The sequence below is a fragment of the Cnephaeus nilssonii genome (assembly GCF_951640355.1).
Source record: "Cnephaeus nilssonii genome assembly, chromosome: X".
NCBI lineage: Eukaryota > Metazoa > Chordata > Mammalia > Chiroptera > Vespertilionidae > Cnephaeus > Cnephaeus nilssonii.
This window is the reverse complement of record NC_137071.1, coordinates 119453594-119515667: the sequence shown is the minus strand read 5'-3', so window position 1 is coordinate 119515667 and position 62074 is coordinate 119453594. Positions and strand designations below refer to the sequence as shown.

Sequence of the window (62074 nt, the reverse complement as noted above, 5' to 3'; positions counted from 1 at the left end):
TCAAATACCAAGCTATTAATATATATACATATACGTGTGTGTGTGTGTGTGTGTGTGTGTGTGTGTATATATATATTTTTTTTTCAATTACAGTTGACATTCAGTATTATTTTATACTAGAGGCCCAGTGCACGAATTCGTGCACGGGTGGGGTCCCTCGGCCTGGCTGGCAACTGGGGCCCACTGGGGCCATCTCACCCAGTCCCGATCGGGGCCAATGGGAGCCGGCCAGCTGGGGAGGGACCGCGGGAGGTTGGTTGGCTGGCTGGCTGGCCTGGGAGGGACTACAGGAGGGCTCCAGGGCATGTCCAGCCCGTCTCGCCCCGTCCCGATCAGCCGGATCTCAGCAGCAAGCTAACCTACCGGTCGGAGCATCTTCCCCCTGGTGGTCAGTGTGCGTCATAGGGACTGGTCGAGTGGTCGACTGAATGGTCGACCGATCGGTCGGACACTTAGCATATGAGGTTTTTATATATATACTAGAGGCCCGGTGCACAAAATTCGTGCACCGGGGGGGTGGGGGGTGCGGGGCGGTGTCCCTCAGCCCAGCCTGCACCCTCTCCAATCTGGGACCCCTTGAGGGATGTCCAACTTCCTGTTTAGGCCCGATCCCATTAGGGATCCTCTCACAATCCAGGACTGCTCGCTCCCAACTGCTCGCCTGCCTGCCTTCCTGATTGCCCCTAAACACTTCTGCCTGCCAGCCTGATCACCCCCTAACCACTCCCCTGCAAGCCTGATTGATGCCTAACTGCTCCCCTGCCAGCCTGTTTGCCCCTAACTGCCCTCCCCTGCAGGCGTGGGTCCCCCCCCAACTGCCCTTCCCTGCAGACCCCGTCACCCCCAACTACCCTCCTCTGCCTGCTTGGTCACCCCTAACTGCCCTTCCCTGCAGGCTTGATCGCCCTCAACTGCTCTTCCTTGCAGGCCTGGTCCCTCCCAACTGCCCTCCCCTGCTGGCCATCTTGTGGTGGCCATCTTGTGTCCACATAGGGGCAACATGGGGGCAGCCATCTTGTGTGTTGGAGTGATGGTCAATTTGCAAATTACTCTTTTATTAGATAGGATAGTTTCAGACATACAGCACAGTGGTTAGACAATTGTATAATTTATGAAGTGATCCCCCTGATACATAGTTAGTCCTAGTACACACCTAGGACCATACATAGTTATTACAATATTATTGACTATATTCCCGGTGCATGACAATTCATGCACTGGAGGGGAGGTCCCTCATCCTGGCCTGCCCCTCACAGTCCGGGAACCCTCAGGGGTGGGAGGTGACCCGGTGATCAGGGGAAGGCAATGCCCCCATCACACCTCTGCTGCTGCCACTGCCAGCAGCGCAAGCCTCAGCCGGCCCTGATTACCTGAACCTTGGGCGGCCCTGGGTAGCTGGGCAGCCACCATCCGAGGCTTGTCTGCGCCTCAGGCTGGCCCTGGGCAGCTGAGCAGACGCCATCCAAGGCTTTCCTGCGCCCCGGGCCAGCCCTGGGTGGCTGGGGGGGCTGAGGGGACCAGGGGACTCCAGAGGTGGGGGTGGGCCCAGCCTTGCCGCGCACCTACCACCCCAGTGGGGCTGAGGGGACTGGGCGCCGCCATCTTGTGGCTGTGGGCACCGCCATCTTTGTGACTGTGTGAGGATTAATTAGCATATTCCCTCTTTATTAGATAGGATGCTATAACAAGGTATTTCAAGGAGAAAAATATAACAAAAGTAACAAAGAAGCTCAAAAGAAGTAAATGAACTTGAAAACTTCAAAGACTCATTTAGCAGCTAAACTTCCAGGTATAAGAGCTTTTATAAAGTATTTTCCCTCTTTTGTCACAGCTGCCCCCATATGACAACAAAGGTTTTTTGGAATCATATATATGAACATGAGAAATTAAAACTTCTGTCCCTCACCCTAGCCAGTATGGCTCAATTGGTTGAACATTATCCTGTGCACCAAAAGGTCAATTCCTGGTCAGGGCACATACTCAGGTTGTGGTTTTAGTCCCCGGTAGGGGGCATGCAGGGGACAGCCAATTGCTGTTTCTCACATCAATGTCTGTCTGTCTGTTTGTGTGTGTCTGTCTGTCTCTCTCTCTCTCCCCCCGCTTCCACCCTAAAATCAATTTTAAAATATTTTTTAAAAAACTTGTGTCCCTCCAAATCATGTTGAGGCTTTAATCTATGTTTGTAAGATTCATGTTTGAAAATATGTATTAGAGGCCCAGTGTACGAAAATTTGTGTACTTGGGGGTAGGAGGGAGGAGCCTTTAGTCCAGCCTGAGCCCTCTCGAAGCCCGGAAGCCCCCGGGGCATGTCCAACTGATGGCTTATGCCCATAGTCAGACATCCTTAGTGCTGTGATGGAGGCAGGAGAGGCTCCCACCAATGTTGCTGCGCTCGCCAGCTGTTAGCCTGGCTTGTGGCTGAGCAGCGCTCCCCCTGTGGAAGTATACTGACCACCAGGTGGCAGCTCCAGCCCCACACCCCCATCACCCCACTGCCACTGCCACCGGTGGCCACTGCCCCCCAATTGCTGTCCCCTCCCTCTGCCCGCTGGCACCCGCCTTGGCTGGCCTGACACCGCCCACTTGCTGGTCCCGCCCCCCACCGACTGTTCTGCCATTTGGTCTATTTGCATATTAAGCTTTTATTATATAGGACAAGCTCAATATAAAAACACAGAAGTACCTACCTTTACTGGAAATTTCAACTGGTTGTACACTTCTGAAACCAGGAGATTGTGGCTAAGTGTCTTCCTCATCTTCATAATTCGAACAATTGCAGCATCAATTTGATACTGTCTGTCTTGAAATACTCTTTCTGTAGTGCTTGCTTGTTCCTCAACCTAACAAAAAAAGTTTCACTTAGGAATTGTATCTGAAGTTAAACTTGATTACTTACACTAATTTTACATTTTAGGAACATGACACACTGTTAATGGGCTAAATATGCTGAATTATCTAAAGGACCTTTATAAATACAGAAAATTACAGGGGAAAAAAACATAACTTCTTTCTGTCCTAATTATATTGCCCTGTACCTATGAAGTTATATCAATATTAGTTAATAAAAAATACAATCTTTGAGTTGTTTTTCTAATAGACACCAGATGATATAGAACTTGGTTATTTTATTCTGTCCTTGAAATTTTCTAAATGTGTCACAAGGGGTTGTTGAGTCGATTTCTGTATACTTCTCTGTAAAAATGATTGACTCTGACCTCTGACTCAAAATATCGTACTAACTAGCTAAGCTAACAGAGTCAAACTTTTTTAAAATAATTTTTGTGCCTTGCTGGTGTAGCTCAGTGGTTGAGCGTCAACCTATGAACCAGGAGGTCATGGCACATGCCTGGGTTGCAGGCTCAATCCCCAGTATAGGGCGTGCAGGGGACAGCCAATCAATGATTCTCTCTCATCACTGATGTTTCTATATCTCTCTCTCCGAAAAGTAAATAAATAAAAAATTTTAAAATGTAATTTTTAGCACTTACATCAAAAGAATAGTTTGGGTCCTAACCGGTTTGGCTCAGTGGATAGAGTCGGCCTGCAGACTGAAAGGTCCCAGGTTCGATTCCGGTCAAGGACACGTACCTTGGTTGTAGGCACATCCCCAGTAGGAGGTGTGCAGGAGGCAGCTGATCGATGTTTCTCTCTCATCGATGTTTCTTTTTTTTTTTAAATATATTTTATTGATTTTTCACAGAGAGGAAGAGAGAGGGATAGAGAGTCAGAAACATCGATGAGAGAGAAACATCGATCAGCTGCCTCCTGCACACCCCCTATTGGGGATGTGCCCGCAACCAAGGCACATGCCCTTGACCGGAATCGAACCTGGGACCCTTCAGTCCGCAGGCCGACGCTCTATCCACTGAGCCACACCGGTCAGGGCTCTCATCGATGTTTCTAACTCTCTATCCCTCTCCCTTCCTCTCTAAAAAATCAATACAATATATTAAAAAAAAAAGAATAGTTTGGGCTTTTTGCCAGCAGTTTCTCTCTGATACAGCATAAATGTTTAAAAAGGACACAGTCATCTTCTAAGGCAGTGGTCGGCAAACTCATTAGTCAACAGAACCAAATATCAACAGTACAATGATTGAAATTTCTTTTGAGAGCCAAATTTTTTAAACTTAAACTTCTTCTAACGCCACTTCTTCAAAATAGACTCGCCCAGGCCGTGGTATTTTGTGGAAGAGCCACACTCAAGGGGCCAAAGAGCCGCATGTGGCCCGCGAGCCACAGTTTGCCGACCACGGTTCTAAGGGAATATCACATCTTTGATGTAAATGTAAACAAAACAGGAGCTTGTCTGAGATATTGACCTCTGTCCCACATTAAAACTTTTTCTGGTTTCAATTAATGCTATGGTTCCTTAATAAAAATCATACAAATTCAAAAGGCAAAAACCAACAAAATATTCACTATTAATCAAAGAAATACTAAATCATTCAGATTTTTCATCAAGCAAGTTGGCAAAAATTTAAAAAAGAAAATACAATCTTAATGCTGGTGAGGGCACTGTTAAGTCAGGCAGTCATGCTGCTAGACAAGAGTGTAAATTGGTACAGCCTTTCTGGAACACAATATGACATAATGTATTAAGACTCTTCAAATGTTCATACTCATTGACCCAACAGATCTACTTCCATGAATTTATCATAAGGGGAGGCTCAGAGAGATTAAGATTTAGGTACAAAGAGGTTTCTTACAGTTTTATTTACAAATACTAAAAATTTTTTAGCCCTGTAAAAGAATATTGTATGGCCATCTGCCATTTTATCAAGATATTTATTTAATAGCATGGAAGAAGTCTAAAGATTTAATATTAAACACAAAACGCAGAATATAAAACTATGTCCAATATCAAGTCTAACTGTGTGCACCTCCCTTGCAAAAAAACCCCTGCAAAATCAAATACTGAAATACACTGACCTAGAGATAGCCATAGAAAATATTAACACCAGTGGTAGTATTATAGCTATAAAATCTTCTTTATAGCCCTAACCGGTTTGGCTCAGTGGATAGAGTGTCGGCCTGCGGACTCAATGGTCCCAGGTTCGATTCCAGTCAAGGGCATGTACCTTGGTTGCAGGCACAAGTAGGGGGTGTGCAGGAGGCAGCTGATTGATGTTTCTCTCTCATCGATGTTTCTAACTCTCTCTCCCTCTCTCTTCCTCTCTGTAAAAAATCCTAAAATATATTTAAAAAATAAAAACACAATCTTCTTTATCAATTTTTATCACGAACACATATAATTCCAGTGCATTAGGATGAGGAGAATGTAAAAGAAATACCGTTTCTTTCATTTGGATTTGGTTGATCTTTATCCTGAAAAGTTTGTGTTTGAAATCATCATTACAAATGAACTTGTCACCATCTTCGATATCTTTGCCCTTCGGATTTTTTGCCAGAACTCTAGCTTTGCCACAGGCCAAAGACTGCAGTGTTCTCCTTAATTCGCCATCCTCTGAAGAAGAAATAGTGGCTTAGTCATTTATAATAGCTCATCAACAAGAATAGTGACATTCAACCTTAATCTAGCTTCCACCCCATCCCTCTATTAATATTGTTTCCTTTTTACCCCACGGTCACCAATGACTCCCTCTGTATTTCATCTAATGGATTTTTTTCCTGGTTATCCTCTAAAGACTTAAATTACCATTCCATGTGAATTAACTACCAAACCTTCAGAAATGTTATCTCACTTCTCTCCAGTCCCACATTTAAAGGACACTCCACCTGGCTGTTTTTACTATCATCTACTCCAGTATGTTCAAAATTTTATTCATCATCTTCCCCATAAAACTGGGTCTTCTTTCCAACTGTTAGTCATGAATCTACCAACCTATTCGGGTGAGAAACCCTGCAATTATATTTTTTCCCCTTCATCTTCCACTTATCTATTAAGTTGTTGCTTCCTTAGAGATGCCTGTTCTCCATTCTCATTGGCCTCATACTAGTCTAAGCCCCTATCATTTTATGACAGAATTACCCCACTAGTTACTGGACTGGAACCTCTTCATCTTCCAAACTATCCTATATAAGTGACTTCCATTATGTCACACACTCGAGACCCTACAATATGTTTCATTTCCTATATTTGTAAGTCTCTACCCATCTTACCCTAACTTTTTAATCTCCCTATTCTGTGCTGCAGTTAAACTCTTCATGACTCCTACTCACACTGTGCTCATTGCTACCTCCAAGTCTTTTCTCACAATATGTCCACTTGCAGCATATGCTTTCTCCCTAACTAAAGCTTGAAGGTCCAGCTCAAGTCCCAACCCCTTCATAAAGGCTTTCCCAAATATACCACTCCACAGTGATCTCTTGCTTTGCCAAATCCCTTACACACTACGAGTCAGCACCACAGATTGGTACTAGAAATTATTTCAAGTGTCATTTCCTCCTTTCCCAGTGGTTACATTAGGAGTGCCAAAGAGAGGGATTATTCCTTTATATCCCCCCAGAGCTCTTAACCTAGCGGAGTGCACAGAGTAGACACTGAATAATGCTTGCTAATCAACTGATTCAACACAAACCTATTCCAGTAGCCTGCTTGATCTCTTCTAAACTGAACTCCTCTCCCTCATTAAACATCAGCAGCACTAGTGTTTGAAAAAGAGAGACTTGGAGTTCTTTTTTACCCTGTTGGAGAAACAGCAGTGTTTAGCCATCATTTTTTTAAAAAACAGATGAAACATTAATCAAATAACTACTCTCTTACAGGAAAAACATTTTTTTTTCAATTATTGGACTTAGAAACATGGATTAACAGTATCCAGAAAAGCCAGTATGTTCAGTATTGGGCTTAGGTGTGGTCCTACCTAAAACAGGAGGAAGTATTAGGTGACCTTTCTAAAGTCCTTTTTAAAGCCTTATAATTAAAACTGAACAACAAAGTAATGAAAACTAATAACTTAGCCTTCTTATTTGTCATTACAGATATTTATCATGAGCAGCAAGAAATCACTATTTCAAATGCATTTTTGACTTTTTTGATTTAGGTAAGTCATGAAAAGCTGCAGGAACTCTATTCTCTAGCCCCCAGCAACAAGAAAATAAGTTTTCTGTCAAGAAGTGGCAGTGGATTCTACTAGTACATCCACGGGTGGGGAAAGAGTGGGCAAAAGGGTTACTGTTCTTGGTTTTGCAGCAGGGTCAAATCAACTGTGGAAAGGACCAAATTCTTATAATATACAGAAAGCTTTGACAAGCTATCACTGTCATATAGGCATTAAGGACACAGTTATAAACAAGTTAGGAGGGATGACCTCAATATCAAAGATGAACGTGAAAATTAAGTTTGAAGAACATCCACTTACCTCTTTAAATTCTGCCTTTAACACACAGTGTCCTAGGGTCGACTGCCATTGAAGTTTCCTGCCACTATGTTTGCCTAGGTAAAATGTCTTAAAAATCTCCTGAAGTTTTACCATCTACAGTAAATAAAATAAAGCTTTATTTAAGCTGTTTCCAATATTACACATTCACCACTCTTTATATTTACCTCATGTATACTAATTTCTGGATGTTTTGAAGACTATCCAATAGGTCCACTGATCACTGATATAAGGCAATGATTCCCCAATTACCAAATCTAATGGCATTTATCAGTCTTCACACTCTTGCTTTAATCATTCCCTCTTTTGAAACATTTATCTCCAATGGCTTTTGTGCCTCTGCACCATGCTAGATCCTTTCTCTCACTATTGCTTCTTCATTGGTTTTCTTCACAGATTCCTCTTCCAACCACCTTCCAAATGACAGCCCTTTCCAAAGTTCTGCCTCAGCCGTCTTCTTCCTGTTTCTACATTCTCCCTCCTAATGAGAGATCTACTCCCTGGAGGATTTTCAGTTATCTTTCTCTCTAGTCTTAACCCCTTTTCTAAGCTTCAGTCCTAAGTTCAACATTTCCCCAAGGAGTTAGGATGGATTTACTCAAGCACTCATCACTCAGCCATCCAATCCCCAGGTGACACATGAGCAAGACTTTTTGAGCGCTGAGCAGAGAGGTGAGTACTATCTTGGGAAATGAAAGAAGAGCCAGGGAAATCAGCCCTGAACCCAGAAACTTGGCATCTTTATGCTCTAATGATATTAATGCAAAAGTAATATAAATAGAAGAATAAAACATTAAAATAGCTGGCATTTTGTATTGGTGTGCTTACTGTCACAAACTTTTATTAAAAGTATTTTCAATGACAAACAAAATAGAAGTGTCATGTATTTCTATGCTTATAACTCAAGTCCTAAACAGCAACTCTTACCTCTGGCGGTAAATGGACTTCCATAGGCACATATGTTGGCCAATAACCCATTGTCAGGATATTCACAGTTAATTCAATATTCCCAGGTACATTCTGGTTCTGCATATACTACAATAAGATCAAACACACACACTGAGATTTTAAAACTAAAAATGGAAACATTTCATTTCATAATAATGACCCATTCAAGAAGTTCCCCATTATAAAATTACATGCAAATACTGACCATCTCTAAAATAAAAGGCAACTATTAAAGGACTACAAATGAAGCCTATATTAAATGCACTACAAAAGTGCACTGGTTAACATTTTGTTACAATGGCACAAGGTCACATGACCTCGTTAGAGGCATTATCAACTTAAGTGGTCTCTCACATATAGCTGGGCTGTTATAGGATCTCTTCATTGTTTTCCCCATACCACCTGTAGTCCCCACCTTTGGAGACCCCTATGTGGTTTGGAACACTTTGCAGCAACCCCCATTCCTCACCCCACCAGCCAGCCCAAGTCTCCGGTTTTTCACTTGCTCCACCGCCTGTTTGCAGGGGGTGACCTGAAGTGGGGAAGGAAGAAAAAGGGGAAAGGGCAAAGCAGATAAACCCTATTCTGTAGCTACCATAGGACCCATGATCCTACTGATCCTGATCTTTCTCTTGAGTCTTCAACTCATTTCCCACTGTAGCAATATAGTGGTAAAAAAGTCATTATTAAAACCCTAAGAGAGGAAAATCTCATTTGCTATCACTATTCCTATGTTTTTAAATATTTCAAAACCACCTCTCATAACATCTGCGAAACTTTGGATCTATAGCTTCTCATTGCCAATGTTCCAAAGGCTTTACACAACCACTCTGTCACATCTCCTCCCTCTCCATTGCCAGCTTTCAACATGTGAATCATCAACAGTGATTAGATGCTAGAGAAAGTCCTGTTCTATCTAGCTACAGCTTTTCTTGTTCTGACTTCAGCTCAATACACTTTATTTCTATTTTTGTGTTATCATGGGTATACATTGAGAATATTAAAGTAGGTCAAATATACTTACATTTCACTTAAGTTGCTATGAAATATTTACAAAAACATGTTTCTATTTATCCTTTTCAGTACAAACCACAGCAAGGAGATAACTAAATATATTTAAGTTCAAGGGATGAAGTAAGAGTTTAACTCACTTTTACCTGTTTGAACTGAATCATGATGTCTTTAGAAAGTTCCATGTCTTTAAACATTCCTTCAAGTTTGCTGGTGAAAGCAGCTCCACATTCTATTAAAGATGTTTATACATTTATAATATTTCAAAGTGGTTAAAAACAAGGAATTTAAAATTAAGAACATGAATGTAAAACAAAGTAATAGCATGAACTATGATTTGTAATTATTCATAAGAATAAAAAAATCCCTACCCCAAAGTGTATGCCCCACTAATTGAGAATCAAACTCTTTAATCCTATAGTAGTAACCTTATCTCCTACTTAGGAATAAAATAAATGGGAAATATTTTATACAAATAATAAAAACAAGAAGAATCTTTTATTTTTTAAGAATCACAACAGCTCTGGACATGTTTGCAAAAATAGGCTGGAAACCTCATGAGCTTACTTAATTTATATTTTCATCATATGAACATAGAATAATTGACAAAACAGTAAAAATTAAGCTAACGTCCCCCTCCCTCCCAGAAATCAAAGAAGAAAATGAACAGAAAGAATGACAAACATACCATGTTTAAGTTTTGAGAGCATTGATTTTTCAGCATCTACAGATGCACTCTTCCCAACTAACAGGCGTTTGGCTAAATCTTTCTTATAGAAGGCCTCAAAAACATCCTTGCCTATGTTAAATAATAAAACATTCCAATTAAAAGTTCTGACAAAATTGCTTTGAAGTACTTAATAAATCACACCATTACTCCAAGTTATTTAAATTTATACATTTTATCCAAGTTCGTTAAATGCAAGAAATATTAGAAGCAGACATTTGTATCAGATGTTTCAAAAGTTCCCTGTGCCCTGGCCAGTATTTCTCAGTGGTTAGAGCATTGGCCCACACATTGAAGGGTCACAGGTTCAATTCTTAGTCAAGGGATCGGGCTCATACCTGGATTGCAGATTTAATCCCCAGTTTTGGTCCACATGTGCAGGAGGCAACCAATCGATGTCTGTCCGTCTGTCTGTCTGTCTGTCTCTCTCCCTCCTTCCCTCCCTCCCTCCCTCCTTTCTACTCTATAAAATCAATGGGAAAAAATACCCTAGGGCAGTGGTTGGCAAACTCATTAGTCAACAGAGCTAAATATCAACAGTACAACGATTGAAATTTCTTTTGAGAGCCAAATTTTTTTAAAATATATTTTATTGATTTTTTACAGAGAGGAAGAGAGAGGGATAGAGTTAGAAACATTGATGACAGAGAAACATCGATCAGCTGCCTCTTGCACACCCCCTACTGGGGATGTGCCCGCAACCAAGGTACATGCCCTTGACCGGAATCGAACCTGGGACCCTTGAGTCCGCAGGCCGACGCTCTATCCACTGAGCCAAACCGGTTTCGGCGAGAGCCAAATTTTTTAAACTTAAACTTCTTCTAACGCCACTTCTTCAAAATACTCGCCCAGGCCGTGGTATTTTGTGGAAGAGCCACACTCAAGGGGCCAAAGAGCCTCATGTGGTTCGAGAGCCGAAGTTTGCCGACCACAGCCCTAGGGTGAGGGAGGATTAACAAAAAAAAAAAGTTCCTTGCTACAAAAAATTAAGACTGCATTAACTTTTCTTTAGAAAAGCTTTAGTCACCCTAGCTGGTTTGGCTCAGTGGATAGAGTGCCAGCCTGCAGACTAAAGAGTCCCGGGTTCAATTCTGATCAAGGGCATGTACCTAGGCTGCAGGCTTGATCCCCTGGCCCTGGTCAGTGTGCGTGTGAGAGGCAACCAATTGATGTGTCTCTCTCACATTGATGTTTTCCTCTCTCTGTCTCTCCCTGTCCCTTCCACTCTCTCTAAAAATCAATGGAGAACTATCCTTGGGTAAAGATTAAGAAAAAAAAATAAATTAAAAAAAAGAAAAGCTTTAGTCAACTAGTAGCTTTAGCATCAATACTCTAGAGATTACAACAAGTAACAAAAATCAAGGCTACTAATAATGGAAAAGTCAAAACACAGGGCAATTAAATAATATTCCTCAAGCATCCCAATGAATTAAAATGCAAGGAATGTAATCAAATTTTAAATATCCCAAATAGAATTTTACATTAACTCCCAAATAATACTTCCAGGTTGATTATACTTGCTAATTTCTCTGTTGAGTGTTTTAAAAGAAAAATATTAAAATTAAAATAAACTTACCATAGATAAATCTAAATATGATCATAATTTTATCCAACATTTTTTCAAGTTCCTCATCTGTAGCTTCTTTGTTGCCAGCACGAAGCTTTGAATCTACATATTTAGCTAAAATGGGGGGAAAGTTTGTTGTTAAGTGATCACAGATATCCTTATCATACTGGGCATTACATATACCCAAACAGAAGTATGATATACTGAGTTTTTCAGTGCTTCAGAGGTATACATGCATTTCTTTAAACAATGTCACAGAGTTAGCAAATATTAGTCTTAACTCAAATCCAAGTCTTCTGGCTCCAGACCTAATGTACTTTCCACTAAAGTGTCCATTTTAAAATGATGGTAAGCAATCTTAAAATTACTACTTTTCTATTAAAACAAACCATATGAATTAGAGTTGAAGGCAAAATTTGCAAAAAATTTAAGTAAAAGTAGTACACCAATGAAATTTTATCCTCTTCGCAGAAGACCCTAGACCTTCTCAGAGTACATCTTCTTCTGACATTAAGGGGTACTGAGGTGTGAAAACCTGAGAAACACTACAGTTAATCACACCCTTACACTAAGTGGGCCCAGATTATTTGGTTTGTTTTTGTCCTGGGCATTTCCTTTTCTCACTGGCAATTTTAATTTCTGGTATACTTTCTTGTACCCCTAACTATGAGCCTCTAAAAATAGCAACTGATCCTCTAAACTGCTGTGGCCTTATAAAATAGATCTCGAGCTTATTATAAACAAAAATAAATAGGGTCCAATGTACTGTCTTACAATGAAAGAACATAATGTTTGACAGGTTGGCTTTGAGTCTTTCTTTAGTTTCAAGAACTAATATTCCTTATATTCGGTTTCTTAGAAACTACCAGCTAAGCAACATCAAATAAATTGTGTTGATATATTGCCATCCTGTCAAAATTTCAGGTTAACTGAAATTTTATGAATAAAAGAAAAACATTTAATAACTGGAAAAAGAGACTGAAAAAGTACCTATAAGTTCGGCAGGTTTGTTTGGTCTCTTGTTAATGAATGTTTCAAATGCTTCTTTCATGGCGTTGATAAATTTTTCATTCTTCAGAAAACAGATATCAATAATATGGTCAACCTTATCTTTAAAATCCAGCAATTCTTGAACCATGGTTTTATCTTTTTCAGGATTAATTACAATTGTGCTGCCAAATGCCTAAAAACAAAAATTACTTTTTACTAAAATTGAAATTATCCACAATGAAAACAATCCCCAAATCATATTTTAAGTAGGTATATATATTTTTAAATTTCAACAAGTAAAATAAAGCTGTTTTTGAAGTCAGGAAAAAATAAAGTGATAAAACATCTAGACTGATACCATTCCTCTGTACCACAAAATAATGAGCACTGGGTATACAATATCACAATGGGACATGATTGTAAGTCTCTAGGCTCTTTTTCCTACTTTTAAAGAAGTCAATTTTGCCCTAACTGGTTTGGCTCAGTGGATAGAGCATCGGCCTGCGGACTAAAGGGTCCCAGGTTCGATTCCAGTCAAGGGCATGTACCTTGGTTGTGGGCACATCCCCAGTAGGGGGTGTGCAGGAGGCAGCTGATCGATGTTTCTCTCTCATCAATGTTTCTAACTCTCTATCCCTCTCCCTTCCTCTCTGTAAAAAAATCAATAAAATATATATATTTTTAAAAAGAAGTCAACTTTAAGTTTTATAAAAATGGCAATCTGCCTTCGGATTTAAGAAAGGAAATGAAATTTTGGATCCAATAAAAGTCCTCTTTCCATATTCACTGCTATATAAGCATTGTAGCTAGAAATTACAGACAATATCAAGAAGGTAATGTTTCATTGCTGATTTACCACACAGCTATCATTCTCAGGTTGACTGCTCTCAAAATGCCCATTACTTTAAAAATATTGGGCCCAACCAGAGTGGCTCAGTTGGTTGAGTGTCGTCCTGTGCACTAAAAGATTGCCAGTTTGATTCCCAGTAAGGGCACATACTGGGTTTGATCCCATCAGGGCAACCAATCGATGTTTCTTTCTCACATCAATGTTTCTCTCTCTCTCCCCTTTCCTCTCTCTAAGTATGTCCTCTAAGGATTAAAATTTTATTTATTTATTTATTTATTTATTTATTTATTTACTTATTTATTTATTTAAATTCTCACCCAAGGCTATTTTTACATTGATTTTTAGAGAGAGTGGAAGAAAGAGGGAAAGACAGAAATATTGATGTGAGAGCAACACAATGATTGGTTGCCTCCTGCACATGCCCCAACTAGGGCCCAGGCTGGGGAGGAGCCTGCAACGAAGGTATGTGCCCTTGACCGGACTCAAACCCGGGACCTTTAGGTCAACAGGCCGATGCTCTAGCCACTGAGCAGAACTGGCTAGGGCTAACATTTTTTAAAAAATACTGGATCTAACAAGTACTAGTAAGAAATACTTGCTGATATGTACTCTAGGTGTACAGATTAAACCATGATGGAGAAAAAAATCACAAGTTAATTGTTAGTACCTTAATGTATTCAATCCACTGTTGCAAGAGAACCTGAACTCCCCCTCGAACTCTACTAAAGAGCTGATACAGAAGAGATAAATCTTGAATTCGGTTTTCATCAAGAAGGTTATTTAAACCTGAAATTTGAAACATTTTGGTATTTAAAAGGTAAACAAAAATGAGATATTTTAATGAAAATTAAGTTAAATTATTATTGCAATACTGGCCTGAACTATGGCTAGTCTGTGGATTTTATATAGAGATTTGCTTTAAATTAAACCCAAATAGAAAATCACCTTTCCAAGTGAAAATTAAATATAGGAAACTTTAACCTATAATAATAAAAATAATTGTGTAACAGCTTGTACCATTTAGCATGGTAGATCAAATGTATAAACCAATTTATAAAAACGAATTTGCATAAATGCACATTATAAAAATCTTGTATCTCTAGTAGCCATACTATACCTGGCATTAGTGTACATAGCTATATTTCAGAATATTGGATATGGCCTGTAGTATATCAAGAACCATACATTAATAGGCCAAGTTTAAATGAGGTTCTAATGTATTTGATTTTCAGAATGAAATAACAGTGTAACTGTATTCAAATTCTAAAATATATCCATTTTATACAAAAGAAAAGATGGTTGAAGAGAAAAGTAAGATTTTTTACCTATCACTGGCATTATCAAAGTAAATGCAGGGTATACTCTAGAAGTATAGTATTGCTAAGATCACTTAGCAATGCTTGGTAGAAGTGCTTGGTTTTATATGCTACAAACAAAAACACTTTAATGCAAAACGTAATGCCTTTCCTTATTGTAGTGTTACAAATAAAATCAAGAATTCCCAAATTCCCACTGTTTCTTCACCAGTGTTGGTGGACCTCTCTCATCTGAGCTCCTGTATCTTAAGTTAAGGAACGGGCACCTCTTGAAAGTTTACTGTGATGAATAGGAAAAAAGGGTTGTATCCATCCTTAGAAGTGCAGCCACCACATGCTATCAAGCTTTTAAAAGTGCAATCTTTAAATTTGTTTCAGTTGTTTGCTGCTATCTGATTTATAAATTGCCAATTACCTTTCTGAAGAATTGCTGTTAAGTGTTCACCAAGAAGTTGTTTTTCTACAGTAGCGATTAATGACTTCCTACAAAGAAAAAAAAAAGAGTTTAGAATTACTGAGATTTGACTTTTCTGAAATTTTAAAGCCTCTTCTGGGTGAGAAAAATCAAATAGCTCATTTTGTGTTAATTTTAATATTCCTATCCTATGTAGGAATCAGCATTACTCTATGCCTAAAAGAAGGAAAAGACTGAATATTTCAGTCTTTATCGGTGATCAGCATTACTCTATGCCTAAAAAAAGGAAAAGACTGCATATATGAAATAAACTAGAGGCCTGGTGCACAGATTCCTGCACACAGAAAAGAAATTAATTAGAAGGTGGCTAGTGGGGTGGGACTGGGCGAGACAGGCCTGACACGTCCTGGAGCCAACCTCCTGTTGTCCCTCCCTGGCCGTCGCACCTGGGGCGGCTGGCACTGGGGCGGCTGGCACTGGGGCGGCTGGCACTGGGGCTTGAAGGGTGTCCACGGAGTGAGCAGGGTCCCTCCCGCAGGTGGGGTCCCTCGGCCTGGCCTATAGGGATCAGGCCGAAACCAGCAGTCCGACATCCCCCAAGGGGTCCCGGAGTGCGAGAGGGCACTCTGCAAAGTTGCTGTTGCTTGGCAGCTCCTGCGTTGAGTGTCTGCCCCCTGGTAGTCAGTGCACATTGTACCTATCAGCCGGTCAGCTGGTCACTTAGCTTTTTATATATACACTAGAGGCCCAGTGCATGAAATTTATGCACTGGGGGGGGGGGTGTCCCTCAGCCCAGCCTGCACCCTCTCCAATCTGGGACCCCTCAGGGGATGTCCAACTGCTGGCAGTCGGACATCCCTCTCACAATCCGGGACTGCTGGCTCCCAACCGCTCGCCTGCCTGCCTGCCTGCCTGCCCCTAACCGCTTCTGCCTGCCAGCCTGATCACCCCCTAACCACTCCCCTGCCAGCCTGATCAACACCTAACTGCTACCCTGCCGGCCCGATCGCCCCCAACTGCCCTCCCCTGCAGGCCTGGTTGCCCCTAACTGCCCTCCCCTGCCAGCCTGGTCATCCCTAAATGCCCTCCCCTGCCAGCCTGGTCGCCCCTAACTGCCCTCCCCTGTAGGCCTGATCACCCACAACTTCCCTCCCCTGCTGGCCATCTTGTGGCAGCCATCTTGTGAAGACATGGGCATGGCCATTTTGTGACCACATGAGGGTGGCCATCTTTGTGCAAGGGTGTGACGGTCAATTTGAATATTACCTCTTTATTATATATGATTATACAGGATAGATATTTCCAAGGTCTTGCCGTGGCTGCCTTTTTCAAGTTTCTCTGCTTTTATTAGGAAGGTAAAGAAATTATCGATGCTGCTTTCTGGAACTCCTTATTTTGGTAATATATAGGGGAGCACAGAAACAGTTTCTACTATTCACACCCACTGAATTTTAGTCGGCCCAAAGATTTCAAAGATAACCAGCTTCTAGCATTATTTTTAAATTATATCCTAAACACATACACACAACCAATAATCATATCCTTAACCTTAATCAAATAACTTAAAGCTTATATTATAAAAACAATTGTTAAGCAATCTCAAGTCACACCTGAAAATAGTTACTAACATATTTGGGGATGCCTAAAGTGCCTTAAGCAATTCCACAACAAAGGTTAAGGCTATTAGGCAGAGCTTGTCATACTTACTGGGTGGTCTGATCTAAGTAAGTAATAAGTCTGTCTGCTTCTTCTTCTAGACGTTTGTTAACATGATGAAGATATTCAGGAACCTACAAAGATAGTTTTTTATATTATTGTTTTCCTCCCCATAAATCATTCAGAAAATGTCAAGTCCAAAAGATCCTGGAAGCAGCCCTGCCAAATGTGGCAGGGTTGAATCATATGTAAAATTATAGGTAGAGTTTATGATCCAGAATTCTGGCCTTTAAGAAGAGAGAAAAGAAAGGAGCACCTAAGTGAGAGAAAAGCATCACAATGTTGGGAAGATAAATGCAAAGGGCAGCTTATGTTTTATAAGTAAGGTCTATTGTGAATACAGTGGATTTAGTAATCATGATTTTTAAATACCTCTCTTTCCTGCATTAATTTTTGGCCTTCAGCTGCGTAAAGCCGGTTAGTTTCTTCCAAAAATCGTTGTTCAAAAGAATCCTGATAAATCTGGGAGAAACAAAATAAAGAAGTTTATTTATTCATTAACTACTTATTGAATGTTCTTTATGTAAACAGCACTATTAATTTGGTTTTTACACATCAAACTAGGGATAACCATCAGCTCTGTAGTAAGTGAAGTAGTTAACTTACTTGCAAGTCAGAGAGCATGCTTAAAAGGCTTCGGAGTAAACTTCTATCAATGGCTTCACCATTCCTTTCCCTCTCAATCAACAGAAGAATGCCATCAATTGTCTTAGTCTGGACTTTTTGATCACTTATAATATGAGCCCTAAATAACTCCAGTCCCATGTCCCTAAAATAAAAATATAATCTAAATTAACTGACAGCAATATCACTTCTGGAGAGACACACGTTAATTAGGGCTTCAGGCTTTGAAATAGCCATTGTAAAAGGATAAAATCCACACATTTAATCTATATATATATAAAAGCCTAATATGCAAAGTTCGATCACTCGCTATGATGTGCGTTGACCACCAGGGGGTGGCACAGAATGAAGGCCCCCAGCCAGCGGCTGGCAGCTGGCAGTCGCTAAGGACCCTACCTGTGCACAAATTTCGTGTACTGGGCCTCTAGTTTTAAATAACATTATTAAACTAAAGTATACAGGAAACTCATTTTGTCTCTAATGAGAAATAAGGCTAAACTCCTATCTTCCTCCAGAACTAAGTTTTATTATATTATCTCCTTTGGTGGATTTCTTCCTTGGTCAAATTAAGAGACAAAATTAGTTCAAAGTTATAAAATGGTCTTCACTGTACTGTTAATGAAGGCTTAATTGGTCATTTGTCATCTGGCTTTAGTACTCAAAAATCAGCAACTCTGATAATTGCTATAGGTAGATGCTAGGTACACATGGTGGGGGAAGAGCTCATTACACTATTCTATTTTCCTGTATAGATGGAATTTTCCATAAAATTGTTAAAAGATAATGAGCAGCTCTGGCTGGTTTGTCTCAGTGGAAGGAGAAGTCAGCCCTCAGACTGAAGGGTCATGGGTTCAATTCTGGTCAAGGGCATGTACTCAGTTGCAGGCCCCAAGCAACCAATCAATGTGTCTCTCTTACATCCATGTTTCTCTCTCTGTCTCTCCCCTTCCCTCCCACCTTCTCTAAAAATCAATGGAAAAATATCCTCAGGTGAGGATTAACCACAACAAAAGGATAATAAGCAAATTCTTGATCAGCAACAAAATAATACACATTCATAGATAGTTCAGAGCAAACTTTTAATTCCCATAGAAAAACTTTATAAATTATTATAGGCTCAGTGAATGTTAGCTATCTCTAATATTAGCATAAAACATAATTAAGAAGGTAAAACTACTATATAAATATAAGTTTTTAGAAGCCAAATATGAGGTTTTTAAGAGAATATTCACATTATTAATCTCTTCAATATTAGTATAATTAAAGATTTGAAAATGATTTGTAACAAATCTTTTCAAATTTTTTTTCTAGCATCCTTACCAAATGGAGGGTAGCATTGAATTCTGAAGAACATAAGTTCTATCCAAAAACAAAAAAATGCTCCTGATCATGATCTGTCAAAAAAAAGGAAGAAATCAAGCAATTTTTATATTTTGTGAGGCTGAAATACTTGCTCAATAAAGTAAGAATAAAATTGCAGGATTTGCTTGAATATATACTAGACTACTAGGATCAAACATACAGATGAACAGACATACCATACAATATGGCCATACCATTTTTATTAAACTACTCTATTATCTTAATCCTTCTGTAGTTTCCAGAAAAGGGGCACTTAAAATGATCCTATGACTTCTTTGCAACTTGAGAAGTAACTGAGGTCCTGGTGGGGTAGCTCAGTTGGTTAGAGCATCATCCCAATATACTAAAGTTGCAGGTTCGATCCCTGGTCTGGACATATACAAGAATCAACCCATGAGACGAAACCGGTTTGGCTCAGTGGATAGAGCGTCGGCCTGCGGACTCAAGGGTCCCAGGTTCGATTCCGGTCGGGGGCATGTGCCTTGGTTGCGGGCACGTCCCCAGTGGGGGGTGTGCAGGGGGCAGCTGATTGATGTTTCTCTCTCATCGATGTTTCTAGCTCTCTATCCCTCTCCCTTCCTCTCTGTAAAAAAATCAATAAAATATATTTTTAAAAAAAGAATCAACCAATGAATGCATAAATAAGTAGAACAAATATAAATATATATATATATATATATATATATATATATATATATCCCCTTTCCTCTCGTTCTAAAATCAATAAATTTAAAAAGTAACTGAAAATAAAAAATGGAATCAAGCCCTGGACGGTGTGGTTCAATGGTTAGAGTATTTGCCACCAAAGAGTTGCAGGTTTGATTCCTGGTCAGGGCACATACCTGTTTTGGGTTTGATCTCTGGTCGAGGAATGTACAGGAGGTAATCAATCAATGTTTCTCTCAAATCAATGAACATTAAAAAAATTAAATGCTTGCTTACTTGTAACTTGAATTTTCAAAACAGAAAACAAAACCAAAATTAGTTTCCAATTCAGAAGAACAGATATGGAGGCAGGCCCTTACTGCATAGCTTTTAAAACTAACATTCCTGTATTTGAAGAAATTTATTTTTTAACTATAACATTTAGCTGAAATGTAATACTTTTTCCAGCTTACCATTTGTCTACAGTGGTTCTGCCAGCATTTATCAATCTTCTTTAGAAAAAGAACACTATCCAATGAGTCCGTGAGATGTACGTCAAGGATATTTTAAAGTGCTTAGTATAAGTGGCATGTGCAAAGTAAGAGCACATTTATTTGTCTTAAATTTGGAATACCTTACATACTAATGAAACTAAATAGTACTTATTTGTAGAACAAAATGCCATTTCTTAAACTGTAAAAATAGTATATCTCACTAAAAATACCTAAAAAACAAGTCTTGACCTAGCTGGGTTGTCACAGTGGATAGAGTGTCGGCCTACAGACTGAAGGGTCCCAGGTTCCATTCTGGTCAAGGGCACATGCCTGAATTGCGGGCTCGATCCCCAGTAGGGGGCGTGCACGAGGCAACCGATCAATGATTCTATCATTGATCTTTCTCTCTCTCCCTTCTTCTCTGAAATCAATAAAAATATATTTTAAAAAAACTTAAGCATAATTGAGCATTGTGTTTTCAGTTTATGATTTCCTTAAATTATCTTTCTTCAAATGGAAATTTGTTAGGGCAAAGAAAGGGTAAAGATGCAAGAACATCTTATTTACATTAATACCACATAGTAGACTTACATCCTAATTAAAGCTAACAAAATTCTTCTCTAGAAGCAAAATGAACAAAATTAAATCTACAAAACACAGCTACAGTGGAACCTCAGTTCTCAAACTTACTTTGTTCCAGAAGGCTGTTCAAGAAGCAATTTGTTCGTAAATAGATTCTTTTTTTTCCCATTAGAAATCATGTAAATTGAATTAATCTGTTCCAGACCCCCAAATGATTCTGTTTTAACCTTTCTTATATATAGTACATGTCTAATGTACTGTTTAACCTATAAATGAACACTTCCTTTCTTAAATTTATCGAACCAGCCCCTACTATCCTTAAAGGAATCACTTTCAGCTCTTGTTCTATAGGTGTCTTTAAGATCAACATACAGCATCTTTGCTTTTTCACATTATCACTGTCTCTGAAATGCTGTCACTGGTTAACTGCTTTTCGTTTATCCAAATCAACAACAGTTTTTCTACCTCTCCAATTGCCCATGATCATTTTTTTCTTTCACACCCTTAGCAACATTAGCATTCTCGATGGCCTCTTTATGTTTTAAAATTGTACTAATTATGGGATTTCACCAGCAACAAAAGCATTCTCTCCTTTGTACAAGCATGAAAGGGTTGTCAGGTCAAAAACCAAGGAAGTTGGTTCAACAACGGAGATATTATTTTTGTAAACAACTTGGTTGAGAACTGAATTATTCAAGGTAGGAGACATTGGAGAAATGAGGTTTGACTGTTTTCCATTTCAAGCTGAATTAAATAGTGAGGGATAGGAAGAGAATAAATGATAAAAATACAAGATGTTTTGTTTTTAAAAGGATATTCTCTGAACTGATGAATTTGTGCTTTGATGTGATCTTCACAAATCTGTCTCAGCTGTTTGTACAAGTTTGCAGAAATCTTGTAAGAACAGAGATTTTCTACAGCCTGTAAGATTAAACACACACATGCTTAAGGGAAGAACAGAAGGGGGGGGGGCATTCTCAATTATTTACATAAATTTTTTATTATTTTGGTATTTCTACCATGTAAGCTTATTAAAAAGGGTTGAACATCCATTTAAAACACATAGTAAAACAACAATATATTAACAATGTGGGTGGTGAACTTTTTCATAACCAATGTATTATAATTTATTGATTATGGCTGTAAAGGTCTTAAGGATGGGGGGAATCAAGCCAAGCCCCTCTCCCCCACGTGAAGGTGAAGACATTCAATTTATAACAACTGCTACATATAAATGCTGTCTTGTTCTTTAAAATGTCCATTGTTTTCATAAGCAGAAGTCCATTTTGTGCCTAAAAAATAATTTCACCAATTTTCATCATAAAGGTTGGGCAGTCTGACCACCACTGAATAAAATTTTATTAATAATTTGGTTCTCATGAACAGAATGCAGAAATTAATTCTAGCAGTATTATAAACATGATGTAATTATAACTACTAAGAATTTTCTCCAACATTTCAGTTTTAAAATATTTAAATAAATATGTTTCAAAATTTGAACTGAATAAACATTAATTATAAAAATGACTGTATTTTTACTTCATTCTAATAGTTGAATTGGTCTTCTTTTATACTCAGCTCCTAAAAGGACAAACTTCAGATTTCAATGAGTTTCTTGTTATGCATATCAAAAGACTTTCAAATTTAAAACAACAGCCTGGGTAAAACTCTTTGGATGAGCTCCGATATAATCTATAATTCCAACTAGTTATGACTTAAGTATAACATCAGGATTTCCTGTCTTACCATAACAGAAGGCAAAATTTCATTAAAATTGACTCTAAAGGAGCATCCAAGTTGTGTTGGTTGAAGTGGGATTTTATAAATATGTAGTTGCTAGTCATATTGCCAGTATGCAGGTCCAATAAATGAATTAGCAAATGAAAAGAAAGCTTAAAGGAAACCACTTATACCATTGGAGGAAAGGAGTCACAACTCACCAGAAAACAGCAGTCCAATTAGATCCAGCAGCTAAGGAGGAATAAAAAGGCCACTTTCCTAGGGTTAGGCCACAAATGTCTAAAAGGTGTCTTTATATTTATTGGTCCTCTATGGACTCTCCCCCTTCCTCCTTTAGGATTCTTCTCATTGTATCAAGGTGATCCTTTTGAGGGACTCATTTTCTCAGCATTTCTCATTTTCCTGCTTAGATTCTGTCTTTCTACTTCATCTTGTCCACATTTCCCACCCACTTCCAGTACTTCTCCAAGTCCTAGTTCTCCATTCCCTTCTGCTGTATTCCTCCTTCTCCCATATTGTAGTCCTCAACACATCTATTTATCTTCTCACACAAGATACCATATTCTCTCACTACTCAACTAGGTCCTCCTTCCAATAAAGCTTTCCTTAATTGCCTCAGCAACTAGTGACTCACCTGGCATACCACACTGACGTCACTGAGTCAATACCACATGTCTTCATGTGTATATCCTGTCCCCAAATTCTCCTTAATGACAGAACGAGACCACGTGTTCAAGTCTCTACTGATATGTGTTCGTTAATACTTTTTGGGCTTTGAACTAGGTGAATATAGTAAATACTCAAAAAAAAAAAACACCAAACACAAAAAAACACTAACATACCTCTAACTAGCAATGTGTGCTGCACATAGAAGAGGCTTTTATGATGTAAGGAGAAAACTGGCCAGAAAACATACAATTACAATACACTGTGCTAGATGCTGTGATAGGGATAAGCATAGAGGTGTGACCCCTAATCCAGTCTTTGGGGCAGAGGCAAGTCAGGAAAGATTTCTTGAGCAGAGGTAAAGAGGTGGAGTCCAAAAAGACCCAGAGGGAAATGGATAGAGAGCTGGTGGGAAAAGTGAGAAATAGAGAAGTAATCTGGGCTTTAAATGCAAACAGCCTCACCTGTGTTTAGATGGAAGGTGGTTTAAGATGTTAGAGAGGAAAGAAAAGCAGGATGGATACAGTTCTTGGAAGATGGCGGTGTAGGTAAACGCCTGTACTTGCCACCTCCCACAACCACATCAAAGTTACAACTAAAATGCAGAACAACCATCATCCAGAACTGCTGGAAAGCTGGCTGAATGAAAGTCCTACAACTGGGAACAGGTAAGATGACGGCCAACAGGACAGCAGTGAGCAAGACAGTGTGAGTGAGTGAAAGAACAAAAGGAGAGTGCGTGGATGTGTGGGGAGTGTGTGTATTTGTGAGTGAGGGACAGTTATATTCCACAGGATTGTCAGGGACTGGTGGACCAGGCTCCCCTGGCCAGGCAGCCTCTACTACCGCTGCAATCTCTCCCAGAGCAGCTGGCTCTGCCGCAGAGACCTTGCCATCTTGAAGGGGAGATCAGCTGTGATCGAAAGCCCAGCCTTACCTTCACCCAGGGAAACCTCGGATACCACCCAGGACCCTACAGCCACAAAGCCCAGGGACCACCTGCCTCAGCTGTGAACCTACCAACACCGAGACTCCAGCCTACCCGGCCACAGGAGCCTAAAACGTTTGTCCGGGGAGAGACAAGGTGGCAGCTGAATAGACGGATGGGTCCTGCGCCTTCTCACAGAGCAGATAGAAGAAACAACTGAATCGGATAACCACCACCCGGAATTGGGGAATTAAACACAGCTGGTGAGGCAATCCACTGACGGAAAGGTCAGAGATGGCCTGGAGAGAGGTGAGATCAGGGATCTGGGCTGGAGGGAAAAGCGTGTGCAGCGGGAACTAGAGTCTTAGAGGGAGATTGCATTGCACCAAATCCCTGTCTCTTGGGGTCAGTGTAGCCCTCAAATGTAGAAGGGGGTCCACAGGGCTGCTAGCAATGGGGGACTCTAGATCTAAGCCCACAGCCGTGGGAAACTGCACCCAGAAAGGCAGCCTGAAGTTCTATACCAGTTGCACAGTGCTGGGGGGAGAAAGACGTGAGGCTGTGTGGTTGCTCTGTCTTTATAACTTCTTTGCTTTTACTAGCTAAACCCAGTGCATAGGATCTTTCAATTAAAACACTCACTGAAAAAGAAAGAAAGAAAAAAAAAGTAAATTTAAAAAAAAGTAAATTAATAAAAAATAAAAAAAACACTCACCAAGACTGCAGGGGAAGGTGGTTTTTGAGGAAACTGGGGAGCAGAAGAGGGACAGATGAGCAGGAAGCCAGCTCTGGGACAGTCCAACCCTCAATCCTGAGCATTTTTCTCCGAAGACCAGGCACCTTCTAGCAGTGCAGCCACACCGTCTTGAGCGCCCCAGGGAAAGGAAGATTCTAAATACCCACAGGGAGCCCTGGGGGACTAGGTTGAGGGGCCATTTGATCCCAGAAACTAATACAGAAATACGGCCACCTAGGGGCCATGTCAGAACTAGACGCTTCTGTAAATACGACTGAAAGCAGGCAGAAAAACAAATTGGACAGATTGGTTCTGTCTGCTTGAAACTAAGGTCGTGGCAGAGGAGCGGTGGATCACTGGGAACTTCAACACTGTGGTGACTATCTGACAGAAAACTGAGATGTGGCAGGCAGAACAGTATAGAGGGGTCTTAAACCAGCCCCCATGAGACACTGAAGCTCCAATGAAGCTAACGAACTTTACTACTTCACTTTTTTTGTTATCTTTCACTTAAGAAACAAATTTTTTCACTTTATTTTATTTTTATATTTTTATTATTTTAATTTTAATTTTTAATTAATTTTTCTCAATTATTACTTTCTACTTTTTTATTATTTTGTTTTTTCCTTTTCTTCTTATAAACTCATTCTCTTTCTACCCTCTCTAAACTGAACCATGGCCATTACACCCCATTCATTCAATTCCTTGACCTTACCTTCTGGAAATAAGCTCTGCCTCTTCTGATTCAGCTCCCCTCCTTCTTTTCTGGGTGTTTATTGTTCGCATTGTTTGGATTAGTTGTTGGTTTTTTGGAGTTTTCTCCCTATATACATATTTTTCCCCTTCTTTTTTTCTTTTTCTCTTACCTTCTTTCCTTTTCTCAGTATCATGTTTGGGCTCTTTTCTCTACCCTAATTCTCTTTCCCCTGGTGGTCACCTTTACTTGGGGTTATTGCTATCGTGAATACGTTCGTGTTTTGTGCCCTCTGTGTTGTGTCTTGTCGAGTTTTATTTTGTGCCTCTAAGTCAACGCGGTAGAGAGTGAGCCACATAAACAGTCACCTTGAGAGGAGCGAAAATGGGGAGACAAAGAAATAGCACCCATAAGAAAGAAAAGGCGGAATCACCGGAAAAGGAAGTAAATGAAATGGAGGCAAGCAATTTGTCAGAGAAAGAATTCAGAGCAATGGTCATAGGGACGCTGAAAAGGATGGAAGACAAACTCAACAACATGTGTGAGAACCAAGAGGAAATGAAGAACCAAGAAGAAATGAAGAATGACATAGCTGCAACAAAGAACACAATAGAAAGCATCAACAGTAGACTAGAAGAAGCTGAGGACCACATCAGTGAGCTAGAAGACAAGGTAGGATAAAATAACTAGAGAGAGCAGAAAATGAAAAAAAAAAAAACTTAAAAAACAGGAGGAGAGCGTAAGGGACATTTGGGACAACATGAAACAAAACAACATCCGCATAAAAGGGGTCCCAGAAGGAGAGGAAACTGAGCAAGGAATAGAAAACCTGTTTGAAGAAATAATGACAGATCAACCAAAGGACTTGTGTGCATGGTGCATGCATATGAGCCTAACCAGTGGTTAAGGACAACAGGGGGGTGGGGGCATGCGTGGGGAGGGGTGTGGGATGGGAATGGGGGGATGAGGACAAATATGTGATACCTTAATCAATAAAGAAATTTAAAAAAAAAAGAAAGAATGACAGACAACTTCCCTGATATTGGAAAGAAAAAACCCCACACAAGTCCAAGAAGCTCACAGAGTCCCAAACAAGATGAACACAAAAATACCCACGCCAAGGCACATTATAATTAAATTGGCAAACACCAACGACAAAGTAAGAATCTTAAAGACTGCCAGAAAGAGACAAAAAGTTACCTATAAGCGATCTCCCATCAGACAATCAACTGACTTCTCAACAGAAACACATCAGGCCAGAAGGGAATGGAATGAAATATACAAAGTCATGCAAAGCAAGGGTCTGAACCCAAGAATACTATACCCAGTAAGGCTATCATTCAAAATTGAAAGTGAAATCAGGAGCTTCACAGACAAAAAAGGACCAAGGGAGTTTATTACCACCAAACCAGCAATACAAGAAATGCTAAAGGGACCACTATTAAAAGAAGAAATAGGAAGGGAAGAAGGAACACAGGCATAAAGAATAAAAATGGCGACAAACAAGTACCTATCAATAACTTTAAATGTAAATGAAATAAATGCCCCAATCAAAATACATAGGTTAGCTGAAAGGATAAGATAACATGACCCATATATCTGCTGTCTACAGAAGACCCACCTCAGAACAAAGGACTCACACAGACTGATAGTGAAGAAATGAAAAAAAAAATTTTTTGATGCAAATGGAAATGAAAACAAATCAGGAGTAGCAATATTTATTATATCTGACAAATTAGATCTCAAAGTGAAGGCCATAACAACTGATAAGGGGGGATGAGGACAAATATGTGATACCTTAATCAATAAAGAATAAAAAATAAAATAAAATTTAAAAAAACCAAGAGATAAGGAAGGCCACTTCACAATAGTAAAGGGAGCAATTCAACAAGAAGATACAACTCTGGCAAACATATATGCACCCAATACAAAAACACCCAACTACATAAAAAAACCTCTGAAAGATATCAAGGGAGAGACTGACAGCAATACAGTCATAGTAGGGGATTTAATACCCCAGACACGACTGGAGAAATCCCCTAAACCCGTGGTCGGCAAACTGCGGCTCGCGAGCCACATACAGCTCTTTGGCCCCTTGAGTGTGGCTCTTCCACAAAATACCACGGCCGGGTCGAGTCTATTTTGAAGAAGTGGAGTTAGAAGTGTAAGTTTAAAAAATTTGGCTCTCAAAAGAAATTTCAATCGTTTTACTGTTGATATTTGGCTCTGTTGACTAATGAGTTTGCTGACCACTGCCCTAAATAAAAAATCAGGAAAGAAACATCAATCCTAAATGACTCACTAGATCAGATGGAATTAATTGATATCTTCATAACATTTCACCCCAAAGCCACAGAATATACATTCTTCTCAATTGCACACGGGTCATTTTCAATGATAGACCACATTTTGGGACACAGGCAAAGTCTCTTCAAATCCAAGAAGATAGAAATCATATCAAGCATCTTCTCAGATCACAATGGCATAAAATTAGAAATCAACTACAATGAAAACAATGAAAAAAAACAAACACTTGGAGGCTAAATAGCATGCTATTAAACAATGTATGGGTTAAAAAATAAATAAAATAAATAAAAAGCATCCCAGTAACAAATAACAATGAAAAGACAACAATCCAAAATCTATGGGACACAGTGAAAGCAATCTTGAGAGGGACGTTCAGAGCTCTACAGGCCTACCTCAAAAAACAAGAAAAAATGTTAATAAATTACCTAACCCTACAACTCAAAGAGTTAGAAGGAGAGCAACAAGAAAAGCCCAGTGTAAGCAGAAGTAAGGAAATAATAAAGATCTGAGTGGAAATAAATGACACAGAGACCAAAAAACACAATACAAAATATCAACAGAACCAAGAACTGGTTCTATGAAAGGATAAACAAGATTGATGAACCTCTAGCCAGGCTCACCAAAATCAAAGAAAGAGGACCCAAATAAACAAAATCAGAAATGAAAGAGGTGAAGTAAAACTGATCCCACAAAAATACAAAGCATTATGAAAAAATACTTTGAGCAACTCTATTCCAACAAACTGGACAACCTAGACGAAATGGACATATTCTTAGAAAAATACAAGCTCCCAAACCGCAATCAGGAAGAATCAAAATCCTGAAGAGGCTAATAACTACCAAAGAAATTGAAGCAGTAATCAAAAATCTTCCAGTATTCCAGTAAACCAAAGCCCTGGTCTGGATGACTTTACAGGGGAGTTCTAAAAAAGAATTCAAAGAACTAAAACCAATCCTCCTCAGACTATTTCAAAAAATTCAAGAGGAAGGCACACTTCCAAGTGCTTTCTATAAAGACAGCATTACCCTAATCACAAAATCACAGATAAAGACACCACACAAAAAAACTACAGGCCAATATCCTTGATGAACATAAGATGCTAATATACTCAACTAAATTCTAGCAAATCAGATCCAGCATTACATTAGAAAGATCATACACCATGACCAAGTAGGATTTATCCCAGGGATGCAAGGATGGTACAATATTTGGAAATCAATAAATGTAATACATCACATAAACAAACTGAGAGATAAAAATCACATAATCATATCAATTGATGCAGAAGAAGCATTTGACAAAATCCAATACCCTTTCTTGATAAACACTCTCAGCAAAGTGGGAATAGAGGGATCGTACCTCAACATAATAAAAGCCTTATATGACAAGCAAAATCCATTTCCCCAAAGAACAAGAACAAGACAGAGATGCCCACTTTCACCACTCCTGTTCAATATAGTACTGGAAGTGCTAGCCATAACAATCACACAAGAAGAAGAAATAAAAGGCATCCAAATTGGAAAAGAAGATGTACAACTGTCCTTATTCACAGATGACATGATACTGTACATAGAAAACCCAAAAGACTCCATCAAAAAACTACTAGACTTAATAAATGAATTTGGCAATGTAGCAGGATACAAAATTAATGCCCAGAAATCTATGGCATTTTTATACACCAATCATGAACTCACAGAAAGAGAAACTAAAAAAACAATCCCATTTACCATTGCACCAAAAAAATCAAGATACCTAGGAAAAAACTTAACTAGGACGTTGAAAAAAAGAGATGGAGGAAGACATAAACAAATGGAAGAACATACCGTGTTCATGGGTTGGTAGAATCAACATCATTAAAATGTCCATACTACCCAAAGCAATCTACAGATTCAATGCAATCCCCATTAAAATACCAACGGCTTATTTCAAAGACCTAGAACAAACTCTCCAAAAAATTCATCTGGAATTTAAAAAGACCCTGAATAGCCACAGCTATCCTGAGAAAGAAGAACAAAGTTGGAGGGATCACAATACCAGATATCAAGCTATATTACCAAGCCACGCTTCTCAAAACTGCCTGGTACTGGCACAAGAACAGACATATAGACCAATGGAATGGAATAGAGAACCCAGAAATCGACCCAAGCCACTATGCTCAATTAATATTTGACAAAGGAGGCAAGAGCATACAATGGAGTCAAGACAGTCTCTTCAAAAAATGGTGCTGGGAAATTTGGTCAGATACATGCAAAAAAATGAAACTAGATCACCAACTTACGCCATACACAAAAAACAAACTCAAAACGGCTAAAGGAGTTAAATGTAAGACAGGAAACCATAAATATCTTAGAAGACTCCATAGGCAGCAAAATATCAGACATATGTCATAGCAATATCTTTACCAATACAGCTCCTAGGGCACTGGGTACTAAGGAGAAAATAAACAAATGGGACTACATAAAAATAAAAAGCTTCCACACAGCAAATTAAATGATCAACAAAACAACAAATCCCACTGCATGGGAGAACATATTTTCCAATGCTATTTCAGATAAGGGTTTAATCTCCAACATTTACAGGGAACTCATACAACTTAACAAAAGGAAGATAAACAATCCAATCAAAAAATGAGCAAAGGACCTACATAGACACTTTTCTAAAGAGGACATACAGAAAGCCGAGAGACATATGAAAACATGCTCAAAGTACTAATCATCCAAGAGATGCAAATCAAAACAACTAGAGACCACATCACACCTGTCAGAATGGCTATCATCAACAAAGGACAGGTGCTGAGGAGGATGTGGAGAGAAAGGAACCCTCTTGCACTGCTGGTGGGAATGCAGACTGGTGCAGCCCCTGTGGAAGATAGTATGGATTTTCCTCAAAAAGTTAAAAATGGAACTCCCATTTGACCCAGTAACCCCACTTGTAGGACTATATCCCAAGAAACCAGAAACACCAATCAGAAAGGATATATGCACCCCTATGTTCACAGTAGCACAATTTACAGTAGCTAAGATTTGGAAACAGCCTAAGTGTCCATCAGCAGATGAGTGAATTAAAAACTATGGTACATCCACACAATGGAATACTACACCGCTATAAAAAAGGAACTTTTACCATTTGCAACAGCATGGATGGACCTGGAGAGCATTATGCTAGGCAAAATAAGCCAGTTGGAAAAAGATGAATATCACATGACCTTACTCATATCTTACCTAATAATAGACAAATATGTAAGTTGACCGTACCTTCGCTATGCCCACAGCCAATCAGAGTGAGTGAGTATGCAAATTAACCCACCAAAGATGGCGGTTAATTTGCATACAAAGGCAGGGGGGCAGCACCATGGCCTGCTTCCAGGGGTACGAGTCCATCGGGGGCGAAGGAGGCCCTGTGGGCAGCGCCAGACACCGCCCACAAGGTCCCAGTCCATCGGCAGGGGAGGCGGTGGGGTGGGCAGCGCCAGACGGCACAGGAGGGGTCTGGGTCCATTGCAGGCCCCAAGAGGAGCAGCGGCCTGCCTAGCTGCTCCCGGGGGTCCCTGGGAACAGCGCCACCCCGGGGAGGCGAGGCCGGACCCGCCTAGCCGCTCCCGGGGGTCCCTGGGATGATCGTGGCCCCGGGGAGGCGAGGCCAGACCGCCTAGCCGCTCCCGGGGGTCCCTGGGACAATCGCGGCCCCGGGGAGGCGAGGCCAGACCCGCCTAGCCGCTCCCGGGGGTCCCTGGGAACATTGCAGGCATGGGGTTGCTGAAACGCAGACCGGGCCTCTGGCCACAGATTCATAGCTTCACGGAGATCCAGGGCAGGGATCTGCCTCATCTGCAGAGAGACAGAGGTTCTGCAGTGGCCCCAAGACGCGGTGGGCCCATCCAGGGATCAAGGGGCATGGAAGGACTCCTGGGCAGAAGGGCAAGGACCCTCACCCCTGAGGCGGGGGTTGAGGGGTGGTGCCACCTCAGTGGAGGGGTGCTGCACTGCAGGGTACTGGATTGACTGATGTGATTCAGAGAAGCTCCCAGTGCTAATGGGCCTCGCTCAGGCAGCCTTCACACTTCAGAGGCAGTGACTCCTGCTCCTGCCTTGACCCAAAAGCAAGCCTGCGACACCCTGCCCCATGGCAGAGCATGCCTAGGCAGTGAGTGCGAAGCCTTCCACCTGCTCCAGAGAAGCGGGGGCAGTAAAGAATGGGGGGGAGGGACGGGGAGAGGAAAGAATGTGGAGCATCCGCAATGAAGAGGTGCTCGAGAAAGAGGCTCGGAAGCCTGACTGGAAGGTTTGTTCTGTTTGCCGGGCGGCTGCCCCTTAGGAAGCACAAAGAACAGGGCTCTGAGGGCTTCCTGTGTGCTGAGTCAATTTCCACAGCCAACTGGAATTGGCCTCAGTTTCCTGGTCTGTAAAATGGATGAAGCGTGTCCCAGTGCCTTCACTGAGTTTTGATGGCCAATTGAGATACTATATAAAGAAAATGAGGGAAAAGTGAGAAAGAAAAGGACGGACGAGCAACACAAAAGAAAGACTGAAAGGAACCTGTAAACCCATTGTCACTTAAATAGGGAATATAGTCCATAGTGTTGTAATGATGATATGATGCCAGGTGGGTACTAGAAATATCGGGGAACACTTTGTAAAGTATATGATTGTCTAACCACTATTCTGTAACTAATATAAAACCTGAAACCAATACAGAATAATATTGAATGTAAAGAAATGAAAATTGGAGTGAAATTTTTATAAATTTCAAAGTTTAAATAAAAGCTGTAAAGGAAGGGGAGAATAAAAATAGTGTTTTTCATTTTACCACTTCATTAAAAAGACAGTTGTCTTTATATGGTGCTTTTATACTTTTATACTTTTCTAAGTCATTATCTCATTTTAATTTCCGGGCAACTTAACGACAAGATAATTATTCCGTCCACTATTCAAAGAAAGGAAATCTTGGTGTCTGGTCCTAATGATTCAATCGCCAAGCCCTTAATGTATAGCAGGGTTAGTAAAATTTTCTGTGCAGGGTCATATCTATACTAATAAAAGCCTTGGGGGTGATCAGGCCAGCAGGGGAGGGTATTTGGGGGCAATCAGGCCCTCAGAGGAGCAGTTAGGTGTCAATCAGGCCAGCAAGGGAGCAGTTAGGGGGCAATCAAGCAGGCAGGTGAGCGGTTAGGAGCCAGCGGTCCCGGATTGTGAGAGGGATGTCCAACTGCAGGTTTAGGCCCGATTCCACAGGGATCAGGCCTAAACCTGCAGTTGGACATCCCCTGAGGGGTCCCATATTGAAGAGGGTGCAGGCTGGACTGAGGGACACCCTCCCCCGTGCACCGGGCCTCTAGTCTGGGATATAATGATCAACATAAACTGATGAACAAAAATAGATCCAGAGACAAATGGCAGGGGAGGGGAGGGTTACAGATCAACCAAAGGACTTGTATGCATACATATTAGCATAACCAATGGACACAGACACTGGGGCGGTGGGGGCTTGCCTTCGGGAGTATGAGTGCCGGGGGGTGGGGGTCAATGGGGAGGAAAGGAGACATATGTAATACTTTTCTTAAATTTAAAAAAAAAGTCCTACAATTGGAGAAGTAAAGAAGAAAGCACATTGAGATTGGTAGGAGGTGCGGAACAGGCTTGTCCAGCACCCACGTGTGCCGCTTTTTTAATCAGGAGGTAGATTATCTCTGCACAGGCCACCCAAAGAAGGATGTCCCAGCCCCACACCAGACCCCCAGGCCAGGGTCCCAGAGCTGGGAAAAGAAGTCCCTACAGGCAGTAAGAACTATGGGCTGTAAAAAACTGTGGATTGGGGCTCAGTGACCCAGAGGATGCTGGAGACCCAGTTGTTCCTCTTAACCAGTTAACTGCCACGCGTCCAAAATGGAAACCATCCCCATTTCTTCCATATGCACTGGAATATTTACGAATTTAAGTTTACCACAATTTTCTTTACAAACCCAGAAATGTCACTAAAAAGTCTGGTTTTTAAATTGGGTGACCAGAGTTTGCGGCTATAGATGCGGGCGGTGTGTGGGGAAGGTCCACTGCTTGTGTCTATATACGCTTATGGTGTACAAATGGTTAAAAGGCCAGCACCATGAACTGACCTTACAAGGTCCTGCTTCCTCTAAACTCCAGCACAAAGACAAGGTTCTGGGGAACACAGACACATATAAGGAGGAACTGGATTGTCTGGCATTGAGGCAGGAACTTGGGGGTGGCTTTCTCCCAGATGGAGGTACTCGCAGGGATCATTGTTCCTATGCTTGGACTTCTCTGGTCACAGGGCTGACTGGCAGCCATTTGTTTGCTCCACCCTGGTGATTCGCTAAGACCCCCACCTTATGCAATTTACAATCCCACCTAAACTGTGTGTATCAGCTTTTGCATACAAATGGCCTTTCCTTGCTCAGGGTAAAAATGTCTCAAACTGCAGCTGGGTCAGGGAGCTCCAAACCTATCAATAAAAGGCCCAAGACCCAGCACCAGCACCAGCCTGCCTTGCTTCATAGCTGGGCCTCATCTGGGCACTTCTAAACCCGATACAAAGAGAAGGAATCTGCAGATCTCTCTGTAGCTTCTGCTGGGTGGCCCCAGGCACTGGCTGACTTTGCATCTCCCTGGAGACCCAAGAGCCAGAGTATCCAGTGGTCAATGTCAGACTATACCAGATTACAACTCTACACACCCATACGCAACATACTCAACGGGCAGAGTCAGTAAGCACCAAAGCCCTACTGAACCAAGTCCTGTTCTATAGGGGGGAGGTCTCCAGCACAGCAGCTCTCCCACTGTAGTCACAGCTGGTCCTCACAGCCAATTGGCGTGGAGATCAATTCCTCCTAATGACACCAACAGCAATCAGGTCTCAACTACAAGACTGTGCACCCAGCCCACAAAGGGTTCACAGCTCAGGTGACTGGGGAGGCTGAGCCACTGGGCCCTATAGAACACCTACTATACAAGGCCACTCTACCAACTCAAGGAGACATAGCAGCTCTACCCAATACATAGAAACAAACACAGGGAAGCAGCCAAAATGCAGAGACAGGGAGGCATGTCGCAAATGAAAGAAATGGAAGAGAGCAGACTACTGGATATAGAGTTCAAAACCACGGTTATAAGGTTACTCAAGAATCTTTTAGAATCCTCCAAAAAAAAAAAAAAAGGAAAAGGACCAGTTAGACATTAAGCATACACTGACTGAAATAAAGAATATTCAGGGTACAAGGATCCAACAGTGGAGTGGAAGATTCTGAGAATCAAATCAATGCTTTGAAATATGAGGAAGCAAAAAACACCCATTCGGAAGAGCAAAAATAAAAAAAGAATCAAAAAATGTGAGGATGGTGTAAGGAGCCTCTGGGACAACTTCAAGCATACCAACATTCGCATTGTGGGGGTGCCAGAGGAGGAGAGAGAGCAAGATATTGAGGAACTATTTGAAGAAATAATGGCAGAAAACTTCCCCCACCTGGTGAAAGAAATAGACTTACAAGTTCAGGAAGCGCACAGAACCCCAAACAAGAGGAAGCCAAAGAGGACCACACCAAGACACATCATAATTAAAATGCCAAGAGCAGAAGACAAAGAGAGAATCTTAAAAGCAGCAAGAGAAAAACAGTTACCTACAAGGGAGTACCCACTGTCAGCTGATTTCTCAACAGAAACTATGCAGGGCAGACGGGAGTGGCAAGAAATATTCAAAGTGATGAATAGCAAGGATCTACAACCAAGATTACTCTACCCAGCAAAGCTCTCATTTAGAATTGAAGGTCAGATAAAGAGCTTCACAGACAAGAAAAGGTTAAAGGAGTTCATCACCACCAAAACAGTATTATATGAAATGCTGAAGGGTATTCTCTAAGAAGAGGAAGAAAAAGATAAAAAATATTAACAACAAAATGGCAACAAATACATACCTATCAACAACTGAATCTAAAAATCAAAATAAACCAATAGGAAATCTAATGAATAGAATAAACTGGTGAATAAAATAGAATCAGAGGCATGGAAATGGAACAGACTGATGATTCTCAGAGGGAAGGGGGGCAGGGGAAATGGAACAGACTGATGATTCTCAGAGGGAAGGGGGGCAGGGAGAAAGAGATATTATCTGTAATAATATCAACAAAAAGATTAGTATGGGCATGTGCATACTAGAGGCCCGGTGCATGAAATTTGTGCATGGGGGGTGGTGCCCTCAGCCCAGCCTGCACCCTCTCCCATCCGGGACCCCTCAGGGGAAGTCTGACTGCTGACCGCTGGCTCCTAATCATTCACCAGCCTGCCTGCCTGGTCACTCCTAACTGCCCGCGCCCCACCGGCCTGATCTCCCTTCACTGCCTCTGCGGTTCCAGACTGATTACCCCTAACTGCCCCCTGCTGCTGGCCAGGTCGCCCCCAACTGGACCCTCTCTGCCAGCCTGGTCGCTCCTAACTGCCCCCCCCCCGCCAGCCTAGTCACCCCTAACTGTCCCCCCTGCCGACCTGGTCACCCCCAACTACCTCCCCTGTCGGCCTGGTTGCCCCTAACTGCCCCCCCCTGCCATCCTGGTCACCCCCAAACGCCCCCCCTGCTGACCTGGTCACCCCCAACTGCACCCCAGCCAGCCTGGTCACCCCTCACAGCCCCCCCACTGGCCTGGTCGACACAGCCTGCTGTTCAGTCATTTGATCGTCCCTCACTAACCCTCCTGCCGGCCTGGTCGCCCCAAGTAGCCTGCTTGTTCAGTCATTTGGTTTTCCCATGGGCCGGCCCTGTTTGGCTGGGCAGCTGACATCCGAGGCTTGCCTGCGCCTCGGGCCGGCCCTGGGGGGCTGGGAAGCCGCCATCCGAGGCTTGCCTGTGCCTCGGGCCAGCCCTGGGGGGGTGGGGAGCTGAGGGGACTGGGCACTGCCATCTTTGAGGGCGTGGCAGTCAATTAGCCTATTCCCTCCTTATTGGCTGTGGGTGCCGCCATTTTGTGAGGGTGTGACAGTCAATTAGCATATTCTCTCTTTATTAGATAGGATATCCATTACCTCTTAACACAGACAATAGGGTGGTGAAGACCTGGGTTGGGGTGGGAACCAGGTGGAGGGGGACAATAGGGAGAAAGAGAGGGACATCTGTAATAATCTCAACAAAAAAGATTTTAAAAAAATTAATAATAAAAGAAAAAAAAGCAGGAATGGCAGGTACATCTAAGGTGAATTTTGAAGGTCAAGTTGGAAGAGAACACTCTGCTTTTCTAGTTTAGCTTTGACTGCTTAACATATGGACTAGATCCAGTAATTTCCCTTCCTCAACAACTTTTCATCAAGCTCTTCAAGTACTATTACAGAGAAATTCCACAATAGGTATAAAAAATACAAAGAACTGAACAGTGTAATGTGGTGCATGGCCTACTATCATTTATGTAAAAAAAGAGAAAATGAATAAAAACACAGTTGTTTTTACATACATAAAAAAAATCTCTGGAAAGATACCCTCTGTCTAGTAATGTTTGTGGAGAGGGAAACTAGTTGGGTGTTGGGAGATGGGGTGGAAGTGAAACTTTTCAACTACATAATCTATAATACTTTGGGGGCTTTGACCCAGGCAAATATATTTAGTATTCAAACACTTAATTACTTGCCTTATCTAATAAGATCCTTTCTATTTCCCTGCCCCACACCACACTTTTTATTTCAGCATGACATTCAAGGCTTATGTACTGTTTTAGCTCACGTCTGTTTATAATCTTCTACACACCCTGTAATCTAAACACTCTGCTTTCTTCCCTTTTTATTTTATTTATTTTTTTAAATTATTATTATTATTTTAAATATATTTTATTGATTTTTTACAGAGAGGAAGAGAGCGGGAGAGAGAGTTAGAAACATCGATGAGAGAGAAACATCAATCAGCTGCCTCCTGCACCCCCCTCCCCACTGGGGATGTGCCCGCAGCCAAGGTAAATGCCCTTGACCGGAATCGAACCCGGGACCTTTCAGTCCGCAGGCCGACGCACTGAGCCAAACCGGTCAGGGCATGCTTTCCTCCCTTTTTAAAAAAATTTATTTTTATTGATTTCAGAGAGGAAGGAAGAGGGAGAGATAGAAACATCAATGATGAGAATTATTGATCAGCTGCCTCCTGCAAGCCCCCCACTGGGGATCGAGCCCACAACCCGGCTATGTGCCCTTGACCGGAATCGAACCTGGGACCTTTCAGTTCACAGGCCAACGCTCTATCCACTGAGCAAAACCGGGTAGGGCTGCTTTCCTCACTCTCAAGCAAGGTTTGTTAGGGACAGTTATGTGTGCTAGAACAGTGGCTTCCAAACTTTTTTGAGAAGCCCCAGTAAGAAATACATTTTATGTCATAATCCACTGTACCTAAAATAAATGTATGTGCCTTGGCCTATGTGGTCAGGGCACAGGCCTGGGTTGCAGGCTCAATTCCCGGTAGGGGGTGTGCAGGAGGCAGCCAATCAATGTTTCTCTCTCCTTCCTCCTTCTCTCTCAAAAAATTAATAAAAATTATTTTAAATAAATAAATCTATAATAATAAAAGTGTAATATGATAATTAGACCAGACGTCCTTCCGGATGACCTTCTAGACGAAGCCGGGGCTGCCAGGGAAGCCCAGTCCCAGGTGCCAGCAGCCAGGGGAAGGAAGGCCTACTCTTGCACAAATTTTGTGCATCGGGCCTCTAGTAAGTAAATAAATGTATGTAATTAAAACAAAATCTTCATGAAACTACAATGAATCATTACTATGCGTTATGTTCTCTGATATTTTCTATTTTATTTCTTTAAAAAATTGCTGGTCACAAACTACTAATGTCATGAACATACTAGAATATAAGCACCTTAGGGGAAAGAACTAAGAGGTCATTATATGCCCATGGCTTCTGTCCAGCTTTGCACACAGGAAGCAGTCACTGACTCAACAAGGATTGAGTCTTTACTAAGTACTCTGTATCCTGTTAGGTGCTGGGATAGAAACATGCATAAGAAGTTAAATCACTACTTAGGAGTTTGAGATAAATTCTATTCTATACCAGATATTTGAAATGCACTATTAGATATGTACAATTATTTTACATTTTACTGAACACTTTAGAAATCCCTGGAAGTTTGATCTAGATTAATTATTATAAAAATAACCTCATTTCACAGGCAACTATTTGTATTAAACAGATTCTAGGTAGAGTTACACAATTCCCTCAAGTAAAACTATCTTTTCACTTAAGCTCATAATCATTACTGGCAAAAATGCTGCCTTAAATCTTTTTTGAAGGTAATGGGGTATAAAATAAAAACATTCTTCCTCCAAATCCTAGTCCCTCCCCCCAAAAATATCCACATATGTCATATCAAAAATATGTTTTCCTAAAAGAAAAAAATCACTCCAAAGAAAATATAAATATACAGGAAGTGAAATGCAAAACTATAAAAGGTGAAAATTGATGCTTTGAGGAACACAGAATTTAAGAAACAGCAAAAGCAAAGATTATATTTGTAACAAGGAAAGGAGTAGAAATGAGGGTGAGAAGACTAGAATAAAAAAGATTACTGAAATAAGGATAAACAATACAAAGATACAAAAAATAATGAATTAAACATAGTGCCCTGGCTGGGTGACTCAGTTGATTGGAGCATCATCTCTTATACCAAAAGGTTGTGGATCCAATTCCCAGTCAGAGCACATACCTAGGTTGCAGGTTGGACCCCCGGTAGGGGGCATATGGGAGGCAACCCTATAGATGTTTCTTTCTCTTTCTCTCCCTCCCTCTCTCCCTTCCCCTCTCTAAAATCAATAAACATATCCTTGGGTGAGGATTAAATAAAAAAGACTTAAAAATAATAAGGGAGGAAATCTAGAAATTTTTCTAATTTAACAATGCCAGAAATAAGAAAGATATTAAATTCCCACCATGGTGCTGAACTCTGGTCATTGGCCTAATGGGTTGTGTCTTATTTTTCAACCCATATGTTTAAAGAAACAAAATACATCAAAAAACTTTTCAACAACTAACACAGAAATAAAACCTACATTAACTCTCTTTTTACATCTAATAAAAATGACTAACAATCACCCTAGCCAGTGTGGCTCAGTGGATAGAGCATCAGCCTGTGGACTGAAGGGTCCAGGGTTTGATTCCGGTCAAGGGCACCTACCTCAGTTGTAGGCTCGATCCCCAGTCCCAGGTTGGGCGTGCATGCAACCAATCTGTGTCTCTCTCTCACATTGATGTTTCTCTCTCTCTCTCTCTCTCTCTCTCTCTCTCTCCACTCCCTTCTACTTTCTCTAAAAATCAATGGAAAAATATCCTCGGGTGAGGAATAAAAATAAATAAATAAATGTGTTTTTTAAATATACAATATAGCAAAAACTAAGAATTTGCAGAAAGGAAGACAGACAATGAAACCTAAATTATTTTTCTTTTTACATATAGGAAGGAGGAATTAAGACTATGATTATCAAGGCCTAAGAATTTATAGTTGCACATTTTTTTAAAGTAGCAGGGATGGTATTTTTTAAATATATTTTTTATTGATTTCAGAGAGGAAGGGAGAGGGGGAGAGAGAGAGAGATAGAAACATCAATGATGAGAATCATTGACTGGTTGCCTCCTGCATGCCCCCTATTGGAGATCAAGTCCACAACCCGGGCATGTGTCCTTTACCAGAACTGAACCCAGGGCCCTTCTGTACACAGGAGGACAATCTATCCACTGAGCCAAATCAGCTAGGGCAGCAGGGATAGTATTAATAATTCAATAAAAGGAAGAGCAATACATTCATCTATTAGTGGATACGTAGGTTGTTTCCATATCTTGGCTAGTGTAAATAATGCTGCAATGAACATAGGGGTGCACATATATCTTTCCAAGTTGGTGTTTTATTTCCTTTAGATAAATACCCAGAAGTGAAATTACAAAGTCGTATGGCAGCTCTATTTTTTTTTTTTTTATCTTCACCTGAGGATATTTTTTCCAACTGATTTTTAGAGAGTGGAAGGGAGGGAGAGACAGAAACATCCATGTGAGAGAGACAGATTGATTGGTTGCCTTCCACACGTGTCCCAACCAGGACCAGAAATGAACTTGCAACCCAGGTACGTGCCCTTGACCAGAACTGAACCTGCAATCTTCCCATGCGAGGGCCGACACTCTAATCACTGAGCCACACTAGCCAGGACTGGCAGTTCTATTTTTAAGGAACCTTCATACTTTTTTTCCATAGTGGATACACCAATTTATGTTCTCCCCAATGGTGCAGGCGAGTACCCTTTGCTCCACATCATCACTAACACTTATTTGTTGTCTTTTTGATAATAGCCATCTGACAAGTATGAGTTAATATCTCATTGTGGTTTTGATTTGCATTTCCCTAATACAGCGATTTTCAACCTTTTTCATCTCATGGCACACATAAACTAGTTACTAAAATTCTGTAGCATACCAAAATATATATGTATATTATAAAATATTGAAAATTGCTGCCCTGCCCTAGCCGGTTTGGCTCAGTGGATAAGAGCGTTGGCCTGAGGACTAAAGGGTCCCAGGTTCGATTCCAGCCAAGGGCACATGCCCCGGTTGTGGGCTCGATCCCCAGTGGGGACTTGCAGGAGGCAGCTAATCAATGATTCTCTCTCATCACTGATGTTTCTATTTCTCTATCTCTCTCCCTTCCTCTCCGAAATCAATAATATATATATATATATATATATATATTTTTTTTTTTTAAATATGGGAGCTTGTTAAAAAAAAAATTGCTGCCCTAATGATTAGGGATGTTAAGCATCTTTTCATGTGTCTGTTGGCCATCTGTATGTCTCCTTTGGAAACAACCCAGGTGTTCATCAATAGATGAATGGATAAAGAAGATGTAGTGGCGCACGCGCGCGCGCGCGCGCACACACACACACACACACACACACACACACACACACAGGAAAATTACTCAGCCATAAAAAAGAATGAAAACTTGCCATTTGTGACAAAATGAATGGACCTAGAGGGTATGATGCTATGTTAAAAAAGTCAGAGGAAGACAAATACCGTATGATTTCACTTATTTGTAGAATCTAAAAACAAACAAAAAATAACACAGAAACAGATTCCTACAGAGAACTGATAGTTGACAGAGGGAAGGGGGTTTAAAAGATGGGTGAAAAATGGGGATGTAATGTACAGCATAGGGAACATAGTCAATAATATTATAATAACTCTGTATGGTGGTAGATGGTAACTAGACTTATTGTGATCATTTTATAAGGTATACAAATGTCAAATCTCTATGTTGTACTCCTAAAAATACGTCAACTATACTTTAATAAAAGAGCACTACATAATATGATAGACTAAGCTTAAAAACACCAACAGTGTGACAAGTTAAATGTACATAAAATACAATATAGAACGTATCCATCTCTGCTAAGACTCTAACTGCTCTCCTATAACCATTGGCTGCTTAATTAAACAACCAGATTTTACAATGGATAATAACCTATATACTGAAATGGAAAAACTATTTGCTTCCAGTCTTGTGGTCATTTACTCAATAAATTAATCATTAATAAAAAGGTTCATTATTTAAGTTATTTCACAAAAAGCTAAACAAGCAAGAGTTCCTGTTATTAATACAAAGTTCTTTTCATCAGAATTGAATAATGGACTAGGCTTGCCTCTAAAGATAATAGCTAGGCATTTATATTAAGAATAAATGTTGCCCTAGCTGGTTTGGCTCACTGGATAGAGCATTGGCCTGCGGACCAAAGGGTCCTGGGTTCAATTCCGCCCAAGGGCACGTACTTGGATTGCAGGCTCCTCCCTGGCCCAGGCCCTGGTCGGGTCTCCTGCAGGAGGCAACCAATCGATGTGTTTCTCTCACATCAATGTTTCTCTCTGTCTTTCCCTCTCTTCCACTCTCCCTAAAAATCAATGGAAAAATATCTTCGGGTGATGATTAACCAAAATAAATAAATAAATAAATAAATAAATAAATAAATAAATAAATAAGTGTTACACTTTCATATATAAAAAACTGAAAAAATACAGATGTAGCCAGCTCCGAGAATGGTAGATGATTTAAAAACACTGCACAGCTATTCATACAAAGGCTGAGAACATGAGGAAAATAACCCCATTATTTAAAATATTTAGTAAAAAAAAGTCACATGCCAAGACCAAAATTGTAATTATTAAGCTACCACATGTAAAAACAAGATACATTCTTGAGAAAGTGCAGAGGGACACTGTTCCTAGAGAGCTCCTCTCTTTTTCTATTATCTTCCAATTTGGCTAATGGTATCTACTGATACATATTTAGAATGTAATCTATTTATTCAGCCAGCTGTTCTGGCTCAATGTGGATTTAGAATTTGAAAACATGTGGCTTTAGAGTTATATAATAAAATGTAATATAAGACAGAGATATCTTTTTTAAAGACTCAAATATTTATATTATTATTATCATCATCACCATCCATGACACCAGAATATATAGCAGGCACTGTAGTAAGTACTTTTCCCCAGTATTTTATTTATAATTAAACAACCTTGCCATATAGGTTGTGTTAGTTTTCCCCATTTTTTAAATGTGGAAACCAAGGCTTAGAGAAGTAACTTGCCCAGAGTTATCATGAATGGCTGATCTCTAATCTAAAGCAGGCTAATCAACTAAAAAGAAGTGCATTTAACCATACTCCTATCTGTAGTCAATTAAAAACCAACTAACCAAAAAGAAATCCAAACCAAAACAACATTAACCATTGCCTCACTCTTATGGGGTTCCAGGTTGTCAAGGAAAGATAATTATTATACTCAGGTATCATCTCATTTAAAAATAACTTTTAAAAGATAACAAAAATAAATAAATAATTTAAAAAATAACTTTTATCCCTAGCCCATTTTCCTCAGTGGATAGAGCATTGCCCTGCGGACCAAAGGGTCCTAGGTTGGACTCCGGTCAAGGGCATGTACCTGGGTTTCAGGCTAGATCCCAGACCCTGGTCTGTGCGTGTGTGGGAGGCAAACAATTGGTGTGAGAGAAACACATCAATATTTCTCGGTCTTGCCCTCTCTCTGAAAATCAATAGAAAAATATCCTCAGGTGTGGATTACAAAAATAAAATAAAATAAAAATAAAAATTACTTTTAGACCGGGCCGGCATTGCTCAGTGGTTGAACATTGACCTATGAACCAGAATTCGAGGTTTGAATAAAAAACAAAAAACAAAAAGAAGAAAAAAAAGAATTCGAGGTTTGATTCAGGGTCAGGACACATGCCTGGGTTGCAGGGCTTGATCCCTGGTGTGGGGTTTGCAGGAGGCAGCCGATCAATGATTCTCTCTCATCATTGATGTTTTTCTCTCTCTCCCTCTCTGAAATATATATATATATATAGTAAAATTAAAATCACTTCTAAAAAACTACCTCTGCGTACTGCTAATGCACTCAGAAGAGCATGTTCTTTTCCAGAAATTAAAAACTTAGGAGCAGTGCATGCAATCCACCCTAGGGACTTTCATGCTTAAGCTTTAAAGCAAAATGATTTTACAAACACAGAAAAAAGTTCTGCATAGATATAAGTCATATAAATGGTGACATCAGGGATAGAGAGAGGGTCAAATGGATAATGAGAGGTTTGGAGAACTTTTGTTTGGTATACTATATACTTCTATATTGTTTCAATTTTAAATTACATTTCAACCAGTCAAAATCAAACACACACCTGAAATCCAGATGGTATGAAATAATTTTACTTCCTTTATCCTTTTTTGAACTTAAACAGCTCAAAATAATCTTTCTGAGAATCCAAAGAAGCATCTATAAAATTATGGTCAAAAGCAACAAAAGACCTTTCCCTGCCAATAGCGCTCTCGCAAACATAGTGAACGTTCCTAAAACCCGCCGAACTTTCTGTAAGAAGTGTGGCAAGCATCAACCCCACAGAGTAACACAGTACAAGAATTGTATGCTCAGGGAAAGCAGCCTTATGACAGGAAGCAAAGTGGCTATGGTGGGCAGACTAAGCCGATTTTCCGAAAAAAGGCTAAAACTATAAAAAAGATTGTGCTGAGGCTTGAATGCATTAAGCCTAACTGCAGATTTAAGAGAATGCTAGCTATTAAGAGATGCAAGCATTTTGAACTGGGAGGAGATAAGAAGAGAAAGGGTCAAGTGATCCAGCTCTAAGCTTCATATTTTGTCTTATTATATGACAATAAAATCTTGGTATGTTCAAAACAACAACAAAAGAGCCCTATAAGGTTTGGCTCAGTGGATAGTGTCGGCCTGCAGACTGAAAGGTCCTGGGTTTGATTCCGGTCAAGGGTACATGCCAAGGTTGCAGGCTTGATCCCCAGTAGGGGGCGTGCAGGAGGCAGCTGATCAATGATTCTCTCTCATCATTGATGTTTCTCTCTCTCTCTGTGAAATCAATTAAAATACATATATATTTTAAAAGAAGAGCTAGACACAACTGCTTTTGAATTTACTTTAGCAGCTGTAGTGAATTACTATGAAAAAAGCAAATAGTGAAAAGTTATAACACTGCCCTAGCCAGTTTGGCTCAGTAGATAAGAGCGTTGGCCTGCGGACTGAAGGGTCCCAGGTTTGATACCCAGTCCGGGGCATGTAGGAGACAGCTGATCAATGATTCTCACCCCTCATTGATGTTTCTATTTCTCTCTCCTCCCTTCCTCTCTGAAATCAATAAAAATATATTTAATAAAAAATAATAACACTGATTTTAGGTAGAACAATGCAATTGAACAATAGCAGGTAATAATTCTGAAGTAAAAGAAACAAAAAACATAAAAATATAAGCTATGTGCTCTTAAAACATAAATGGATATAACGGAATCAATGTATCAGGAAAAGTATTTTTGAACCCAAAAGCTCTAGAAAAATATTCAAGGTAAAGTAACAAGGTAAATTAACAACCAAAATCAATGTCATAAATATGAACTAAAGAAAGTACATCATAGAAATTAAAGATGCTGCCGAAACCGGTCTGGCTCAGTGGATAGAGCGTCAGCCTGCGGACTCAAGGGTCCCAGGTTCGATTCCGGTCAAGGGCATGTACCTTGGTTGCGGGCACATCCCCAGTGGGGGGTGTGCAAGAGGCAGCTGATCAATGTTTCTCTCTCATCGATGTTTCTAACTCTCTATCCCTCTCTCTTCCTCTCTGTAAAAAATCAATAAAATATATTTAAAAAAAAAGAAATTACAGATGCTGTACAGTGTATCCAAATAAACACCCTACATATGCACAAATGAAAAAAATCACCTTTGATGACGAGTTTTCTCTCCTAAAGTAAAACTATTTGCTTTAAACACTGCACTACAGAGGCATTTAAAGGGCTATGGTGTATTAGTGAGGCAGCATTGTAGGGAAAGTGCACTGAACTAGAAATAGAAACTTGGGCATCTTAGTTTGAGTCTCCTGCTATGCCAATATATGACTCTGGGCACATTATTTAACTTCCTTGAGACTCAGTTTCCTTGTTAGTAGAATAGAGATAATAATTACTACCCTATCTACTTCACAAAGGGTTTCTATAATGCTTAAATGAGATAAGAGATGAACCTTTATAGGCTGCCATGTGCACTCGACGAAGATATTAGATCACATGATCTCTTAAGGCCTTTCTAACTCTTAACTCTGTAATTCTACTTTTATTGTTGTACAACTCAGGAGCCATGTAAGGAATCTAACGACATAGCCAAATGAGGTGGGTTTATCCTGAAGCAATAGCTGAGGTACTACTACTACTACCTGACACATAGCATTATAATACTTAAGATATCAGCACTGTAATGCTTATGGTATTACATAGCATTATTACCATGTGTTGGTCATTGTTCTTAGTGTTTTGCATGCATTGACTCATTTAATTTTCACAGCAACAGGAAATGGTGATCTCAATTGACAAACCACAAGTGAAAAGGCCACACTGGCTTATGAAATAAGTTTGACTTATATTTCTGTATCATAGTGCTTCAAGGTATTTTTCACATTTTATTTGATTCTTATAAGCAACCCCATGAGGTAAATAGGACAGGCATTTTCCCCCTATGTTACAGAGGAGGAAACTAAAGCCGAGTTCCTTGCCCAAGATCAAAAGGGTAATTGCAATCAAAACTAGATCCTAATCTAGGATTTGTCAATCACCATACCACCTCTGCAACTAAAATGAACAGATGAGCCCTGGATGGTGTGGCTCAGTTGGTTGAGCATCTTCTCATGCACCAAGAGGTAACAGGCACATGCCTGGGTTACACATGCCCAGTTGAATCCCAGCAGGGACGTGCAGGAGGCAGCCAATCCATGTTTTTCTCTCTCCCTCTCTCTCTAAAATCAATAAAAACATATTTAAATAGATAAAATGAACATATATAAAACTGTGAATTCCAACAACATCATTTCTCACAAGCTACTCATTAATGCAAAAACTCAAACTACTGGACTCTGAAATATATTTTTTTTAAATACAAAACTGCTGATACTATAATGCGAAATAACTTCTTAAATTGGTTGTGTCAAAAATATAGTAAGGCAGACGGGCTGGCCGTAGCTCAGTGGTTGAGAGTGATTGAACCAGGAGGTCATGGTTTGATTCCCAGTCAGGGCACTAGCCCGGGTTGGGAGCTCGCTGCCCAGTGTGGGGTGTGCAGGAAGCAGCCGATCAATGATTCTCATCATTAACGTTTCTCTCTCTTCCTTCCTCTCTGAAATCAATACAAATGTATTTTAAAAAAATACAGTAGGACAGCCCTGGCCAACATGGCTCAGTTGGTTGGAGCATCATCCCATACACCAAAAAGGTGGCAGGTTTGATTCCTGGTCAGGGCACATACCCAGGTTGCAGGTTCTATCCCTGGTCAGGGTGCGTTCAGGAGGCAACTGATCTATGTTTCTCTGTCTCTTCCTTTCCATAAAATCAATTTTAAAAATTCAATAGGGCAAAATAAGTTGGTAGCAAGAAGTCTAAATTATTAATTGTCCTTAAGAGTATATTTAAATTACACACTTCAAGTTCAGACCCATTTGCTAAGCATGAAAAACAAACCTGGCCCTCACGCCAAGCTGCTGGGCTACAACCTGCAGCTCATTTTTTTGTGTAAGGTGTGTCCCAGGAGGTAAGAACACAAAAAGAAAAAGAAATGGCAAAAGGCTAACAGGAAGGAGGTAGACAAAAGTATATGGAGAATATCTGCATTTCTTGAGGCCTTTCCTATAGGTGAGTAACACAACTTAGCAAGTACAACAGAATGACATGTCAACAAAAATCATCTTTGGGATTCAGGCACAGGTACAACCTCTATTATACGAAAGTACTCCTAATTGTAAATCATAATCAGATGGGTCCAAGATAAGCCCAATTTATACCAATATGATTGTACCCATAGCTTATTAAAGTGTGCATAAATTAATAAGAAATTGTAATTTGAGAGGAACCAAAAGGCTACATAAGGACCTGTATTAGGGAGAATACTTTGTAAAGTATATGATTGTCTAACCACTATGCTGTACACATGAAACTAATACATAATAATATTAAGTGTAAACTAAAATTGAAAAAATTTCTAAATGTAAAAACATAAAATAAAAGTCGTATACATCCAACTCAGTTTACACTGACCAAAGCTGGTTATCCACATTAATACATACCTGATAGAGTTCTTCTAAATTGTACTTAATGGAAGTACTATTCTGGATAGCTTCCACTGCTTCTTTCAGTTTCTGCCATGTTTCATCTGTGTAGTTTTCTGGTAATTTAGGCTTATCTAGATAATATATAAAAAGTTGATATCAGAATAATATGTAGGACAGAGCAACACAACTTGTCAGAGCAACAGAAGGATCCATAAAATACAATAATATTACTACTTTTTAAGGGTAAATTGTGATCTTTATAATTATTACACCTGAATATTAAAGTAACCACTGTATTTAGGCTTAGTATAAAGAATAAAATTTGAAATGGCAGAGTATTATTTAAGTCATTTTGAGTCACCTATTAAAACTGAAAGTGAGGTTTTTTTCTACTATTGACTGTATTGCTTCAAAAAATAAAAATTCAAGAATGACAAATAAAAAAAGCAATCCTGATCTTATTCCATCATGTGTAAAACCTCAGTCAGTCAACATGAATTTTATACCTGAGTTTTAAAATACTGAGAACCTATTATATACAAGGTACTTTATAAACATCTTAATTTTCCTAATAATGCCTTGAGCAAGATATCTTTTCCCTATTTTGCAACTGAGAAAACTGAGGCTGGAAGATTTATTTAGTAAGGTTTGCCCAAGGTCAGTATAGTCAGTCAGTGGCAAAATTGGGATTCTAATCCAAGTCTGTTTGGCCCCCACATTTATGCAGGGTCTACATAAATGGAGACAACCATTTTTAATTCAGGTTTGAATTTAAACTACATTCAGTGAGATTTTTAAAAATTAAAACACCTCAATAACTTCAGAACCTATGTAGCATTTTCAGAAAGGAAAGGAACATGTTAATCCAGGCTTTAATTTTCTTTATCAGCAACAAGTATTTTTTAAATTAAAACATCTAAATGCCTTAATAATGTGTTTTCCGTTTCTAAGAGGGAGAGAAAAAATCCAAACAAAATCTGAAACCAGTATGCAAATGCAATTAGGATCATAGCTCATCCATTTAAAAACCCTTGGCTATAAACCGATGTATTTTAAGTGAAACAGTGAACACATTAGTCAATTGTAATTTATATCTACTTCAGAAAAGTCTACTATTAAATCAGGAAGATTACAACACACTCTTGAGAGCCTGGGAATGGAAGAGGAGTGATAGAAAAAAAAGGTTAAAAATAAACAACACTATAACCCTCTACTTGAGACAAAATAGAGCATATTCCTGATTTCTAAATTAATGTTGAAAACACAAGCATGGAAAATCTATTTTCCCAATACTGATATTTAGTCACAAGGCACTAATCTGGTAATTACTTTAGTTCATTCATTTACTTCTCCATTTAACAGTTTAGCATCTATTACCTGCAGCTAAGAGTGTTGAAAAAGTCAGAAAAATAGAAACACAGCCAACAGATGCAAACTAATTCAACTCAATTGACATTTTTTAAATTGCTAATTTTATACTTATATCAATGTATTCATTATTCTCTCAATCACATATCTCAGAAAAATGAACAAATGTTCTGAAAAGCTGCAGGTCAGTACTTTAAAAACCACTTTAATGGTAAAATATAGGTATAGTAATTTTTCCTATCTTTAGATTAGTGGTACAGAGAGTTACTACTTCTGAGTATATACACCATTTTTCACTTCCAAACCCTACCTCTGGAAAGAAATGCAGAGATCATAAATATTTTTCTCCAAATATTGCTTCCACAGTGAGTTTCAAGAATATAGTACTCAACATTATGAATCTAACTATAAATCTCTGAGCATGAAATGATCATCATTGCTACCTGCATTTCTAGAAACTGGAGAATGTGGCCTACTGGAGCACAAAAATAAAAATCCCAGCAGTGCTAAGACTGTGTACCTGAAATAAAGGAAGCCCTTTAGAATATAAATCTCTCACCTGTAAAATCCGGATCACTCATACCGAATGTCAATATTATAAGGAACAACAGATTAGCTACAATAAGCTGAGATAGATCTCAAAATCCTGCACAGAAACACCCCAGTGTATGCTTCAGCACAAGGATACCAACCACCCCCGGAAAATGAACCCTCCACCCAAAAAAGGACCTCCCTCCACCTCATTGATTATGCATAAAACATTAGACCACCTCTATTCTGTTTAATATATTAACATAAATAGGCACGTGACCGCTCTAAGTGTCAAATTCTTAGGTGATTATGGATTTTAGCCTTGGTTACCTTTAAAGTTCTTGATCACTAACTTCTTAGCAGAGCCAGGCTTGCTGTTAGCAAAGCTAGAGGCGGTTGTAGAAGATTTAGCCAGGCCGTTTGCGTGATGCACTGAAGCCACAGAAGAGATTAATACACTCTTATTTTTAAGTTGCTGCTGCTGAGATGTTGCAGCAGTTGGTGAAGATGAGGAGGAGGAGGAGGAGGATGATTCCTCAGCCATCTTCGCATCAAAACCTACAAACTCCAGGGTGTCTTCAAAGCGCAGCTTCTTCTGTATCGGTACGTGGCTGGAAGCAGCCAACGAAACCCCCACGCAGAAAGACGAGGTTGAAGGGGATGCCGAATCCCTAGGTGGTAAAGGAGGAGTGGAAGAGGAGGGAGAGGTAGAATCAAAGTCGTCTCTCTCGTTACTACTGTTACTGCCGCTACTGCTGCTGCTGCTGCTATTTAACTTTCTCTTCTTGGCAGAGGTGGGCGGAGTGGTGCTGGTATTACCATCAGTGGCAGATCTGACCTCCTGAGCAGCAGCAGCAGCTGAGGGATTGGGGGAAGAAAAACCTGTTGGAAACATGAAAATAGCGGGGTCAAGAGGCAGAGGAGCATCAAAAACCTACGTTTAGGTGCCTTGCGTGCGTGTAGGAGAGAAGGTGGCAATGCTAGAGGGGGAAGGGAAGAAAGAAGAGAGGAGAAACACAGAGGACAAGAAGGAAAGTGAAGGGGGGGGCTACACCGGGGGAATGGGAGGGTTTGGGAAGGCGGATAGGCTGACACCAGGAGCGAGCAGAACAAGGGGGGGAGAGCGAATGAGAAGGCAGACAGGTAAACGGCCAAACCGTCCGCCTTTCCTGCTTTTCGGTCTCTCTCTCCCCCCCCTTGCTGCAGAAGCGACTCAGTGAGTCTGTGAGGCGGCAGCTCCTCCTCCCCCCCCCCCCCTTCTCTCCCTCTAGGAGGGAGGAGAGCTGCCCTGGCTGGGGGGAGGGGGAGCGAGCTGGGGCTTGTTATTGTCAATAGCACGGGAGGCTAAAGATGGCGCTACTTCCGGTCACGCGGCAGCGAGAGCGGGGCGGTGTCAGAACCGGAGAGTGGAGGAGGGTGGAGAGAAACACTGCGGTCTCCAGGGGGGCGGGGGAGCTGGCAGGCGGCGGGAAAGCGGCGACCGAGGTGCTCTAGACGCTCGGACTCTAGGGCTCTCGCTCGCTCTCCCCCCGCCTCACTCTCCCGCCCCCCCGTCTCACTCTCCCGCTCCCCCTCTCACTCTCCCGCCTCCCTTTCACTCTCCTGTCCCCCCGCTCACTCTCCCGCTCCCCCTCTCACTCTCCTGCTCCCTCTTCCCACTCCCTCCCTCCCCAAGCCAAGCAGCACTCTCCTCACCCTGCTCCCCGAAACTCCCACCGGCTCCTTAACGGTCCCGCGGGAAGCTCCGTGCCGCAGCGTTCTTACCGGAAGTGACTGAAGAGATACTTTTCATAGCTCCCAGATCCAGAAGCCCCCAGGTCCGCAGGACTTGGGGGGTGTGGGGGAGGGGAAAAAAAGGGTGAGAGCTTTGGCCCCGGCGGAGGGGGCGGGCCTTCGAGACACCTTCGGAGCTAGCGATTGGAGCTTTGTGAACGCAAGGCCGGCGCGGGGCGGGGGGGCGGGAGGGGGGGAGAAAGGTGGTGGGAGACGGGATCCGGGACGGATCCCGAAAGGGAGGGAAGGTGGTGACTGTGAGGGGCGGGGTGAGCTAGATGGGAAAATAGGGGAGGAGGGAAAGAGGGATGGAGAAAGGGAGGAAGTAAAGAGCAAGGGAAGGGAGAATGGAAACTTTGAAAGAGATAAAAAGGAATAAGGAGTGGCAAGGGAAGGAGTAACCCGAAGTGGATAAAAAAAATCATCATGCCACTATGCTGCTAGGGAGGAATGTCATGATAGGAATGGGAAAACAGTTTAGATAGCAAGAAAAGGAGTTTTTGATTTGGTTGAGCTGTGAATTGTTTCTCTTATGTCAAGGACACCAATAACCCAATACTGAATAGGGCCTGAGTTTTTATATCTTTCTCAGTTATGTAGCTGCGAACCCTTTTTCCTTCCTACCAGGAGCATTTTATAAGATGGCAAGCCAAAGTTAAGGGTGCATTCTAAGGCTGAAAAACAGGAAGGTAACTAACATACCCCCCATACCCCCCCCCCCAAACACACACCACACCACAATTCCCAGGACCAACCCGACCCCATCAGTCATTAACCCAGTAGTATACAGACTAAACAAAGTCATTTAATTTTACTAAATCTCAGCTCATATACATTGTCTAAAAGGAGAAAATTTAGGAGAATATTGGTTAAAAATATTAAAACAATATTTTCTATCATTGTATTCCACGACCCAAATTTTTGATTACTCATAAGAACAAACCTCTAAATTTTGTTAAATTGTAAACCTTGTAAATCTCCTGCTGGGAGTTTTTATTTAACCTGAGAACATTGCGGGGAGAGAACACAGTGTCAAATAAAGCTAAATTTGCCAACCTGTTGATTGTTCTAACTGGAGAAACATTCAACAAGCATGTATTGAAAGACTTTATATGCCAGAAGCTATGCCAGGTCCTGCCATTGAGAAGCCAGTGAGGTAAGAGAGTTTCAAAACTAATTTCCATATACTACTATAACAGGTGTACAAAGTGCTGTGGAAACAGGTGAAACAAGAAATTTGGGGGAATTTTGTAATGGAGTTTCACAGAAGAATTGACGTTCATGCTGGGTCTTAAAGTGGGAGTTGCCAAAAAGACGAGGAGAAAGAAGGTAAAAGGCATTCTGGACAGTGGGAAACAGGCAAAGGAGGGAGTTGTGAGAGGGCCTGGCCTACTTATAGAAATATGAAAAGTGTAGTGGGGCTGGAAAGTAGGATGTGTCTGGTTGGAAGTAACGAAGGTGAGGCTCAAGAGTGCCTGGCACAAAAAGCAAAAAATTTTGGAGTCTACCCTGTAGGCTAGGATAGATAACATGGAAACCAGCAAGCAAGCTGGGCTTTTAAAAGCAGGGAAGTGACAGGATTGTGGGTGGAATAAAAGCAGTTTGTGCTCTGGCTGGTGTAGCTCGTAGTTAGAAAGTCGGCCCTCAGTCTCGGGTTTGATTCCTGGTCAAGGGCAAGTACCTGGATTGCAGGTTAGATCCCTGGTCGGCTGCAAGCAGGAGGCAACCAATTGAAAAGTCTGACATAGAGTTTCTCTCCTTCGCTCCCTCCCTTCCATTGTCTCTAAAAATCAATGGAAAAAAATGTTCTTGGGTGAGGATTAATGAAAAAAAAATATTTTTTAAAAAGCAGATTGTATCCTATAACTTGAGATAGACCTATCAGGACCCTAAGAATAAATAAATTTTCTAACTTTGTTTGCACAGGCTCACTTTGTTCTTTTTGATTATTAGTTTCTGTTGTTTTCACTTTGTTTTTGTCTTGAAAATTCCTTGGTTAAAATGCAAATCCTCCTAGAAAAGGTACCACATTGGGCCATTATCAGCTTTGTGCTGTTTGATGAGCCAGCTGAGAGCAAGGCTCTATCTAGTAGAACTTAGACTCCTGGGCCACACAAAAATAGGAAGATAGAGGCCTGAAAGGGGCAAGAGGGACTCCTGTCTGTTTTTAACGTACCATAGGGTTCTTAGTGTCTAATATGAGACTGTAAACTCTTAAGACCAAGGAAGGTATCCAAAAACATTAAACCTTCTTTATTGAGTCTCACATTTCACAGGATGCTGAACATGTGTATATGCAGAGTAAATACTTATTGAATGGAATATTTCATTGAATGAGAATAAAATAATGCCATGGCTAATTTTCAGGATAATGAACAAGGTTGTTCTAATTCATGCAGTTATATTCCTAAAACGGGTGTATGGATGGGTCAGCTGATAATGCCCTAAAAGTACCTCTACTAGGAGGATTTGCATTTTAGCCAAGAACTTTTCAAAACAAAAATGTGGGTCCTGTTCTAATTAATGAATTATATTCCTTGGAACGATGTATGGAAGTGCTAGCTATTTTTTAAATGACAAATATTAGTGCAACTGAAAGGCAGTGGGCATAAAGATAAAAGAAAACTGGTTTGCCACACAAAGATAAACTTTTATAAGTAACATAAAGGATAGGCTGAAGCCTGTTAATATTCAACTACATTCTAGTAATAATAGCTCCTAATCTGTCATGGTTATCTAAACCCTTCACTCTCTGGAGTTGTGTGTTAGTTATGAAAACACAGATCCTTGGCTCTTGAGCTCTAGTTTAATTTCAATGGTCCAATAGTCCAACCTACTATTTAAGTTTTCTGCGAAATAGCCTCAAATGAGTTTTGTGGAAAAAATATTTTTTTCTTAGTGATTAATAATAATCTTCCTTTTGACACTTTATAGCCTCATTTTACTTTGTGCCAGGTTAGTCCTCGATAAATAGCACATCTTAATATGCATATGTTATTTTAATAGTGATATTTACATTTTATGGCACAAACCAACTTAGATATTATATGATGTGTGAGGACCAGAAATTTGTGTTTTCTTGACCCCTTGGACCAATCTAAAGGAAGAAAAAACCTCCCACATTGCTTTGTAAAACATCATTTACTTCAAGAATCAACTAACTGAGGCTAGCTAAAACATAAGTGTATATTCTATACACCCAATGTTAAACACATGCTCAACATAAAAATACATTTTTCAAGTTTGAAATCACTGAAACCACAATAATGTAGACATGCAGTGTAGGACACCATACAATTATGGCCATTATCAGACTAAACCAGATTGGGCACTTACCACATATTCCATATATTAGAATCTTTCATTTTGTGAGTTCAATTCATACATTAGAAACAGTAATTAAACTTTACAATGCTGCCAAATGATTTGTAGTTATTATTGTCCTTCTTTTAATCAAGTAAACAAACAAATGTGTAGGTACTTTAAAGGCAAATATATGCATAAAGGAAGAAATACGATGAGGGCTAGTTTTTCTAAATTCCATTCCTGTACTTCTGTAGGCATCTCTCTAAAAAGGCAGAGTATAACCTGTTTCCCTGTTTTCATCAAGGGAATTCCCCTGAGTGCTTGATTCTTATCCAGATATCTCAGAGCAGGGGCTTGTCAAAGGGATAGACACTCCTGGAAGCCTTGTTCTCCATGAGATTTTTGATAAAAATAAGAGATACTGCTTGCTCAGAATACCAAAGATGTTTCTGCAGCCGTATTTGTTTAAAACTGTTCAGAAAAAAAAACAAACTTCTGGGTAAAAGGTCGCCCATGTTCTCTATTCACTTTTATGAAGGACCACTTTTGAAGCAGGGAAATATGGCAAAGGCCAACCAAGCAGTGATGAGATGAGAAACACTATATCATAATAAGGGCTTTGTTATGCTATCAACAGCGAGGCGCTGCTATGGGATGACTGGGGAGGCCAGAGTTTAGGCAAAGATGATCCAGCTACACAATGTGAACTGACCCTTTATCCATCCTGGAATTGCTTTATATAAAAGACAAATGAATAACAAATGCTGTGAAGCATCCATCTTATATAAAAACTGCTGTTTGAAATTTTAGCCCTGCTATTTGGCTTCTGTAAATGCTTGCTTGCTTAAAAAATAAGGAAAATAAGACTACTCCCATTCCAGAGAGGTCATTATACCTTCCCGGGACGAAATTATCAGTGCTGGCACCAGGCCAGGCCTTTGGTTGAGGTCTCAAGGCCCCAGCACATAGGGGGTCTTTAAGAACTTGCAAAGGGGGCCCTGACTGGTTTGGCTCAGTGAATAGAGCATCGGCCTGCGGACTGAAGGGTCCTGGGTTCAATTCCAGTCAAGGACATGTACCTTGGTTGCGGGCACATCCCTGGTGGGGTGTGTGTAGGAGGCAGCTGATTGATGTTTCTCTCTCATCGATGTTTCTAGCTCTCTATCCCTCTCCCTTCCTCTCTGTAAAAAAGCAATAAAATATATATATATTTTTAAAAAAGAACTTGCAAAGGGGGCCGGAAACACCCCATATTTGGGAGACACAGAAGGTAAAAACATATAAATAGGGAAAGTTCCTCCATGTTAGGGCCCAGAATTTGAGAGACATTTTCCTCTGGACCCGCACATAATAAATCCATCTCTCTAAGTATTGCTTGGTTCTTCTCCGGTTTTCTGTAACAGCTGAACCCTTAGTGCTCAGTAAAATGTAAATAAGCAACACAAATCTCATTTGTAAAAAAATCATTTATCTTATATGTAAAATTGTCTCATCTGAAGAACTACTGACTCAGGTACATCAACAACCATTTGAGGAATTTGTTCCTTAGCTCAGAGATTTTATCTTAAGGTCATACCCAGGAGCCATCTGGAAAGCAGATTTAAGGACCAACAGGGCCAGGTCATTTACCCTGGAGGTTTGGGAATGAGAGACTGAATCTGCCATAGGTTAACTTCTTCCTTTGGTGCTGCCAAGCACTTGCTTATTATGGAATTTCTGGGCCTATTTTTAACCCTTTGTTCACTTTATCAATGATTCTCGCAGTCCCTCCACCCTCACCCTGCTTAAAGGTTTGATCTTCAAATGACATTCAGCTTTTCTTTTTCTCAAGAGCAGGGCCAATTTAGGTTTAAATCCGTGGTTCCCAACTCTGACAGCATAACAGAATTGCCTGGGGAGCTTTAAAAAAACACCTTTGTTCAGGTCTGAACCTAGTCCAAGTAAATTAGAATCTCTGTGAGTAGGGTCTCAACTTTCAGTATTCTAAAGAGGCTATCTGGGTGTTTCTACATAAACCAGAGTAGAGACCACAAGTGAAGGTGAAGTAAGTACTATTGTGATTTGAATGGGGCTGATAAGCCTACTTTGTATTCCCTTTAATGCCTAAAATTTAAATTATTTATTCATTCCATTTGATTAAAAAATACCCTTCTCTAGGAATCATTTTTTTCAAGTGCAAATTAGCCAGGGAGAATCTGGTGGTAAACAGAACTAGGAGTAGGCATTGCAGTGGGGGTGGGGGGTTGGGGGGGGTGTAAAGTTACAGTCAAGGGAGGAAAGATTTCAGAGAGTACATTTTTGCTAACTTCACAGTATTGCCTGGGGCAAATCCAACTTTGTGAACTAAATATTTAAGACCTAGTCAAATTTGACAGCTCATTTTACCTAGCAAACTATCTTAGAAAATTTAAATATTTTTAATAAGCAAAACAAAGAGCAGACATTAGGAGTATAGGTTTGGAACTATCCATAAATGCCCAACTTCTGAACTATTACTTACCATACGGATGTTTCTATTGCCAAGTGATCCGTTTTTCCTGATTCTATTAAATGTTCTTCATCCCCACCAATAGCATTATTTCTCTTGCCAATTCATTTGGTCATTCCACAAAAATGTATTGAGCAACTAACTACTCCAGGCAAAGCATGGTGCTAGATGTCATAAGGGGATACAGAACTAATACAAAATTCCATTTGCAATTGATTTTACAGGCTTTCCAGACACTTTCACACACAATCTTATTTTGTCCTCATAGTCACAGTATGAGATAGGTCAAAGCCATCCCCATTTTACGGATGAGAAACAGGCTCAGGGAAGGAGGTTAAAAGGACTCGTCAATGACACAAAGCCCACAGACTTAACCCAAACCTATTTTTTTCTAATTCCAAATACAGTACTTCTCATACTTGACAATTTAGTAAGCAGACATGCCAAAAAATTGTCTCAAGTAATAGACAAGTTAGGAAAAGATGTTCAGAGCCCCACTCACCAGGAGAAATAAAATGAGGAATCATAAAATAACTCCTTTATTGAGATGAGCCAGATCACAGTGTCCAAAAGGAGGCCAAACTTGGATTCAGTCCAGGCCATCCTTACTTAAGCTGGAAGGACACAGCAGCAAGAAGTGTACATTCAAGGAAACAGTGGTGCCCTGGCCGGTTTTGCTCAGTGGTTAGAGTATCATCCCCTCCTCACCAAAGGGTCTCGGGTTCAATTCCTGGCCTAGGGCACGTACCTAGGTTGCAGGTTCAATCCTGGCCCTGTGGGAGCTCCTGTGGGAGGCAGCAAATCGATGTCTATCTCTCACATTGATGCTTCTCTCTCCCCCTCCCTCCCTCCCTTCCACTATTTCTAAAAATCCACTCTCTAAAAAACTCAATGGAAAAAAATATCCTTGGGTGAGGATTAACAACAAAAAATGGGGTCAGTGGCAATTTGGCTCTAGGAAATCAGTGGGTTCTCTGGCTGGACACTCAGCCATTGGCTGATCTCCACCGGGTGTAGAATTCAGCTCCTTCTACTAGCCAAATCCAGGCAAACATTGGATAAACACTGCCTGAGGACCCGTTATGATCCAGTCACTGAGCATACAAAGACAACCCTTGACCTCAAACAGTTCTCAATTGGCCTAGTGGGTGAGGAAGACAGTTAACAGGACCCAGAGATAAAAGCTGCTAGGAACCCAGAGAGAGATACCTGCACAAATGTAAGGTGGGTGGGGTAGAGGAAGGGTAGGAGTCAGGAGAAGAGTTTCCAGAAAGAGTAGTTCAATTTAAATCCCCGAAGGTAAGTGGGAATTAGCCAGGCTAGGGGAGTAGGAGGGAGCAGGGGCACAAAGAAGGAAAACAGGGAGCATGCTTAAATCCTTAAGGTGAGGGAGAATGAATAAGGCATATTCAGGAAATTTCAAGGAGACTATTTCTCAGGGAATAGTTTCATTCTTTTCTTTTTCTTTTTAGTTTCTTTTTTTAATTTCAAGAAAAACGATTTTAAATATAATAATGTTGCATGTGATAAACCTTAATATTTCAAGAAAAATGATCTTAAATATAATGTTACCTGCAATAAACATTAATATCTCAGGAAAAACTATTTTAAATATGATGTTACATGCAATAAAGACCAATTCAAGAAAAACGATCTTACATATAATATTACATGCAACAAACATTAATATTTCAAGAATAAAAGGATTTTAAGTATATTAATATCAAAACTGTACCAACTTAGTATGACATCACAAAAGTTGTAGGAAATATTAAAAATCTTCAAGTAACAGGATTACTTCTGTTATATTCTAGTATATTTTTCCCCTTTGACTCTATTTTTGTTCATCAGTTTATGTTGTTCATTATATTCCACAAATGAGTGAGATCATATGATATTTATCTTTCTCTGACTGGGTTATTTCGCTTAGCATGATGCTTAAGTCTATTTTGTCGGATATTAGTATTGCTACTCCAGCTTTTTTTTTTTATTTTACATTTGCATGAAAATTTTTTTTCCATCCCTTCATTTTCATCCTGCTTGTGTATTTTGCTTTTCAGTGGGTATCTTGAAGGCAGCATATAGTTGGGTCATGTTTTTGTATCCATTCAGCTATCCTACACCTTTTGATTAGAGCATTTAATCCATTTACGTTTAGGATTATTATTGAGGTACTTATTTATAGCCATTTTAATTCTGTATGGCTAGGTTTCTCTCTCTGTTTCTTCTCAGCAATCCCTTACATCAATCCCTTTAGCATTTCTTATAATGCTGGCTTTCATTCTTAACCAGAAACTTTGGAGTGCTAAGGAGGAAAATAAAGGCAGCATCCCAGTCTCAAATCCTGTAATGTAAGTGATTTTCTTTTCTATTAAAAAAATGTTTTTTATTTTTTATTTTTTAAAATGTTTTTTAAATTATTTTAGAGAGAGAGAGGAATGGAGAGGAAGAGGGAGAGAGAGAAAAACATGGATAGGTTGCATCCTCCAGGCACCCCAACCTGGGGTGGAACTCACAACCTTTTGGTGCATGGGACTGTACTCAACCAACTGAGCCACAACAGCCAGAGCTATAAAGCAGTAATTTTCAACCTTTTTCATCTCATGGCACACATAAACTAATTACTAAAATTCTGCAGCACACCAAAAAATGTATTTTTTTGCCGATCTGACAAAAAATAGGTATGATTTTGATGATTTGCAAAAAATAATAATAGTAATTACCTACCCTTTTTGCTCCAAAGTGATTTTTATTTTTTCCTATCATCTTTTATCCCCTCTATGCCCTCTTCCACCTCCACCTACTCCCTTCCACCCCCACCATCACACACTAATGTCCGTGTCCCTGAGTTCTCTCATTTTTTTTTTGCTCAATCTTCCCACCCCACCCCCACCCCCAGTTGTCTGCCTGCTCTCTATCATGAATCTGTCTCTATTTTGCTTGGTAGTTCAGAGTGCTCATTAAATTCCACATATGAGTGAAATCATATGGTACTTGTCTTTCTCTGACTGGCTTATTTCACTTAGCATAATATTCTCCAGGTCCATTCATGCTGTCGCAAAGGGTAAAATTTTCTTCCTTTTTATAGCAGAGTAGTATAGAATTCTATTGTATAAAGGTACCATAGCTTTTTTATCCACTTATCTACTGATTAACACTTGGGCTGTTTCCAGATCTTGGTTATTGTAAATACGTAGGGGTACATATATTCTTTTGAATTAGTGTTTTGGGCTTCTTTGGATAAATTCCCAGAAGAGGAATTGCTGGGTCATAAGGCAGTTCCATTTTTAAAATTTTGAGGTAACTTCATACTGCTTTCCACAATGGCTGCATTCCCACCAACAGTGCACCAAGGTTCCCTTTTCTCCACATTCTTGCCAACACTTGTTATTTGTTGATTTATTAGTGATAGCCATTCTGACAGGTGTGAGGTAGTATGTCATTGTGATTTTATTTTATTTATTTTTCTTGAAGACTGTGTACGGATGCTATGTTTTTTTTGTTTGCCTTAATATATTTGTATTGAGAGAGAGGAAGGGAGAGGGATAGAGAGATAGAAACATCAATGATAAGAGAGGAACATTATTGATCAGCTGCCTCCTGCATGCCCCCCAGCGGGGATCTAGCCTGCAATCCTGGCATGTGCCCTGACCAGGAATTGAACCAGCAACCTCTTGGTTCCTGAGTTGATGCTCAACCACTGAGCCACACCATCCAGGGTCATTGTGGTTTTAATTTGCAATCTCTGATGATTAGTGACATTGAGCATCCTTTCATATGTCTATTGATCATTTGTATGTCCTCTTTGGAGAAGTGTCTATTCAGGTCCTTTGCCAATTTTTTTTTGGTGTTGAGTTTTATAAGTTCTTTACAAATTTTGGATATTAACCCCTTATCAGATGTATCATTGGAGAATATGTTCTCCCATTCAGTGGTTTGTCTTTTCATTCTGTTGATTGTTTCCTTTGCTGTGCAAAAACTCTTTAGTTTGATGTAGTTCCATTTGTTTATTTTTCTTTTGTTTCCCTTGCTCGAGGAGATATATCAGAAAAAATACTGCTGTGAGAAATGCCTGAGATTTTACTGCCTGTGTTTTCATCTAAGATTTTTATGGCTTCCAGTCCAGCATTTAAGTCGTTAATCCATTTCAAGTTTATTCTTGTGAGAGTTGTAAGAAGATGGTCTAGTTTCATTTTTTTGCACGTATCTGTCCTATTTTCCCAACACCATTTATTGAAAAGACTATCTTTAGTCCCTTGTATGTTTTTGCCTCCTTTGTCAAGTATTAATTGACTATAAAGGCATGGA

The 62074-nt window shown here is 40.2% G+C and overlaps 1 protein-coding gene and 1 pseudogene across 3 annotated transcripts; one reads left to right on the top strand and one right to left on the bottom strand.

Moving 5' to 3' along the window:
• Positions 1-2627: 2627 nt before the first annotated feature.
• Positions 2628-52111, bottom strand: CUL4B (cullin 4B). Of its 2 annotated transcripts, none has more exons than XM_079765358.1 (20): positions 51964-52111; positions 50530-51081; positions 48316-48431; positions 21405-21508; positions 19985-20054; positions 18825-18898; positions 17487-17649; positions 17253-17342; positions 16872-16954; positions 15165-15232; positions 14101-14219; positions 12584-12776; positions 11603-11707; positions 9988-10098; positions 9440-9531; positions 8268-8375; positions 7323-7436; positions 6540-6645; positions 5292-5464; positions 2628-2840 (listed from the first exon to the last, which is right to left on the bottom strand). In XM_079765358.1, the coding sequence occupies exons 1-20, from the start codon at positions 51989-51991 to the stop codon at positions 2661-2663; spliced, it is 2649 nt and encodes an 882-aa protein (XP_079621484.1). In that variant the 5' UTR covers positions 51992-52111; the 3' UTR covers positions 2628-2660. The 2 variants fall into 2 exon arrangements, with proteins under 2 accessions (XP_079621484.1, XP_079621485.1); XM_079765359.1 differs by having other exon boundaries at positions 9446-9531; positions 51964-52006.
• On the top strand, positions 41640-46796 carry LOC307096050 (large ribosomal subunit protein eL42-like; annotated as a pseudogene). Its single transcript has 3 exons — positions 41640-41697; positions 44451-44873; positions 46728-46796. The product of its transcript is annotated as a large ribosomal subunit protein eL42-like (transcript).
• Positions 52112-62074: the final 9963 nt, after the last annotated feature.

Bases quoted from the DNA above. Each gene is read 5' to 3' on its own strand.
- CUL4B (XM_079765358.1), bottom strand. From the start codon at position 51,991: ATGAAAAGTATCTCTTCAGTCACTTCCG. The intron at 21,509-48,315 runs GTATGTATTAAT...TTAATCTTACAG, and splicing joins ATTTAGAAGAACTCTATCAG to GCTGTAGAAAATCTCTGTTC. The intron at 12,777-14,100 runs GTACTAACAATT...TTTTGTTTTTAG, and splicing joins AGTGGATTGAATACATTAAG to GCATTTGGCAGCACAATTGT.